Source organism: Hyperoodon ampullatus (genome assembly GCF_949752795.1).
Source record: "Hyperoodon ampullatus genome assembly, chromosome: 4".
NCBI classification, from domain to species: domain Eukaryota; kingdom Metazoa; phylum Chordata; class Mammalia; order Artiodactyla; family Ziphiidae; genus Hyperoodon; species Hyperoodon ampullatus.
The window spans coordinates 175,480,539-175,549,934 of record NC_136917.1 but is presented as its reverse complement, the minus strand read 5'-3'; the positions used below and the strand labels follow the sequence as shown (position 1 = coordinate 175,549,934).

Here is a 69,396-nt window from a genome sequence, read left to right as displayed (position 1 = left end):
GGAAGACAGAGAGAGGCCAGGGCTCTGTGGGAGGAACAGGGCCTGGGGGAGAACTGAGTTTTCCTCTCAGCCCAGCCCTTCTCTCCTGTTTGCATTTTTTGGGTATTTTTTTGTATTGTGGTAAAACATATATGGCAGAAAACAACACTTTCAGCCATTTAAAAGCACAGAGCTCAGCGGCACTAAGTACATTCACGCGGTCATGCAGCCATCACCAGCATCAGCTCTAGAACTTTCTCTCCTTCCCAGACAGACCCTCCGTCCTCATTTTACACTGACTTCCGCTCCCTCTGGCCCAGCCCCTGGCCCCCACCATCCTGCTCTCTGTCTCTATGGATTTGGCTGCACGGGGGACCTCCCCTAAGCAAAACCCTACAAGGTTTGTCCTTTTGAGTCTGGCTCATTTCACTGAGCATAATGTCCTCAAGCTTCACCCGTGTTGCAGCAGGCGTCAGATCGACCCTCCTGTTTAAGGCTGAATCACATCCCATCGCACGTAGAGACCGCATGGTGTGGATGCACGCACGCGTCCATCGACAGACACCTGGGCTGTTTCCACGGGGCTGCTGTGAACACGGTGTACAGGTGTCTGTCCAAGCCCCCGCTTCCAGTTCCTCTGGGTGCACCCCCAGGAGTGGAGCCTCTAAGTCAGGTGGTAATCCTATGTTTAATTTTCGGAGGAACCGGCAAATTGTTCTCCACAGGGGCTGCAGCATCTTCTATTCCCATCCGCAGCGCACAAGCGTTGCTATTTCTCCACATCCTCGGCAACGTTTGTTATTTTCTGTTGTTTTCTTTTATAACAGCCATCCAAATGGGTAAAAAGTGGTATCTGGTTGTAGTTTTCATTTGTGTTTCCCTGGTGACCAGCGACATCGAGCATCTTTCCACATGCTTACTGGCCATTCGTATGTCTTCTGTGGAGAAACGTCTATTCGAGACCTTTGCCCATTTTCTAACCGGTTGGATTTGTTGTTGTTGAGTTGTGGGAGCTCTTTATATATTCTGGATACTAATCCCTTATCAGACACGTGAGTTACAAAGGTTTCCTCCCAAGTGTGGGCTGTCCTTTGACAGTTGCGTTTTTCAACCCTATGTTTGTAGTTACCTTTCTACCGCCCTCCCCCCACCAACATATTGGTCCAGTAGCCAGCACGGTGGACACACATCCAGAACGCCAGCCTGAGCCCATGTTTGCAGGCACAGCCCTGCTCATGGGGACAGAGGCCGGGCGGGAGGAGGCGAGGGCAGGGCAGCTGGGGGCCAGGCGGGTAGCACAGGGCAGCAGGGCAGCAGGAAGGCAGTCCTGGCAGTGGGGCAGCTGCAGGGGCCCCCCTCTGTGGAGCTGGCCTGTCCTCGCAGCCTCCGGTGGGTGAAGGACATCGCGGTAGCCGCCCGACACGACACCCTCATGTTTGTTTCCGGTGTGCACTGGCCACGTGCAGGACGGGCAGTGTGGATGCTGGGAGCCAGGCTCACCCAGGCGTCAGGGGCCGAGGCCCTGCCCCGCTGCCTGTGACACTGGGCCCTGGCTCTCTCATTTGGGTATTAAAGCTTCTACTTAAAGAAAAGTGTGATGCGTAAAGGGAGCTGGTGCCTCAAAACCCATGACGCCTCACCCCCTCGTCCCCGGAAGAGACCTGAGCTGAACATTCGGTAGCAAAGCAGAGACGCGAGGGACGCGCCTCGGGGTGGTTTAAGCTGCGGGAGGGAGCCCTGGGCGGACGCCCTTCAGCCGCTGAGCCACAAGCCTGCGAGTCGCTGCTCCTTCTGGGCAGTGCTGCTCCCGGGCGCAGGCGCTTACACGTTAATGGGCGGCTGTGCTCTGGGAAAATCCTGAAGCCGCAGGCGATGGAGCGTGCCTGGCGGGGCTGGGCCGCCACCGCCCACACGGCTCCCGGCTCCCGGCAGCAGCAAGCAGGAAGCCTCGCTCCCGAAGGGAAGCTCCGATGCAGCCAGAGAAACAGGTCGCTTCCCTGAAACGCACCTTGAGCAGAGACTACGGCCGACGCCCTGGATGAAGGCACGACCCACATGTGCAGCCGTGTGAAGGCACACACGCACCGTCAGGGCGGGAGGTGGGCCCTCCCCGGGTCCACGCCCGGCACAGGGCCCGTCACAGAGGGTGACAGGGGAGCAGCTCCCCACGGACAGAAGTGTCGGGGCCAGGGCCTCCCTCCCGGCGCCTGGCAGAGGGGGACAGCGGGCGGAACCTGAGGTCGGCTCTGGGCCGCGTCCCCTTCCTGTCACCGGGTCCCCCGGGTCCCACCTCATGAAGGAGCTTTATCCTCCAAGCTGGGGCCCCTGCGCTGGAGGCGTCAGGTCCTCAGGTCTCCAGCCGGAGCAGCTCCCAGGGCTCAGAGGTCAACTCTTCACCCACTGATCAATGAACAGCCAACACACACACACACACATATATACACACACACACACACACACACAAGGACACACATACAGGCACACAGACAGTACACACACACACAAGGACACACAGACAGTACACACACACACACAGTACACACACACACACACACAAGGACACACAGACACACAGACAGTACACACACACACAAGGACACACATACAGGCACACAGACAGTACACACACACACACAAGGACACACAGACACACAGACAGTACACACATACACAGTACACACACACACACACACACAAGGACACACAGACAGACACACAGACAGTACACACACACACAAGGACACACAGACAGTACACACACAGTACACACACCCACACAAGGACACACAGACACACAGACACAGTACACACACACACACACACACAAGGACACACAGACACACAGACAGTACACACACAGACAGTACACACAGACACACGGACACACACACACACAAGGACGCACACACACAGACACACACACAGACACCACGAAGCACACGCCCTCCAGTTCAGAGCGAGAGGCCTGCACTACAACCCTCCAGGCATAACCCTGCGGGTCTGCAGGACTCCGGCCCCACCAGCATAACAGCCCCGGCTTCAGAAGGACCAGAAGGGCCAACCCGAATCCGACCCGGTGGAAACCGGCCTGTACCAGGGCAGGATGGGGGCGGGAGACACCGGGGCGGGGGGGCCCTGGCCAGCACCCCCCCACCCTGCCTCTCCTAGAGCCTCAGGCCCCTGTCCCCCCAGACCCCAGGCCTGCAGACCTGCCCCGCTGACATCGGGACTGCGACATGGGGCCCGGACCAGGCAGGACAGAGGCTCCTAGGGCCCGTGCCCATGCGACGGGCGCTGCTGGGAACCCTGGCAGAGGGCCTGCTGTGTCCGCAGTCCCCTCCTCCCTGCGCAGCTGTGGGCTGACAGGTGAGGGCAGCGGCTGACCAGACCGGGTGCCTCAGCTCCTGCCGCCCAGAGGGACAGGCTGGCTGGTCCTCGTGTTCCCTTGGCCAGTGCAGTGCAGACAGCCTCCCGCGGGCCCCCGTCAGCCCAGGCGGAGACCCCCTCCCAGACAGCCCCCACGGAAGTGACAGGCTGCTGCCCGCTGGCTCTGAGCCACAGCGTGGGGCCTCGGCCCTTGCTTCCAGAACCTTCCACTCAGAGTCTCTTTCAGCTGCAGCCTGCCCCAGGCCACACAGACGTGGAGGTGGCCGAGGGGAATCTGGCTCCTGGGGAGCCAAGCTGACCTCCGAGAGGTGTGGCCCTCGGGGTGCGAGGCACTCGGGAGAAGGGAGGGGGTGTGGAAACCCAGTCGATCCCACGAAGCGAACTGCACTGGCGTCTCTGCGCAGCATCCCTTCCCCGGGACGGGGGGGAGGACTGGCTCCCCACACTCACTCCCAGGTCCTCCCAGACCACTTGTGACACTGCTCATCGCCCAAGGCTGGGCCGCTCCTGGGATGCGGCCGTGCGGTCACCTCAGCTGCCCCACGCGCCTCCAGCCCCGCGCGCTCAGCCAAGTCGGCGACCAGACCCGCTGGAGGCCCCCTCCGGGTCGTGAGCGGCCAAGAGGCCAGGGAGGGCTACTGACACAGCCTCAGCCTGTGCGCTGAGAGGCTGGGTGTCTCCCGAGGATGAGAAACCCCCGCCCCGACACCCAGCACACACCTGCAGTGAGGGGCAGTTCAGCACAGGTGCCTCCACTCCGCTTCCGGGCTCTGGCCCAAGGTGTGCCAACAACCCGCATTCGCTTTTTTAAACTTAGCCTACGTTGTCTTAATAGCAGCATCCAATAATAGGTCCTTTGTTCTCACATAGTGGGAATGACAGAAAATCACTTGATTGGTCCTCGGCTGGCACCGTGCCCTAAAACTCCTGCACCACTGGAGCCCCGCTGTCCTTGGCCAGGCAGCCGGGCAGTGGCCGCGGGCTCAGCACAGTTTCCACACCCGAGGGCCGGACCGGGGAACCGGTGGGGTCCCCCCGCCCTGAGCTTCAGAAGGGGAGGGAGGGGCAGGGAGGAGGGAAGCCTGAGCTCCGACAGCCGCCCCACGAGAAGAGGTGTGGGGGTGTGAGGGGAGTCCTAGGGCGGGGGGCTCCCCTTTCTGCCACCTGCAACGTCAAGGACTCGGGGTGATGCCCTCCTTACACATCAGCGTGAAGATGAAGACAGCAAGAGCCCGGCGGAGGGCGTCCCCAGGGGCTCAGGCCAGTGTACTGGGCACCGAGGGCAGGCAAAGCAGCAGGGCCAGAAAGGGCAATGAGGTGCGAGGAGGGCCTGGAGGGTCGGCCTGACCCAGGCCCTGCTGGGGGGCGGAGCAGCCCCAAGCAGGGTGGCGCCCGCCGGGAGTCCAGCCAAGAGGCAAGGCTGCGGCCCGCGGAGTCCCTGGCTCCTCTGGGGAGGAGGGTGGGGGGCCAGCAAGCCCAGGCTGGGGTCCTGGGGGAGCCTGGATCGGCTCCCTCAGGGTCCAGGAGACCTGGCGCCTCTCACGGCTGCCGACCACTCTCACCGGGACTCGCGCTCGGGCTCCCTTTGTCAAGCCGCTTACTTCCCTCAGGACAGACCGAATGCTGCACGGCACCCCTGCAGGGCACCCCAAAAGTAACGTACTGCTCTGACTCATGCTCACCTGCTCACAGGGTTCCTGGGTCTGCCGGAGCTGGACAGCCCAGCCCGTCTGGGGAGTGCCCTCCGTGGCGGCTGTTTGAGGGGTGCCGTGGGGAGGGTCCCCTCCGGTTCTGGGGTTGAGACCACAGGTCACTCATCAGGTGCCACACGCACCCCTCCTGGAGCCCAAGAAATGGCTCCCGGGGCCAAGAGGGTGACCTGAGAACCAGCAGCGGTGACAAGTGTCCAGTCCGCCCCTGACCTAGAGCTCAGAGCAGATCAGATGGAGGCATGTGTCCCACGCCCATCACCCTCCTCAGGGTTCTGCGACCGAAGGTGAGTTGCAGGTAGAAGTTCAGTGATTAAAGGCAGGGGTGGGGGCACCGGGGAAGGACACAGCGAGGGGCTGACGGGAGGGCTGTGCAGTCACACAAGGATATCGACCAGACAGGAGGAACCGGCCATTTCCTCGGTGGTCTCCAAGCCCCCTCCCCACACACACCGGAATGTGACTTGGCCTGGACCCTGCGCTCCAGGAGCAATGAGGTCAGAGGGCGCCAGGGGCTGTCACCAGCCAGTCCCCGCAGACGACGGCCCAGGACTCAAATTCCTGTCCAAGCCCCACCACAGGGAGACCGCTGATGGGGGGCGTTAGCGCCAAGGTCCCCGGGGAGAGCGCGGAGGGCGTGCAGTACCAGATCAACACCAGGTGGACACCAGCTCGACACCACGCAGCGACCCCAAGGCCAGCGCCTGGGCAGCCCTCCCGCCCGACCACCGGCCACCGCCTGAGACCCACCCGACGCCCGACCCAGCTCCGCGCCCCGACGCGGAGGAAGCCGCGCCCCGCGGGGACTGCCCGCACCTACCGTAGCGGCTTGGCTCGCGGCTGTAGCGCAGGATGGGCAGCGCGTCCATCCCCGGCGGCTCCGGGGAGGCTGCGGGGTCCGGGTCAGGCCCCTGGCAGGAGCTGGAGCTCTGGCTGCCGCCGCCCCCGGGTCTGGGCCCCGCGTCCCCCGCCCCGCCCGCCGCAGGGGTCACCACGAAGCGCTGGGACATGGTGGCCCCAGCGCCAGCCCCAGCCTCCGGGTCCGGGCGGGCGCGGCGCAGGCTGCGGGGAAGCGGGCGGGGCGGGGGACGCGGGCGGGACGGGGCGGGGCCGGGCGGGGCGGGGCGGGGCGGGCGCTGCGGGAGGAGGCCGGATGGACCTGAGCTGTCAAGGACCCGGGAGTGGGCGGGGGCGGTGTGAGCCTTGGGGGCGCCGGGGGCCGGGCGGGGCAGCAGGGAGCGCGGCGGGGACGAGAGCACCAGGGAAAGCCGTCGGGCAGCGGGCGGAGGCAGTGCCCACCTTCGCCGAGGTCCCCTGCCTGCCGTGAGACACGGAAACCTTGATCCAGGAGCCACAATGGTCCCTTCAGAAGAGCGCAGCCTCGGGGTCTCCTTACAAGACCTTGGAGACCCCACCCCAGGCGCCAGGGCTCAGCGCCCCGGGGCCTGGTCTGGGGAAGGACAGGCCAGGGATGCTGGAGATCTGGCTTTGGTGTGGGAAGGTTGACCACCCCAGCACCAGGCGGTGGCCTGGGGACCACTGAGGATGCCCGCTGAAGGCCAGGACCAAAGATTCCAGGGGTGAGTGAGGGTGAAGGCCTCCCACGGGGAGGGTCCCGAGGGAGGGAGCCCTGGATATTTGGTGGGCATTTCCACCTCCACCTCTGGCCTCTTGGCCACCAGGGTCCAGCCATTCAGTCCCAGGAGGTCAGGCCGATGGCCTCCCTCAGAATTCTACCTGGTAGAAGCCCCCGGGAGGGCGGAGGTGGGGCTGGGGACCCAGGAAGGCCCGGGGCGGGACCCAGCCCTTCTGCTCACGAGGAGGCCCCAGGGGTGCTCCAGTTTGCTTTCCCTCCACGTCTCAGGTTAGTCTGCCACCACCTCACACTTACCTGGTAGCAATTCATTCATTCATTCATTCATTCACTCATTCAGTGAATGTGTATTGGTGCCTAGCAGTGCCATAAGGAGGCAGGAATCCCTGCTTCTTTGAAGTGTGCATTCTAGAGGAGAGGCAGCGATAAGAGCTCTGATTAAGAGGCAAACAAAGAAGGGGTCTGGGGGATGAAATTTTAAATGGGGTGTCTGGGGTGGCACCAGGAGGAGGTGAGACTCAAGCAATGACTTGAAGGAGGTTGGTGGTCAGCTGTGTATGGCTTCTACTCACTCACCTCATGATCCATGATGGCTGCTCCTGGTCCAGCCATCACATTTGTATTCCAGCAATGGGGGGAGGAAACAGTGGAAGGGCAACTGGCACCCTTCCCAAGAGCGTGGGCCAGAAGTCGCACACAGCACTGTTGCTTAACCCGTTATCCGGAACGTAGTCATGGGGCCACAGCTGCCCATTAGGAAGACTGGGACATGGACCTGCCAATGTTTGGGGCTCTGCTAATGATGAAGGACGAGAGGTTAGGGTTAGCGGCACCTGGAGCACAGGAGGAGAGACCGAGGGCAGTGGACGGTGACACCTCCTTTCTTGCACCCATTCACGTGGCAGCAGAGGGGATGACGAGGCCCCAAGCTCTCCCAACTGCAGGCACACCTGGCCACCCCCATCTCATTCCTGCACAACCTTCTTGGGTTCTTCTGGGTGCTCTGGAACCCTCCTGGCAGGAGGGGGCCTCCACAGATCCCAGGTTTTCCGTGATTCACGGGGATGGCGGTCCTGCCCCTCCCCCACCCCATTCTTCAATATTTTCTAGGCCATTTTTGCCCATTGATTTTTTTCTTTTTTCCCCAACATGAATGTTTGAATCATTGTGGAACGTTTTCCCCCAAGTTCCTTCATGTTTTGGTTGAAAAGACATTCAGTCTAAAAATAAATTTGCTGAGAACTGTCTTTATGGTGTCTAACCTTTCTACCCAGGTTCTGCACGTCTTTCTCATAAATTTCAGTCATATGTATTCACATTTTTTGTTGCTACTGTAATGGATCTTGCAACTATGCTGAAATCTATTAATAAAAACAGAAACAAGAACAACATTACTGGCCGTTGTGTATTTATTTTGTAGCCTGCTATCTCCCAGAGCTCCAAAATCTATTATTCACTTGTTTTTCTAGTTTCCTCTGTGGTTTTGCCGGGAGACTTTTTACCTGTAAAGAATGATAGCTTTGTCTTTCTTCGTTGCTTTTACCTCTTCTGTTTTCTTCCCCCCTTTTGTCCTTGTTTTGGAATTTTCTAGAAATTCCAGGGAAATAAATAACATGCTTGCTAGAGCTCCTTGTCTGGTCAGAACTGAAATGGGAACAGCACTGGTGGTCATGACCAGTCATCAGAAGCCCCCCCAATCTGGGAAAGGACCACTGAGCTCCGCTCAGCCCCGAGACACCACCCCTAAGACTGGAGGCGTCCTGGACAGGCTGGACTGTGGAGGCCTGGAACGAAGCTGCCTTCTCTTCCCTCTGTCCAGGGCGCATCAGGTGAGGGGCCCTCCCGGCCTCTGCCCGAGGACAGCCTGCATCCCCAGACTTCCGTCCACGCCGCCCAAAGTTGCTTGGTCCAGCCACGCTCCCTCTCTGCCCACCCAGTCCCTCCGTATGTGGCTGGAAATCCGGAAGACTCAGGCCATGCCGACCTCGGCTAGTGGACCTCAGGCGAAACGGCTCACTGCATCCCCCAGGTCCTCGGCACCATGTGGGTGGGTCCTGCCTGTCCTGTGGAGTGGCTGGGACCTGACCCGTGGAAGTCCACATGGCTCCAGATCCCGGCTCCACAGCAGCGAGGGAGGGGAGATGGAAAATATCTGTTTCTTCTTTAAAATGTTCAAAACAGAGAAATGCAGCCTGGTCCATGTAAGTTCTCCTGTGCATGGTGAGTGGAGAGGTGAAGGCTGGAGGGCAGAGTGACCGGGATGAGCATGGACACATGGGGGCAACTGGCCATCACCCTGCCTGCCCCTCCAGAGCACGACACCCTGCTGCCATTCTCATCACCTCTTCCTGTGCACACTTTCCTTCTACCGTCTTGGTCCGAATACTCAGTTTAAGAGACCTAATCTGCATTGTGTCTTGGCAAATAAAGAGAACATTGAAGACTAGAATTTTCCTCTGAAGATAGCTTTGGCCTCATTGCTGAGGTTGATCTTTTCTGGGCATCCTCTCAAGGTCACTGTTTTATACGTAAACTGTAATTATAATTTTAATCTCATCAGCTAACAACCAGTTTATAGCCTCTAATTTTAAAAATTTGTTTTTTATGTCTGTGTGTATTCATTGATTTACTAACTGAGGTCTAACGTATAGGCAGTACGATTCACCATTTCCCGGCAGAGTTCCCCAGGTTCTGAGGAATGGGGCCAGCAGGAAAATGGAAATGGAAAATTGCAAAGCAGACATTAAAAGTGCCCATCCTGGGCTTCCCTGGTGGCGCAGTGGTTGAGAGTCCGCCTGCCGATGCAGGGGACACGGGTTCGTGCCCCGGTCTGGAAGGATCCCACATGCCGCGGAGCGGCTGGGCCCGTGAGCCATGGCCGCTGAGCCTGCGCGTCCGGAGCCTATGCTCCACAACGGGAGAGGCCACAATAGTGAGAGGCCCGTGTACCACAAAAAAAAAAAAAAAAAAGTGCCCACCCTGGCCATAAAAGCATCTTAGGGAAGCACTTGTACGCACACAGTCTAACTTCCAGAAGCCAGGCCTCCAGGCTGCAGTCATGGCAAAGCACGGGCTCTTTAGGGGGACCCAAAACGCACAGCTTCAGAGTGATTTGTGCGCAGAAGATGGTGGGCAGCAGGCACGCTTGCATGGTGCTGTGTGTGTGTGTGTGTGTGTGTGTGTGGAGGGGCTCTGGGCACCCCTGAGGGTCAGTGTGCCATCAGTCGTCCGAACAGAAACCCCCTCTTCCCCTGCTGCTGGCCTGAGCACCTGGCAGTCCACCAGGGGCTCGGACCGCACAGACCCCTCTGATGGCAGTGGCTGTCCTGGGCTGTCCCGGACCGCTGTGACCAGAGCAGAGGAACCGGCAGCTGGGGTGACAGCAGGACTGTCTCTAGCGGGTGCAGACAGCCCAGGGCCCTCTGTCAGCCTCCCGAGGGAGGACTACCCCACTACACGCGTGCGCACGCACACGCGCACACACACACACGCACGCACACACACGGGGCGCCTCGGGGCTTCATTCCGTGGCCAGGGAGCTCCTCCAGGGTGGCTTAGGGAGGCCCACGGTCAGAGGCCTGAGCAGCTACTCCAGGGGTCTGGGCTCCGCTACCTCACTCAGCAGGCCTTCTGCTGGGAGACCCTGGGGGGCTCATCACAAACCTGGAGGCTGCACCACACCCCGACCCCCGCCGTCAGCAGGTCCTGTGAGGACCTCAAGAAGGTGAGCGTCCCCAGGTAACATGTCCCCCACACCCCCCCCGCCAGGAGCAGGCTCCGGGGCAGAGAGAGACGGGGACCGGGCAGAGGGTGGGCCCCAGGGGCGGGGCAGAGGAGGAGGAGGCAGACACAGACCCCGAGGAGGGAAACACATGGCGAGGCAGACGGGCAGGGGCGGGGCCTGCTGGCCCTCCCGCCGTCCCCTGAGCCGGGCGGGCGCTGCGTGACCCATGCCCTCCTAGCCTGTACAGCACAGGGTGTGCTTGGGCCTTGGGACCCCTCTGGGCCCTCGTGGGGCTGACTTTCCTTCGGGGGTGAGGAGAGGACGGGGAAGGGGGGAGAGGAGGTGAGGGGTGCACAGCGCCGTCGGGGGGGATCGCCCCTCGGGGTCCGAGGCCAGCCCCCTGAGCCCCCGGGCAGCCCGTGAGCACTGTAGGGGCCGGCTGGAGCTTGGGCTGAGCCTCCCCAGGAGATGCCGCTTGGAGGACAGGCGGGCGGGGTCGGCGGCTTCTGAGGTCTGGGGCTCAGACGACCTCCGTCCACGTGTCTCTGGTCATCTCCCCAGCGACCCCGGCTTTCGATTTTGTTTCACCTGTGACAGGTCCTGTTAAACACGAAGGGTAAGGCCCTGTGAGCTGGCGCCTGCTGGGGCCCCATCTGCCTGGAGGCTGACGGCAGACCTGCCGCCGGGCCCAGGAGCAGCCCCGAGCCTCCCAGGCAGCCCGAGTCCAGGGTGTGGGAAGCCTTCAGCGTGGACCCTCACCTGACCCCACAGGCAGCCGTGAGGGCAGATGGGGCCGCAGAGGCGGCTGGGGCCCAGGTCCTGCGTCCGGGTCTGTGACTGGGCTGAGCCCTGCGGTCGCAAGCCCTGAGCTGCTCCACCCGTGGTGGCAGCAAGGAGGCCACGCAGCCGGGGCTCTGGGCGTGGGTCAGGCGCCCGGCGGGAGCTGGGCCGTCGCGGGCAGCCCCCCGCAGCTCCCTACTGCAGGGGGCTGACCCTGCGGAGGCGGCGGCTTGACCGGACACCCGCCCCGCCCTGGCTCGGCCCGAGCTCCACACGGGGGGACCCACCCACCTGTGTCGTCGGGAACAGAGCCCAGTCGTCAGAGGACCTCACCTGCGAGTGACCCTTTTATTTAACAGGCCCGACGCCCTCCCTCCATGGACACAAGCCCGATGCTCCATGCTCTCTCACACCCGGCTGAAGGCGGAGCTTCCCCGGGCTCAGAGCGGACCGACCCACCTCTGTGGGACGCGCGGTCCTCCCGTGAGGGCGGGGAGAGGACGGGGCACCCGGCCCTCCTGCTCTGCTGCTGGGTCCCCTGAAGTGGACGTTTTCTCTGCTCCTTGGCTGTCTTTCTATTGCGCCCCCTGCACGCTGGGGCCCAGGCCCAGGGGGCGGGCAGCGAGGCCTCGGGCCCTCCCACCACCCCGTCCCCACAGCAGCCCCTCAGTCCTGCCTTCTGAGCCCAGATCTGGGAGCCGCTCCTGCTGTCCTGAACGCTCAGGCAAGTTCACAAAGGAGTGAAGATTACATTATAACAGCCGCGCCGATAACGTGTCAAGGTTGGCTCGTCATAACCTGACGGATGACGCTCCGAAATCCTGGTGGGGAGCCGCAGCCGTCTGTCCTTTCCGACTAACTTGTCTGTAATCCTAAAACTGCTCTAAAAAATAAAGTCTGCAAGTTAAAAAAAAATCAAGTGAATGGGGCAGGCGGCGACCGCCAGGAGGGGCTGGGGGCACAGGCGTGACGTCCAGGCCTCACGTGCCAGGCCCTCCACCGGCTCAAGGCAGGGTCTCCGCATCCAGGACCGAGGCCCCTGCCAGGCGGGTCACGCGCAGCCCCCGTGTGAGTGGGGGAAGGAAGGCGCCCGCTGGGCCCTGCTCCAGCCCGAGGCTCTGGTTCTGCAGCCCTGCAAGGGCCTGAGGGGGCATGGCCTTCCTGGGCCTGGCAGGGGGCCCAGCCCCGGACACTGGTAAGGGACCGCGCAGTGCGGCCCCCGCAGGGGCACGCGCCTCCCTCCTCAGGCCGCAAGGGGTTGCTCCCGTTTCCTCTGGACAGGACGCCAGGAGGGGCTCCTCTGGGGCTGCCTGGAACTGCGGGCCGAGGCGCCCTGGTGCTCCAGGCAGAGCCAGGCGGCCAGTCTGGGCTGGGCCCCCCACTGTCCTGCCCTCTCTGTGGCCGGAGTGACTGATTTCCATCCCGTTCTGTCACGGGCCCCCTGGGAGTTTTTGGATGACGGCCCCTCACAGCGGGGGGCTTCCCGCCCCTGTGGTGCTGGGTTGGCCAAGCTGGTTTTTTCCTCGGTGTCACCATGACAGGGATGTGCCTGGCCGGCCCGCTGGCCCTGCAGGAGGAGAGCCGGGAGCAGTTCTGGGCGCACCTGCAGCCTGGCGCCACGGCCAGATGAGCCAGCGGACGGCGATGCGTGCGGGGAGGTGACAGGCGTAGTTCTGGGCTGCAGCTAAGGAGCTCGTGCGCTCTCAGAGCCTTGGCTTCCCGGCTTACGAGGTGGGGATAACAGTGGTGCCTCCCCTGCAGGGCTGGCTCGAGGGTTAGGTGACTCAGGTCCTGGGAATTAACCGCATGGCTCAGCGAGCTTCCAGTGAATGGGGTCCTCGGTCACCTGACAGGCCGTCAGGACCAGGTGAGATGGCAGGCCGCCTGGTGTGTCCTAACGCTGTAGAGAGTGTCGTGTGATGCTTGGTCTCAGAGCCGGGCTTTGCGTGTCCCAAGCTGTCGAGTGTGCTGCTGTGAGGAAGACCCGCTTCCCCAAGGTGGACGCGTCACGGTCACTCCCTCACGCCTCCCGGGTTTGGTTTCAGATGGAGACAGGCTTCCTTTAGGGCTCCAGGCTGCGAGGGCCACGCCCACCTTGTCTGCAGAAGAGGGAGCACCCACTGGGCCCACTGCTGCCTGTGATTCAGTGGAAGGCTGGGCCCCCGTTAGCACCTCTGAGACATTTCCTGGAGGGGGACGGGTTCAGGGTTGGGTGTGTTGGGGGCCCTGCTGGCGGCAGGACACAAAGCCCCTACCTGGGGGGGTTTGGCGTCCCCAGCCCCGGTCAGGGGCATCTGCTGAGCGGCCCATCCAGCCTCAGAACTCCCTTCCCCTCAGCAGGGAGCGCAGAGACCCACAGCGGCCACCCCCACCCCAGCCCTGGAGTCTGGGACACTCTCTTGGGCCCTGGAGCACAGGGGCCGCTTTCTGTCCCAGCTGCCCAGCCCAGCCCCCTGTGGCTGGCCATCAGGAGCCCAAGGGAGGGGTGCAGTGAGGGGGTTAGGGGTGAGGCTGAGGTGGGGGTGTGATGGAGAGTTCTGGGTGTGTGCTGGGCTCTGACGCCAACTGGAAGTGATTCACGCTGAAGACTGAGGGGTTGACGGGGGCCTCAGGAGGGTCAGGAGAGCCGCCCCCTGCCTCTGAAAGATGATTCCTGGCTGGAGGGTCCTCACTGTGCCAAGAAGGGGTGCCCCAGCCTTTCTGGGTAAGCAGAGGTGGACCCCTTACATGCAGGGCCACAGCAGGTGCCCCCCAGTGTCCGTATGACAACCCACGGGGGAGTTGGTTTTCTTTTGGTTTCACCCTCCCGACTTTTAGAATATCCTCCTTAGGCTCTGAACCATCCCAGTGCCCACTGGATGGTACCCACCAGCCCACCACACCCCTCTTGCACGACGCAGCTGCCTGTGGCCCTTGGTTCTCCCCATAGACGCTTCTGTATTATTTCCTGCTTTGCTCCAGCACCCAGGATGGTGTGCAGTGCCTCTGACAGTCAGAAACTAATGTGGAATGATGAGTGGATGGATAGTGGATGAATGGAGGGCTGAGCAGATGCAGGGATGATGGATGGTGGGGTGAAGCGGTGGATGGATGATGGGTGGATGGATGGAGCGAGGGATGAAGGATGAAAGGATGGATGGTGGACGGTGGGTGGATGGGTAGTGGATGGGTGGATGATGGATGATGGATGATGGATGATGGATGATGGATGATGGATGGTGGATGATGGATGATGGATGATGGATGGTGGATGGTGGATGGATGGATGATGGATGGATGGATGATGGATGATGGATGGATGATGGATGATGGATGATGGATGGATGGATGATGGATGGATGGATGATGGATGATGGATGATGGATGATGGATGATGGATGGATGGATGATGGATGATGGATGGATGGATGATGGATGATGGATGGATGGATGATGGATGATGGATGGATGGATGATGGATGGATGGATGATGGATGATGGATGGATGGATGATGGATGATGGATGATGGATGGATGGATGATGGATGATGGATGATGGATGGATGGATGGATGGATGATGGATGATGGATGATGGATGATGGATGAATGGATGATGGATGATGGATGGATGGATGGATGATGGATGATGGATGATGGATGATGGATGATGGATGATTGATGGATGGTGGATGATGGATGATGGATGGTGGATGGTGGATGGATGGATGATGGATGATGGATGGATGGATGATGGATGATGGATGGATGGATGATGGATGGATGGATGATGGATGATGGATGATGGATGATGGATGGATGGATAGTGGATGGATGGATGGATGGATGATGGATGATGGATGGTGGATGGTGGATGGATGGATGATGGATGATGGATGATAGATGGTGGATGGGTGGATGATGGATGATGGATGATGGATGATGGATTATAGATGGGTGGATGGATGGATGATGGATGATGGATGATGGATGGATGGATGATGGATGATGGATGGATGGATGATGGATAATGGATGGATGATGGATGATGGATGTTAGATGGTGGATGGGTGGATGATGGATGATGGATGATGGATTATGGATGGGTGGATGGATGATGGATGATGGATGATGGATGGATGATGGATGATGGATGATGGATGATGGATGATGGATGGATGGATGATGGATGATGGATGATGGATGGATGATGGATGATGGATGATGGATGATGGATGATGGATGGATGGATGATGGATAATGGATGGATGGATGGATGATGGATGATGGATGGGTGGATGGTGGATAGATGGATGGATGGATGATGGATGATGGATGATAGATGGTGGATGGGTGGATGATGGATGATGGATGATGGATGATGGATTATGGATGGGTGGATGGATGATGGATGGATGATGGATGATGGATGATGGATGGATGGATGATGGATAATGGATGGATGGATGGATGATGGATGATGGATGGGTGGATGGTGGATAGATGGATGGATGGATGATGGATGATGGATGGTGGATGGATGGAGGGATAGATGGTAGATGGATGGTAGGTGGAGGGATGACGGATGCAAGAATAAATGCCTGGAACTCCCCCTTATAGTGCAATTGGCACTCAGTAAATGTTAATTTTCGTTCTTCTTTTCTTGTGGAAAGTGTCAAAATGGCTGTTGTTTGCTCTGTTGACCCTCATGGCTGTTTGGCTTAAGTTCCACATCTCTGCCTTGAATCGTGTGCTATGGGAGGGTAGTGTAACCGCCCTTGAGGAGTTTAGATGAGAACAGGGAGGGAGAGAAAGGAAGGGAGCCGGGCGCACAGAGGAGGACTGTGGCCCAGGTGTGTTGGGGGAGATGCCAGGGCTGGTCCAAGGGATGCTGGGCTGGCCCTGAGGCTGCTGGCGTTGTCACTGAGCGGGGCTTGATGGGGGCCAAATCCAGGGGTGGGGAGACCACAGAGGAGGGGCACGTTGTGGCAGTGGGGGCGGCCTCTTTGCCCTCCGTCTCCATGGCCGTCCCCTCCCGTCACTCTGCCCTGCTGGGGAAGCCCGGCTTTGCCCAGGTACCTGCCTCTCTGGAAGGACTCCAACAGGTGCCGGGGCTCTGAGCCCATCTCTACAGCCCCGCCCCCTTGCTTTTGCTGGTTTAGGTGATGAGGGTCTGGCCAGCGAGCTGTGGGTTGGGGGTGTGGGGGACCCCGTGCCTGGATGTGGGGCCCATCTGCTTGCTGCTCTGCGACCAGTGCAATGGGAGATGGCCCTGCCCCCTACCTGGGTTCACTCAGCGGCAGGGTCTGGTCAGCCTCAGCTGGGCCTGTCTTGGCTCTAGAATCAGTCTCGGGGGACCCCAGGGTCAGGGTGCTCAGAACCCCCCCGGTGGACCTGTTTGGCCTCCCCCTCCGGAAACTGCAGTCCACCCTGGCCATGCTGCTCCCAGGTCTCCGGGTCGGCCCTCAGCTGTGGGCCCCTCCCTGCAACAGGACCTGCCCCACTTTGGATGTGCAAACACGGAAACTTGGGCCACCTGACCCACCGCCTGGCCCAGCACGGTGATTGGATCCCTTGGGCTCCTCCAGCCCCTCGGTCCCTTGGGAGGTCAGGTTTCCTGGGCTGGCCTCTCAGCCCGCTGGAGCGAGGGGGACCTGGGGTGACCCTGGCCCTGAGCCTCCCCAGGGCGCCTCCCATAGCCTGGGGGTCACGTGGTGCTTTGGAGCCTGTGATCCTCAAGCCTCAAGGGACTTCAGACGCCGGTGGCTCCGCCTCCCACACTGGGTGCCCTGGGCGCTGCCCACAGATGGACAGTCTGAGCCCCAGAGTGTTCCCACGCCGCGGCCAGCCTGCTCCTGGAGAAGGTCTGAGACAGCACGCAGCCGGTGCACTCAGCCTGCTTCTCACACCCATCCCTCCGTCCACTCTTCAACCAGCCATTCCAGCATGCAGCGCCGGCGGCAGGCGCTCCAGAGCCAGGCCTCCTGGGCTTAAATCCACGCTGGCCAGAGGCAGCGGGTGCCCAGCTTCCTCAAAATTCTAGAGTGCCGGGTGGTTGTCAGGTTAAAGAACAACGCTTGTCATCCCATCAAGCATCCCGGCACTGTGACCGCTGAGATCAGCCAGAGCCTGCCACCGCGGGGTGCAGCCAGGCAGGAGGGGGCCAGGCAGTGTGCCTGAAAGACCACCCTACGGGGGACAGGCCATTTCGGAGCCTCTCTGAGGCCTGCTGGTCATTAATTCACCATGGGTGCATTTTTTGGTGACATCATTGGTAGATAAATGACACTTTTGTGAATGTGGCTTTACGTTCGCTGATTTTTTTAAACTTAAGGGAATTAGGTCATATTTGAAACAGAAATAAAGACCAAAATCAAACTGTGTTCCACACAGTTGGCCTCTGTCATCTTCTGCCCCAATCTTTAAACTGTATCTCGTGTGTATCTGTTTGTCACCTCGAATCCATGTGGGAACAGAGAGGGCTATAAAAGCCACCGGCCATTTCAAGTGTCCCAGGCCATCCCTGTGGACGTGACATGGCAGCTGTAGACGCTCCCACTTGGCCACAGATGGAGACCTCCGCTGGCCCCCTGGGACGTTTCTATGAGCTCGGGGGCCCTGGCGGGTAACTCTTTGGAAGCCACCTGAGCAGAAGTGTTCTTTGAAATCTTCTTTCTTTGAAATCTTTGCTGAGCTGTGTGGGATGTTGACAAAAGCAGAGACTAAACGGTTGAAGGTAGAATGTGTTTCAATTTTAAAGGGCCTTTGAGAAGAGCCAGCTGACCTTCCAGAAGGCTCCGGAGAGGAGAGACGCCCAAGACAGAGTCAGCTGCACGGAGCTTTAAGGGAAAGTCACAGCCTCGGGGACAGAACGGCGGGCAGTCAGCGGGAGAGCAGAGCCTATGTGGGCAGAGGAGGTGCCTGCAAGTAAACCCCAGTCTCCACGTGGCTTCACCAGCCGGTGGAGCCCAGACGCCCCACCCTGCGTCCTGGCCGGAGTCCTGGCCAGCCGACCTGGCACAGACCAGGTGGCTGGTGTGGTTCCCTTGGTCTCGTGGGGCAGGGTTCTCGGTCGCGAGATGGGGCCGCAGGTCTGCTGGACGGTGGCTCCTGGTTCTCAGGAGGACTCACTCTCCAACAGGCGGCCAGGCAGCCCCGCCCAACGCCAGAGCCGCAGGAGAGGAGATCTGAGAGCTCCGGCCTGAACCGCGCTGGGCCCCCAGGGTCCGTGGAAAGCCACTCAGGGACCTGGAACGTGCACCGCAGCCCGAATTCACCAAGCAGAGGGCTCCAGGGCCAGGGCCTCAAGTACGCATGCTCTGTGCCCCGGGACAGGTCTGGCTTGGGCTCTGCCAGGATCTGCACAGGTTGGAGACCTGCAGGACCCAAGGATCTGCATCCTCGTGTTACAAACAAGAAATTCCAGCCCCCCAGCAAAGGAACCTGCAACATCGGACGGAATCCACGCCTCTTCCTCCAGAGCGCTGGGTGGAATTCAGCCCCTCTGAGCAGGCCCTGGGGAGCGGCAAGGGCAGGGGTGAGGTCACCACCCTCAGCCTGGGGAGGGGGGGCCAGACACCACCAGGCGGGCACCCCCGTAGGGTTACAGGGCTGTGAATAGAATAACCCGGAGCTGCAAATTATCCAGCCTGTATCTCACAGCTGTTATGGATTGAGTTGTGTCCCCCAAATTCGTATGCTGGAGTCCTAACCCCCAGCCCCTCAGAGCATGTGTTTGGAGAGACGGGGGCCTTTAAAGAGGAGACTGGGGTGAAATGAAGCCGGCGGGGACCTGTTCCAATACTGAAGAGGCCACCAGGACGAGACAGGCACAGAGGAAGCCCATGTAGGGGGGTGAGCTTGGGGGTGGGGAGCCCCGTAGCTGCAGGTCTGAGCCACCGTCCCACCTGCTTGAGCAGCAGTGTGGCTGGAGCTCAGCTGGCCGAGCAGAGGTGAGCGAGACCCACGAGCGCCCGCCTCCCAAAACCCCCTCCCGAGGGCAGCTCCCTGAGTGTCTCCAGAGGACCTGACAGTTTAGCAGTGGGGCGCCCAGGCAGAGCCGGCTGGGACTGTCTGCCCTGCCCAGTGGGGCACTCCCATCAGGGCGAGCGTGGACGGGGCACAGAGGGGCCTGGAAACACCCCCACCTGGCAGGGCAGGAGCTAGTGAACAACCTCCCTGGGCCCGGAGGCGGCCTCGAGGCCTCTCCCCTCGGTCACTGGCTGCAGCACCACGATCCCCATGCCCCACGCTCGGCTACAAGGGCCCACATGGACGGCATGTGGCGCTCTGTGTGCCTGCTCACACGTGCCTGGCAGTTCCTTCCTAGACAGAGAACCAGGAAACACCTCCCCGTTGGAAAGCCCGCGCGGAGCTGACCCTTCGCCCACTCCTCTCCTGCCCCCCACACCCTCCACGTGGCCGGGGGGTGGGGTGGAGGACGGAGGTCCTCACGGCTGTGTGACGGGCAAGGCCCCCGCAGGCAGGAGCGCCGTCTTCGCGTGTGGCCTGGGCTGGCTCCTGCTTTGTTCTGGAAAGCCTCCAAGGGGGCCAGGGCCTTCGTAAGCCGGGGGAGGTGCAGGACTGAGCTGCTGAGTGCAAGACGCCTGCCAGGCCCTGGGCTAGAACTCAGCTCTGGAGCTCACTGGGGTGTTGGCCGGGGTGGTGCCTGGGTGGGGGAATGCTCAGGAGGCCAGGGCCAGAGGGCTTGGAAGGGGCTGCTGACCAGGAGAGACTCAAGGAAGGCAGGGCCCCCTGTGCCCTGTGTTCTCAAGGCTGATAGGGCAGGTAGGCGAGGCTGAGCAGGCACCAGCATGTCCTGTCCCCTGGGGGCTCCATGGGGGTCCCTGCAGCACTGGTGGCCATATCATCGTGGCCAGGGCCCCTGCACTCCTGTCCCCATATCCCTGCTGGTGTCTGGTCCCAGCCCATCGCCCACTGAGGCCACCTCCCCTGCCCCCTGGACACCCGGGGCTGGTATGGCCCCCTGGCCTCACTGTCACCCACGTTTGTTGCCGATGCACCCACAGTCCACTGCATGCTGTGGCTGTCCACCTGGCTCCCCACACCCACCAGCTTGTCAGCGGGCACTGTCTGTCTGTCTGTCCCTCAGGAGCTGACACCTGCCCTTCAATGACAGGCGAGCAGCAGACTTCGCAGCAGCTTCAGAGGCTCTCGGGAGCTGGGCTCACCTTCTTTGGGATGGGGGGGATGCTCTGGGCTGCGAGGACCACGCTGAGTGGACCGTGAGCACTGGGGTTGCAGGAGGGAGGGCCAGGAGGCCAGGACCGACCAGAAGTCCACGCGCACGAGGGTGAGAGGCTGTGGTCTCCCAAATGGCCCTGCCTGAGGGTCTGGGAGGCCAGGGCGGCCACTTGTGTCCCCCACCGCTGAGGGGCTCGTGAGCTTGGTGGTTGTCATGGACCTGGAGGCCAGCCCACGGGCACAGGGGCAGACGTGCAAACTCGGAAGGCTGAGGCCAGATGCCAAGGATGTCACTCAGGTGGCAAAAGTGCGTGATGGAGGTGCATCCAGTTCCAGGGCTGCAGAGCCAGCCGAGTGAGGGCGGGCTCCTGCGGGGCTGGGAGGGAGGCCCGCTCCTTGAGGTCCACCCAGCTGGACCCCTGGCAGGACCGCGTCTGCAGAGGGCAGGGGGCCCCGGAAACCCCTCCCCACCGCTCAGCTTCCCTCGGCCTTTCCCTGGGGACCATGCCTCTGTGCGGAGGGAACGGAGCTTCCCAGGGATGTGAAAATCTGTGTGAGCCCAGAGCCCCCGTCAGCAGGGTCACCTTCCAAAGTGGCACGAGGCCGACCGTGGACTCAAGTGAAGACCATCCAGCAGACAGTGGGTGGCTTGCCCTCCGAGCTCGCGGGGCAGGGGGCTGGCCCTGCCACGTCACTCCCAGGAGGGCGGGGCGGGGAGAGCATCCCAGCAGAGAAGGGGTGCAGGTGCCCTGACGGGGGCTGCGGCCCGGGGAGGCCGGGGGGTGGGGCTGGAAGGGGGCGTCCCACGAGGTTGGTGAGGGGTGCGCCTGGCCCCCTGTGGTTGGTCCTGACGCTGGGCTCATCGTAGGTGGTGGGTGGCTTCCAGCCGCAGGCCGCGGGGCCGAGCTCTGCTTTCACGGCTGGTCTGGCCGCTGTCTGCATTCAGTGTCTCACATATGTATTAAAGTAGATGGCAACATGCACCCCAAGTCTCTCAGAGTGAAGGGAACGTCCCCCCTCTGTCAGCCCCTCCCCCACCTGTGCCCAGAGCCCCTGCCCAGCTCCCCCCTTCCCCCCGCCTCCCGCCTCCAGGGCCAGGGCCCCTCCTGCTCACCCTCCCCCGCCTCCTGGTCCTGAGGGCTACTGCAGGGCCCACGGGCACCTTCCAACTGCCCCCCAGCCTGGGCCCTGCCCGGACACAGAGCGGGAGGGCCTTTGCCTTGGGGGGTGGGGCACGGAGAGGGAAGCACTGGCGGATCTGCCCTGGAGCCCCACCCAGGAGGTGGGCCTCTCAGAATGAGGGCGGGGGCAGCAGGGCCTCCCCAGCCACCGACTGAGGCGGCTCCCGGGGTCCTCACGGGCCCCCATGGGCGCTGGCCCTGATCACAGGCAAATTCCAGGCAGACTGAGCCCAGAGCAGAAACGGCCCGCAGGGTCTGCGTGGCAGAGACCCCGATATCCTGCGCCTGAGAGCAGGGAGCGTCCAGCGTGGGAAGGAGCCTGCAGGCCTGTGGGGGAGGCCACGGACCGCAGACCGAGGACTGGCCCAAACGGCTGCCTGGAGGACCCCGTGTGACCGTGGACCCCGATGCCCGGCAGAGTCGCGCCCCAGCCTTAGGGGCAGCCAGGACAGGAGCAGGTCTCAACCGGCCTCAAGGCCCTGCAGGAGGGGACGGCCACAAATGCCGACTCAGCTCAACTGTTAAAATCCAAAGTCAGGCCGTTGCTTCCAGGCCTGACACAGGGTCTTTCTGTGCGGGGCACGCGTGGACCTGTCAGGGCCTCAGCCTGCCTGGGAGGGGCCTCGGCCCACTGCCCCCAGGCTGGCACGTGCTGACCCCGCATGGGTCTGAGCCGTCCCGCCTGAGGCTGGGCCAGGCTGGTCCTCTGGCCACACCCGCCCCGCAGCTGCAAAGCCCGCCGCCTCCCGACTCCGGCCCTCGGGGGTGTCCTTCCTCCTCCCGCCTCCCAGGGCCCTCTGCTCTGACCCTTCCCTCTGCTGGGCAACTGCCCCGCCCCTGGAGCACCCCCAGTTCCTTCCCGGCAGTGGGTCTGAGAGACAGAGGGACAGACAGACAGAAGCTGGATGTCATTTCAAGATGATCTCCAGTGCTGCTTGCTAAAGAATGAACATGTTTTCAACTTGAATGAGACTTTGGAACTTCGGTCTAAGCCTTTTCTCTTTCCCCAGAGGAGCGGCACTGAGAAGGTGTGTGAAAGCCCCGGGGTGGCCAAGGAACGTGCAGCAAAGTGACCCTCGAGGGGCTGGTCCCCCTGCCCACCGTCTCAGCCTCTACGCGGCTGTTCTTGAGGCTGTGAGCTCGGGGTAGATGGAGCCTGGTAAGTGCCCGTTTCCAGACCGCTTCACTCCCACGGGTCCCACAAAGCCGGGGGCTGGGGATGGACGGTCGCGTGGATTATGCCTTCACCTCCCATCTGTAGGGCTTTCAGCAGCTGATTTGCAAGCCTTAATCTCAGGGGAGTCTCGGGGCTCTGCTAGTGTGCGTGTGTGTGTGCATGTGTGTGCACGTGTGTGCCTGTGTCCCTCTGCATGCGCCAGCAGTGTGTGTGTCTCTCCGTTTCTCTGAGTGTTTGTGCCCCCTGCTGGCCGATCCAGACATTACTGTCAGCAGCGCGTCCTGAGTGTGTGACCTGGTCCAGCCAGGACAGACTTGTCTGGGAGTGACCCTCACCCGCCCCCTGCCCTGTCCCCCACCCTGTCCCCCACCCAGGGCCTTAAGCTAGCCTCCCAGGTACCTGGCAGGGGCGAATGGGACTCTGCCTACACCCCACACCCCGCCCGCCCACTTCACCCCAGCACCGCATCCAGATTTGGAAGGCGATCACTGGGTCCCTCCTGGGTGGGGAAGGTCATCACAGTGAAGACACAGCGCAGCCTGAATAGGCCGTATTCATCAGGCGTGGTGCTTGGAATCAACCGGAACCCTGGTGCTGCCTGGGCTGTTAAAGGGCAGGGGGTCTTGGCGCCTGACAGGCTGCGCACAGAAGTGTGGTTTTGTCTGCTTCATCGACGTCCACGCTGACAGTGAACTGTGGGAATGTCACTCCGAAAGGAACTGGGGACCAGCTGCCTTGGCCCCCGATGGAGGGAGCCCGCGGTCCAGCGCAGGTGGCCTGGGACCGGCTCCCTTCCTCTGAGAACTGCCCCCTCTTTGGGGGACCCTCTTCCCCTCCAGCCACAGATCCAAAGGAGCCCCCAGCCAGGGCGGCTGACCGAGGAGGGTGCTGGTGGCCCTAAGGGGAGCGGAAGCCAGCCCGGCCCATCCCTTGCGGCGGGGGAGGCCAGGGGGTCTTCCACGTGGCAGGGGACCTGCCATTCTTGGGTCTGCTCACGTGGGCCGCAGGCTCCTCCCTCTGGGTATAGCTGGCTGCACTGGGGGAGTCCCCCACGGGCAGGGTCTTCTCTGCTGTGTCCCTCCACCCGGTCCCCCAGGGACCCCACTCCACTTGGCCCCGCCAGGGAGGAGGCAGCAGCCCTGCTCTGCCCCCAGGCTCAGTGACCGCCTCTCACTGTGGATGCGGCCCAGCCCCGGTGGCAGTTCTCTGGGAGCGAGACCCTCAGCCCCCAGGAAAGTGCTCAGAAGAGGGAAATGCCTCCCCGCCAGGCCACCCTGCCTGCTCATTGCTTGGGCCTCTGTAAACTCTCTTTCCCCAAATTTAGCCCCCCAAGCTGATGCTTTCACCCACACCATTCCCCGCCTCCCCCCACCGTGCACACGGGGCGCCCTCCCCTCCCGGGAGGATGTCCAAAGTCCCGCGTGCCGCCCTCTCCCCCGCCCCGGCCTCAGCACCCGCCTTGGCTTGAGGATTAGAAACACCCCCTCGGTCAGGACAATGCGGGAGCCAGAGCCAGAGGAGCGGAGCTCCGGCCGTCCAGGGGGCTTCGCTCCGTCCTCCCCCCACGCCGGTCCTCCCGCCCCTGCTGCCCCAGCTCGGCTGCGCCGTCCCGACCCACACGGTGACGCCTCTCATTCCTGAGCAGCTCACCCTTTGGGGTCCCCCCTGCACGGGTGCTGAAACTTTCCCCTAACGTCCCCAGGGAAGCAAGGAGGCACCTCGGAGAACGCCTCCAGACACACTCCTTGCCGTGGACCGAATTGTGTCCCTCCCTAAATTCATATACTGGGGGCTGACCCCTAGTGTGGCCGTATTTGGAGATGGGGCCTCTGAGGAGGTGACTACGGTTAAGTGAGGTCATGGGGAGCGGGGGAGGGGCCCCGATCCCACAGTACTAGCGTCCTTGTATGAGGAGGCCCGGGAGCTCTGTCTCTGCCCTGCGAGGACACAGGGGACAAGGGCGTCTGCAGCCAGGGAGAGGCCTCACCAGGAGCCGGCCGGGCTGGCACCTTGCGCTCAGACATCTAGCCTCCAGAACCGAGAGGATACACGTCTGCTGTTTTAGATGTCTGCTCTTTCGGCCGCCAGCCTGCAGTGTTCGCCACAGTGGCCGAGCAGGCAGACGGTTCCCCCACCTCTGGGGTCCTTGGTGCTCAGGAGCCACGCTCCAGCCAGCTGCCGTGTGGCTCGGAGGCCCCAGAAGCCAGAGAGGCCCCGGGCAGTGCAGCGGCCCCACTGGTATCCCTGCAGGGAGCTCCCTCCCAGCTGCAGGGCTGGGATCAGCACTTTGCAAGTGGGGCACTAGGACAGCAGCAAGGGCATGACCCTCAGCCCCCAACCCCCCCATGGCCCCCTAGGTCGGCACTGATGGACAGCACGCCAGCCCCAGGCCGTGCCCCCACCACCCCCGCCGGTGCTGGGCTTTCAGCGGGCAGTCCTGCTTCCCCTCGGGTCAGCTGCTTCCAGGGGACGGCACGTGTCCCAGGGACCCTGTGAGCGTGAGCCCATCCCTCATTCTTTGCTGTGAAGTAAGTTTCGGGTTGGAAAAGCTGTGAGGAGAATCTTCTGAATAAACCTTCAGGCAGACGGGAGGGGGAGTGAGAATGCCTCCGGGCCAGGGAAGGCTGATGGGCGCACCTGCCCCGCAAGGACGCGTTACCCCGTCTTCCAGACCGCATAGGGGGCCCTGCTGGTTACTCGGCGCTGGACAGCGCCCTGCAGCCAGTGGGGCCTCGGCGAGGGGAGGCCGAGCCTCTTCACTGCCTCCCTTCGCAGACCTGAACTCCTCCAGGAAGGAGAGGGGCTGGGAAGAGGCTGTCCACCCACCGGGAGCAGTGTGTCGTCCACCTTCCTGCTGCGCTCTGGGTCCATCTGGGGAGCACGCACGGGCGCAAACATCCTCTGGCCCCTGTGCCTCTGGGTGGGTCTGTCAGCAAAGCACCTCCCAGGCCATCTGGCTGCCAATTTCCTGGCCACCTGCCCTCCAGGCCGGCTGTCAGCCAAACCAGCAGCGGTTGCCCAGGGACTGGTGTAGACGGTCCCTCTGGCCACTGCTCCTTGCGCGCAAGCGAACGGCCAGCAGGTGGGAAGGCTGAGCTCTGTGTCCTGAAGGCCCTCCCCTCCCCGCAGCACCCCCGTGGTCAGCACCCTGGCTGGTGGGCTGGCCATGCAGAGAGCAGGCAGCCCTGTGGCCCCTTGGTAAGCAGGCTGACTTGCAGCTACAGACGAGGCACCTGCTGGGTGCGAGGTGCCGGGCAGGCACCGAGGCGGGGGCTGCTTCCTCACCGTAGGCCAGAGGTGCCAGGAGCGGCCGCGTGGCTGCGTCTCTGCGGTTCCGTCGGAGCCGTCTCACCACGTCCCAGACACTGAGAAGGCCGCCAGGCTCACCTCCAGGGGGATTGTCTCCACCCTCCGGCGAGGGGTCTCAGCGCAGGGCCCGGCCGGCCGCCGGCAGACCGTCAGCCGTGTTGGGGCTGGACGCTCGCACCTGCCGCGCTCGCATCCTGGGAAAGCACAGCTCAGGGCTCAGCGTCTCCAACGGGTCAGCGTGTCCTGGGATCTGACTCCGGCCAGAGTCTGGAGTTTGAGGGGGCGCGGGGAGGTCTGGAGGAGCCTCGGCTCCCCTGGCAGGACCACCGTGGCAGGTGGGGGCCTGAGGGCCCTCCATCAGGGCAGGGAGGAGACCCCCACAGAGTAGAGGCCTCTGCTGACCCATGTTTCCAGGCCCTCTGGGTTCTTGGAAGCAAGAGAGGTGGCAGCCAGACCCTGCACAGCTTCCCCTGCATGCTGAGGGCCGGGGCGGGGAGGGGACCATCCCTGTAAAGGGGACTGGCTAGTCCTGTCAGCACTTCAGACAGGAGCGCTGGGCGGGGGTCAGGTGGATCCCGGGACGGCCCTCCTGGAGGGCCCAGTCTGGCCCTTTGGGCCGGCAGAGGCCCAGCGCTCTGAGCGGGGCGCGGCGGGCGAGATGGGGTCTGAGCCACGGTGACCACGGGTCCGGTCCGTGGTGGGCCTGGGCCTCGCCCTGGGTCAAGGTGAAGCAAAGGGACGGGGCGTGGCTGTCGTCCAGGCAGAGTCCAGGGCCGGGGGGTGGGGGCAGGCCACACCTGCCACTGGGTCATGGAGGGGCGGGGGAGGGGTCTGGCTTCCCCACCGGAAGTGGGGCCTAGACGGGGGAGTGAGGCTGGCGTCCCGACCCCGGGGTGAGGCGGGCCCTCGTGGCTCAGGTGGGCGCTCAGCTGGGGAAGGGCTTTCCGGGGCGGCTGTCCCTCTCCCGGCCCCGCGGACGTCAGGGCGGAGGGTTGACCCTGCGCCCCAGCCGCCGCTGGCCCTGCCTTTCCCACACCCCAGCCCGGGCGGTCCCTCCTCCCTCCTCCGACCTCTGGCCTCCGACCTGTCCTTCCTCTGAAGACTCCGGTCAGGCTGCCCCGCTCCTTGACACTTTTGCCAGCCTGTCACGTGTTCAGAGCTGACTCAGGCACTGCCGCCCCGTGACCTTGCCCTCCGAACCCCGGCTGCCAGCCAAGACCACACCCGGGCCTGTGTCACATCCGACCCCAGCCTGGCCCGGCCAACACTGCAGCCCTGGGAGCGCAGGCAGCTCCTGACACCCTGGGCTCTCCGGCCGCGGCGCCCACCAGCCGGCTGTACTCAGCACGACCCTCAACCTCGCCCAGCCCTCACGGGTCCTCCTGCTCTAGAACCTTCTCCCCGGCACCCCCTCCAAATTCCCCGAGTCTGCTCTGGGGGGCCCCATGCTCGGGGGGGCCCTCTGACGCTCAGGAGGGTCCCCAGAGCTTGGTTTGCTTCCCTTCCCCCACCTCAGGCTTTCAGTGGTGTCCGCAACCCTGGCGTCCAGCCTGACCGCCTGGCCCTGAGCCCACCTCCGCTCCCCCGCCAGCCCCTCCCCCGGTGAGCTGACTACGCCTGGGCTTATCTCCACGCCTCCTTCCCTTCCTGGCAGCTCTCCTGAAGGAATTAACTTTCCTGTACAGGAATTCTTGCAAACTGCGCACCATGTAAGTGGGAATGTGATCTGCTCAGAACATCCTCCTCTGTCTAACTCTTTTCAGTTACCTCTTCAGAGCTGCTCTTGGCTTCCAACCATGGGCATCCCTGAGGTCGGCCCGTCCACACCCAGGAGCCCCCAGGTCTGCCCTCCAGTGGTGGCAGTGGAAGGGCGGTGGGTCATCTCCCCCACCTCAGGAGGCGCTGGCACTCGGGGGTGGCATCTTCGCAGCCCCCCTCCTGTGTCCCTCCCAGTGTCCCCCCAGGGCTACGCATCCAGGCCACCCCCCTGGCAGGGGCCCCCCGCCCTCTCCACTCAGCTCCGAGGGGCCCCAGCTCCGAGGGGCCCCCCAACGTGCCCGGCTTGATGACTCTTGCCCTCGGGTGGTTAGCCTGCCCTGTGGGCCTGACCTCGGCCAGCCTCTCTGGCCCAGCTCCGACCCTGACTCCCCTGGTCATCTTTGAACGTGGGGACCCTGGTGTCCTCGCCCGGCTCCTCTTCACTCCGCCCAGCCCCACAGTGGCCCGTCCCGAGGGTTGCCTGCACGCAGTAGGGGCTCGGGATGGGGCCGTCTGCCCAGGCGGGGCTGCCGTGTTGAAGGCTGTCGGTGACCTCTCGGCGGGCATCGTAAGACCTACTGGTGAGCGTAGCCCCACGGGTGCCACCCCTTTGTTTGGCTGCGCCCGTCTGTTACAGAGGCCACGGGAACCCCAGCAGAGTCCACACTGGGAGAGCCTGCGAACCGGCCACTCTGGCCCAAGGCCAACGTGGCTTCCAGTGAAGACTGTCTCTCGGGCCCTGGCGCCCAGGGAGCTGTGGGATCACGCAGAAACGGTTCCAAAATGGTTCTTTTGGGTGAACCTCGAACTTTGTTCTCATGACAAAAATGTTCCCCCTAAACTACATCCCCTCCCGAGCACCTCTGTTTGGAGGTGCAGCTGCACCAGGGCCTCACCTGCCTGTCGAAGCTCAGCAATGCTCCTCCAGCCAAGTGTCCCCGAATGACGGTTCTTGCTCACGTGCGGCTGCCCAGGCCGCCAGCACCCACGCTCCGGCCCAGAGGGCGCCCGTCCACAGAAGACCCCCCCGGACCTGCTCCGGGCGACCTCTGTGCACCTCAGGTCTCCCCAGGTGCTAAGGGAGGAGCCCTGCCCCCCACTCGCAGGGGACTCAGGGCCCCTGTAAGGAGGGGCGAGTGGCGTGGGCAGCCCCAGCGCTGGGTCTGCGGAGCTCATCCGGTGGGGCCCGAGGAAGGGCTCTGAGCGTCCCGGGGAGCTGGGATGCAGGACAGGGCGCTGACTTTTGGGGGGAGGGGCCGACACAGGGGCCTGAAGGCTCTGGACTGGTCTGAGGTGAACTGGGGAGGGCGCTGGAAGAGAGCTGCGGGGCCAGAAGGTTTGGGGAGAAGGGACCTGGACTGGGGGAGTTGGGGTGCCATGTGGGGGTCCTGTGGGGAACCCCTCAGGGACCACAGGTGCAGAGGCGGGGTCCCTGGACTGCCCCACCCCCAGGGTTTTTCCCCAGGGACACTGGGTGCAGCAGGGCGCTGGGAGTGCAGGGCCTCTTGGAAAAGTACTGGCCTGGGAGGCTCCTGAGAAGTCATTGCCTCAGGTTGATGGTTAATCGCAAGCCCAGGCGTAAAAACAACTTGACCTGAGCAGCGGGGAGCTAGCGGGAGCGGAGGAGGGGCAGTGACTGTGGGAGCTCCTGCCTCGCTGGGGAGGGCAGGCCGGGCCACCCCTCTGCTCCCAAGGCCCGGGGCCAAGTGGATGGACGTGAGGACCCCCAACGCATTCTCACAAGGGACCCCGGCACCCCTGTGCCCACCGTCTGCCCGTTTCTCTGGGCTGCAGAGGGTAGGGCCCGGACATCCTCAGCTGCAGGTGGAAGGTGACGCAGCCCCTAAGAGAGGCCGGTGAAGGCCTTGTCCCAGGTCGGGGGACAAGCAGGTGGGGAGCCAGCAGAGGGAGCCTGAGCCAGCAGGGAGGAGGGAAGCCAGTGGGTTCAGAGGCCAGCAGGAGGCCACTGCCTTGCGTTCTCGCAGGAAACGGTGCCCCTTCACGGTCACCAGCAGGAGGAGGAAAGATCCTCACCCCGCCCGGCAACGGCTCAGCCAATGAACAGCCCCAGTTTCCTCCGATGGGCTCTCCGGGTGTAAAGCCCCTGCCAACTCCCCTGCTTCCTGTAAAAGAAGGTCCTCTCCTGTGTCCTCCGGACTGGCCCGGGCTCCCCATGCTTGCGTGGCCAGGACTGCAATTCTTTGCCGCTCCTGAGTAAACCTGTCTTACTGGTAAAAATGGGTCATAAAAATTCTAATATGTCCCTACACGGGGGCTGGTGGGCAGTATGAGTGTTACAGTGTGGGAAAACACAATATGTTAACTGGAAAATGCAAAATGATACCGATTATGAATATGTATTAGGATATACGTGTCATACGTGTGTATGCACATATATATATACATACATACATATATATCAGAAGAAAAATGCTAAATTAGCTTTTTACAACTGTCTATGGATGGTGAAATCATGAATGCTTTTTACCCATGTCTTGTATTTGTCCTGCATTTTCCAAATTACATTGCACACTTCCATTACAAAAATGTGTTACTTTTATAATCACAAGTTATAAAAATATAAATGTGCACATATTACTACTGACCTGACAAAACTTCTTTAGACCCTGTAGCTAATGCCTCGTCTGCTTTTTCCACCCACACAAAACAAGTCGGAGGGCTCTGTGCAGTGGACCCGGGGCTCCCAGGCGGACCACCCCCTCCCCAGGCCTCCTGGACAACCACTGCAGGCACCTTCCCTGCCCCTCCCACTTCTCTGGCTGAGCTCTGAGGGCAGCTGTTATCATAACAAAGGCAGAATCACACTGCATCTCATCCCTGCTTATCTGGGGTTATTTCCTCAGAGACCCAGGTTGGTAACAATCAGTTCTCTAGATAACCCAGCAGTAAACAAACAGGTGGGAACGGGACTCCAGGGGACTCTGGCCTCTGCCGGCCATGGTGAGCAAGGGTCCAAAGCCAGCATCCCTGGGTACCAGCTGCACTCAGGCAGGCGCCCCGGGGAGTCCTGCTGCTGGACAGCGGGCCGTGGGGCGGCCCTTCCAGAAAGCAGTGGGCGCGTGCGGCAGGTGCAGAGGCTGGACGGCCGGCACCGGCTCCCTCTCTCTGTCTCTGTCTCTGTCTCTGTCTCTGTCCCTCTTCCCTCTTCCCCTTAAGAATACAAACGCTGAGCAAACACAGATAGAGACCAGGAGGCTCTCCGGCGGGGGGTGGCTGGCGCCAAGCTGTGGGCTCAACTCTGGGCCCAGAAGGCAGTGAATCCAGCCCGGGGCTGGGGGAGGTGGAGATGGGACGGAGAAGTGAAGCATCCAAGGTGCCAAGAGTCCCGGGGCCTCGACTCAGTAACTCGGGCCTTGTAATCAGCTCCTCCGTGAGGACACAGCACCTGAGAGGCAAAGGTGACTGCTGCGGAGATCAGGGGACCACACGGCCCCCTGCCTGTCGCCCGAAGCCCGGAGGGAGGCGGCCGGGAGGACAGGACTCAAGCATAGTCAATTCTGTCCGAGGCCCTGCTGTCAGGGGTTTACGGGCGCCGTCCTGCCCGGCCCAGGGAGACGGCACAGCTCGGCTCATTTTCCCGAGGATTTGAAGGGTGGGCGTCCTTTTAACACAACTGGAAGAGAAATAGGAAGCTGGCCTCCAGCCCCGTTGAGATAGAACCTGATAGAAAAGATGCGAAATTGATCAGGGTGGGACCCACTTTATAAAGGCGTCAACAAACCATCTGGTCCGTTTCAACCACATTTTAAAACACGTATGAAATTGGCAAAGATTAAGGACACTGATCCCCATCGTTAGTGACGGTGCAGAGAGCAGGCTGCTCTTCCTCCTCTTGGCAGGAGGATGCGTTGGTTTGTGACCGCGTCTGCCCTGGGGGTGGAGAAACCAGAGCCCGTGAGCAACTGGGATTCTGGACGGACTCCTCTGGAAAGGATCGTAGCCGTAAAACCTCTGGGCTAACCTGCGGCAAACTGCACCCAGGGGTACAAATAATTCCTGGAAAACCTGGGATCATCCCAGGAATGCGAGGTTGTTTCAAAGTTAAAAATCAAGCTGTATATTCACCACATTAAGAAAACAAAGGAAAGGGAGTTTATAGCCAACCGTTGAAACAAAAAAGGCCCCTCAAGCGTGACGAGGGGAGTAGCTGAAGGCCCGGTTTCTTCTGGGGGTGACAGAACGCTCTGACCTCAGCTGTTGTGACAGTTGCACAGCGCTGTGAATATACTAAAGGGAGTGAATTGTCCTTTGTGAGAATTCCGCCTCAGTAAAGCTGTTACAGCAAAATGCAAGGGCCTCTGAGCACGCGCGGAATAGAAGGCAGAGTCCTTAACCGGACAAGAGTCTGTACAAAAACCTCCACCGTACGTACTCAATGGTCCGAGTGGGGAAATACTGAAAGCTTCTCCCAAGATGGGAAACGAAGCCGGCTGCTCCTGTTACCAGCCGTGTGCAGTGCTGGATACGACGTACTGAGGTGAGAAAAGTAAAAGAGGAAAAGGTGAAAGGATGGGAAAAGATGAATTAAAACTGTCATTTTCAGTTGGCATAATTTTGTATTGTTGGGACTTCCCTGGTGGTTCTGTGGCTGAGATTCTGCGCTCCCAATGCAGGGGGCCTGGGTTCCATCCCTGGTCAGGGAACTAGATCTCACACGCCGCAACTGAGAGTTCGCGTGTTGCAACTAAGACCTGACACAGCCAAATAATAAATTTTAAAAAATATTTTTTTTATTGAGAATATCTTTTAAAAGCAATGGTTAAACATGTCAGCGAAACATAGCATGCGTGTGTTTTGTGTTTGGTAATTGCAATCATTGTTGCTTTTGTTGTGGTCATCCGTTTACAATGCTTGGTGTCAGTTGATTTATCTCTTGTAAAAATAAAATACAGTGTGTGTGAAAAAAAATACTAGCAAAGAGAATCCAACAGCACGTTAAAAAAAATGTCAGAGAAAGAGTTTGATATGAAAATTGTGTTGTTATGTGTACCAGCAATACACAACGAAAAGATAAACATTAAGAACAAATATCATTCACAAGAGTGTTCAAAAATGTCAAATGCAAGAATAAATGTAATGAAAGATCTCCAAGACGGCCACACGAAAAAACTATAAAACGAATTCCCTGGCGGTGCAGTGGTTAGGACTCTGCACTTTCACTACTGAGGGTGCAGGTTCAAGCCCTGGTCAGGGAACTAAGATCCCACAAGCAATGTGGAGTGGCCAAAAAAACCCCAAAACTGTAAAACATTATTGAGAAAAAGAAGACCTACATTAATGGAGGGGTGTACTACGCTTACGGTTTGAAAAACTCAGTATTGTTAAGGTCCCGTTTAAATTGATCTATAGATTGAATGCGCTTGAATCAAAATCCCTGCAGGTTTTCTGTGGAAATTGGCAAGCTTATCCCACAAAGTATGCATCTTTGAAGAACACAGTTGGAAGACGTAAGACCTATCATACATCTTCAGGAATGAAGGCTGTGTGCCCTGGAGAAGAGAGGGGACAAAAAGACCAAAGGAACACGATGGAAAGTGAAGAAACAGACCACAGGTATGAACATTTATGGCAAGGGCAGCTCTGCAGGAAGTGAGAAAGGGTGACAGTTTGGGTAAAAGGTGCCAGGTTGTTTGGACATGTCCCCCCGCCCCCCCACCTCCAAGAAGGACTCTTGGCCAACAGCTGCCCTCACACAACATGTGACAAGAGGATCATTGACTTAAACACATAAGGAAAACATTAAAGCTTCTGGATGAAACGTGAGAGGGTGTCTTCATGACCTTGAGGTGGACAAGGTCTTTTAAAGGTGAGCTGATCCAACAGCATTGTAATGGGAGCTTCTTCTCGTCAAAGGCACACTGAGAGGACAGGAGGCCAGAGGCTAAGCGGGAAGAGGCTTGTGAAGCTCTGGGTCCCAGAGCGCGTGACCAGGTCCTTGAGGTTAGCAGGACGGGGCCAGCATCCCAGCAGCAAAGGACAATTGAATAGGTTTCACGGGAGGACAGCAGTGTCACAGGCCTGGGGGGAATGCCGATTAAGGCCACCATGCACTGCCTTTAGCGGGGTCCCTGTGGCCACAAGGTTCAGAGGCCGGTGACTGGTGACGGTGTGGACCATCCCCGGCGGCTGGCCTGCGGGTAGCTGGCTCAGTCCTCTCGGAAGCGGCTTCACAGCGTCTTCTCAGGCTGGGCCAGTGCACACCCCGGGGGCGTCATCCGCCCGGTACCGTCCCGAGCGCACCAGGAGGCGAGGACGGGCTTCAGAGCGGCACCTGTGGAAGCGGCACAAACCAGACGCTGTCCCGCAGCTTGAGGACAGATTGGACGGACTGGGCACTTCCCGCAAGGAGACAGCGGGGCGAAGGCACGAAGAAGCCAGGGACCTCGCTTGGCCTGGGAAGCCAGGAGCGGGAGGTGCCCCCCGGAGCAGCAAACCCAGCTGTGCTTTCAGAGCTGCAGGTGGGACGGACAGACAGTGCCTGGGGAGTGGGGGTGGGGGGGTGGGGAGGGCCTCTGGGTTCTGGGATGTTCTGTCTCTTGATCTGCGTGATTGTTACATGGATGTGCTCACTTTACGAAAATTCACCCACCTGTCAACCAGTAACAAAAAGACATGTGTTCACATACATTTATCACAGCAATCTTTATAACAGGGAAAAATCGAAAGCAGCAGAGATGTGTCACGTCAGGGAAAGTTTCTGTAATAAATTACAGTAGGCCCAACACCCGGAGCACGTTTGATGTTCCGCATCAAAAATGATGTTTGAAAGAAAAATTTAACAAAGAGTTAATAAAATAAAATAAAGAGAAATCTAAATTTAGTTTAAAAGTTTTAATTTAATGAACGGAACATTCTCAAGATATGATGGTAAGTAAAAAATCATGCACAGGGGCTTCCCTGGTGGCGCAGTGGTTGAGAGTCCGCCTGCCAATGCAGGGGACACGGGTTCGTGCCCCGGTCCGGGAAGATCCCACATGGCGCAGAGCGGCTGGGCCCGTGAGCCACGGCCGCTGAGCCTGCGCGTCCGGAGCCTGTGCTCCGCAACGGGAGAGGCCACAACAGTGAGAGGCCCGCGTACCGCAAAGAAAAAAAAAAAAAAAAAAAAAATCATGCACAGACACTGACATGTCAAGTGGTGGGTGAGTGGGTATCATACACGTTTATAACACTGTATAGAACAGTGAGAAGCTCCTAGTGTGAACTCTCCGATTGTCCTGACTATAAGCATGTATTTGTTTCGTAATAAAAGTCGCCAGGGCAAATGTGAGTGAAGAGACGGGGAGAGGAGAGTACAGCCGGGAACGGGGGACCAGGCAGTCAGCCAGAGAACTGAATGAGCCGCACGTCCTGTCACAGGAGAGGATGCTGTGGAGGCGGGAGCTGTGGATGGCAGAGTAGGGCCACCTGCAGTCTGTGTCCCGCTCGAAGGGGGAGGATGGCCCCCTGGACACCGGGAGGACGGCGGGGCCGGAGGAGCAGTAGGGGTCTTGGCCGGAGTGGGGGGCGAGGTGAGAGGTCACGCAGGGCAGGCAGGGCCTGCAGGCTCGGGAGGCCTTTGCCCTTAGAGACACAGGAGCTGGTAGAGGGTTCCAGCTTGGGGGTGGGGGCGGGGCGGGAGGCGGCAGGGCAATGGCTCTGAGCCCCCAGGAGAGCCCGTGGGGATGAGGACCCAGCCTGGAGGCCCCACCTGAAGCAGCTCTGGGCACCGGGCGCTGGTGGCCCCGCTCTCTGAGGACCTATTTAGAGCCCCGAGCTCGGGCTGGAGGGGCCAGGCAGCACCGAGCTCAGTGTGGACAGGGCTGCGGGCTGCTCCCAGGACCCAGGGCTCCAGCTGGAAGGCGGTCAGGATGCCCCGCGTCACCCCGCTGGCAGCGAGGCGCTGGGGGAAGAGGGCCCCCTCCGCTCCTCCGCAGGTGGGGCTGTGGCCGGTGGGCAGGGCTCCGAGGCTGGGGAGAACCCGAGTCCTGCAGAGCCAGGCGGCTGTCCTACCATCAGGTCCCTCTTCCCGGAGAGTCTGGTGTGCGCGGTGGGGGTGGGGGGGGCGAGGCTCACCTGAGCCGCTGCCTTGGCGTTTGCACAGGGGGAGGGGCCGGCAGCGCCCAGGGAAGAGCCCGGAGGGTCCGCGGCGCCTCTGCAGATAAGGCATTAACAGTCTGGCGGACTCGCCCTCCAGATCTGCTGACACTTCCTTTCGGCCCAGGTGCTCGGGGTGAGGTGCCAAAGGTTCCCTATAAAGTGCTGGGGCTCCGGCCCGTGGCCACTCACCCTCCGCTCTGGCCGCGCCTGAGGGACCCACCTGCACCCACCATGGTCAGGCTGGTGCTGCCCAACCCTGGCCTGGAGGCCCGGATCCCCACGCTGGATGAGCTGGAGAGCCTCGAGAAGCAGGACAGCGGCTCCCGGCCCAAGTGGGACAACAAGGCACAGTACATGCTCACCTGCGTGGGCTTCTGCGTTGGCCTGGGCAACGTGTGGCGCTTCCCCTACCTGTGCCAGAGCCACGGAGGAGGTAGGTGGGCGGGGCGGGTGACACCCATGCCTCCGCCCCAGGCCCCACTGTGGCCTGGGGGCCGGCATGCCCCTCGGCTCCGGGCGTGCTGGGCTGGCACATCCAGGGCCTGCACGTCGGGGAGACCCCCATGCTCCAGTACCCCGGAGCCCTGCCCTGTTCCCAGACCTGGTCTGACCCGGGGGTGGGGGTCAGGGAGGAGCCAGCCGATCCTCCGGGGGGGCCCCCTCCTCTGAGTGTGGAAGGTGCTGGCCCGGCAGGCAGTAACACCGGCCCTTGGTGAGTCTACCATGTAGGCACCGGGCTGAGCCCTCCCTGTGTGTCACCTTCATCCCACCCTCACTGGGCACCTCGCTTCCTGATGGACCGAGGAAGGGCCAGGCCAGGAGCAGGAAACCATGGACAAACCCATGTGCACACAGGCCAGAGGCAGGGGCCCTGTCCCCTCATCCCGCTGCCGCCAGAGGCTTCCGGGGGCCTTGCCTGGAGCCCAGGGGTCTCCTTCCCCGGGGCTGAGGCACCCCCTCCCCCCAGGTTCCGGATCTGGGTCCCCGTGGCCACGTCCCTCCCCACCACGGTGTCCACAGGCTGCAGGGATACAGGTCACACTGTGGTCCCCTCCGGCCCCCATGCCGGCCTGGGGCAGGGGAACTGGACCCGGGAGGAGGTCTGGGGCAGGTGCTGCGCTCGCGGGACAGACGTCCCCGCGAGCTGGCCGGTCGGATGCTCTGGGGACGCTCCCGCGTCTGTGGGCTCTTGAGCGCCCTCCAGTGATGTGGGCCAGTTCTAGCTCTGAAGAAGCTGCAGGCTCTCCCAGGCTTTGTGATAGAGTGTCCTCCAGAAGAGCAGACGTGGAGGTGGCCTCCCGGGGTCCCCGCAGTGATGCCCCCAAGGACTCGAGCTCCTGAGCGTCTGCGAGGTTGTGTCCTCTGAGCCTCTGGTCCAGCCTGCACTCCCCTCTGTGCCTGGGGCCCCAGGGAGCCTGCGAGGTCCGGACCCCCAGCCTGAGTCCGGCCTATTCTTACCGGGCTCTTAGCTGCTTCAGTGAGGCTGGTGTCCCCCCGCTGGAAGTTGCTGGTCACGGCCCCTGAGGGGCCATCCTGGGGGAGGGTCCCAGCCTCGAGTCCAGCCCAGGGACAGGAGGTGGGCAGGGAGGAGGGGCTGGATGCTCCCTCTGCAGGTGGGCCCCGGGCAGCTCAGGATGGACCCACTTTGTGGGTGGAGGCCAGGTGCTTGTCTGTGAGAAGAGGGGGCTGGGACCCCAGAGCCGGGGAGGGACCCCCGGGAGGAACACGCGGGCAGCAGCTTCAGGGTCTTCAGTGAGAGTGACAGAGCAGAAACCAAGACCTCAGGCTCCCAGAGAGCCCAGGCCCTCGACTGGGAACAGCTCCCCGTGGGAGGTGGGTTTCCGGGCGCAGCTGCACGCCGGCCAGGAGCCCGAGGGGCAGCGCGAGAACGGCCTGCAGACCCGGCTGACGGAGGCAGCTGGGCTCCCTCACGCGGCCCCGCCCCTCCTCCGCTTGGGCGAGGGTGCAGGTCCAGCCCCTGACACCCCGGACAGGCCAGGACTCTGGTCCACCCGCGCCACCCCCCCACCGGAGGGCCTGACCACAGTCCTCTGGGCCAGCTCGCGGGTCAGGAGCTGGGTGTCCTGTCCTCCACACCCTGGAGACGACCCCTGAGGACAAGGCAGCGGGTGGCCGGGGACCCATCAGGGTGACGTTCCCGCCCCCGCAGAGCCAACTGGGAGGGGGGGAGCGGCTGTGCAGATTGCGGGGAAGATGCCGCCTTTGAAGGTATTTGCCCTCCTCCCACCCTGACCATCCGTTCTGGTTTGGTGAAAACTTACTTTGTCTCCAGTTATTTCCAGGAGTTTTGGGTAATTCAAGAAGTAAACGAGCTTTTACTTTACTTTAAACTTTATATTATGAAAAAAAGTAAATACAGAAAAGTAGAGAAGGCCACAATAAAGACCCCCAGGCCCCCGATTTAGGCTCGAGCATCGGTAACGTTTTCCCGGTATTTGTTGCGTGTGTGGCCACGTGCACACCGAGCCGGCTGTTGCACGACCCTGGGGGACCGTGCTGTCACGGGCCTCTGGTTCTGGGTCTCCGATGGGACCCCGGCATCTCCGCGAGCAGGGGGTGCGGGTGTGCCGCCCTCGCCTCCACCCTCCCGCGGGCTGGCCCGGCCTCTGCTCTGGGGTGAGTGTTTGCTGTCAGCAGATAGCAGGGGTCTGTGACGCTGAAGGAGCTGTCCGCCTGCAGGCAGGCTCGTGGCCCCAGCCACAGAGGAGGGGCTTGCTGGCCCAGAGCAGCCCCCTGGGCGGGCGGGCGTGGGAGCCCCGGCTGTTTCCGCTCCCTGGGGTTTGGGAAGAACCTGCCTCTTTTCTGGGCTTGGGGGGTGGGGAAGCTGGCGTCTCTCCCCGCCCCGCTCCCCCGCCGTCCGCCGTCCGCACCGCCCCTCCCTCGACGCCTCAGGGCGGCCCCACTTCAGGAATCTCCTCCTTCCCAAGTCCCCGGGCGAGCGTCCCGTGGGGTCCGCACACATGGTTATAAATCCAGCCGGCAGACGGGCAGTGTGCCTGCTGCCTGTCCTCTGCTCTGACCAGGAGTCCGGCATCCGCGGGCCACGCTTGCCTTCAGCTCCCTGGTCCCCACGCTGCACCCCGCCCTCCCCCGTGCCATCTGGGCTTCCAGGAGGTGGGTCCCCCCCGGGGTGCCTGCATCGCCAGCCTCCACACCCCGGCACTGTCCACGCCCTCTGCGATGGCCACCTCTGCCCGTCCAGCAGATCCGGGGCACACACGGGCTGGGTGCTCCCGTAGGGGACAGGGCCCAGGCGAGGAGGGACCGCGGGAGTGTGGGGTCCCGGGTGGTCCCACTTCTGGGGTCGTGACTCCTCTCCGCCCCCAGGCCCTCCGGGCAGCTGCTGTGTCCGCGGGGCGGTGCCACGGGGCTCTGGTGTCCCCGGGCCTGGGGGACCCGGGTGCCTTTCAGGGGGCCGCTCTGCCAGACGCTGACTGGGACCCCACAGACCAGCAGGGTGGACCAGGCCCGGGGAGGGCAGGACCCGCCCACGCGACTTGGGCCCCTCCTGGGGGCCGGCTCCGCGGCGGCCTAGCAATTTCTCCCGGGCACTAAGTCCAGATCACGGGGCTGGAAGGGACGCAGGGCAGGCCCTGGGTGAGGGCGGGCAGTGGTTTCACCTGGGGAAATGGCGGGGGGACCCACGGCCCCTCCTGGGGAAGCGGGCAGTGCCCGGGGGAGGCTGGCCCTCAGCTGAGGCACCTGCTGCCCAGCCCCAACACAAGCCCAGGCACAGGACCACCCCCAGGCCCCCCGCAAATCCTCGACGCGGGAGGGGCAGCACCCTGAGTTTCCGCTTTGCTTTCCTCCTGGAAGCCGACTGAGGGTCTGCGATCATCCTTCATGGTTAAACAAAAGTGAGGCGCCCCTGGGAGACTCCAAAGCCAGGTACCCCGCACCTGAACCTGCGCCACATGGGCCACTGCCAGGCCCTCTTCCGGCAGCTCCCTCCTCCCCCGTCTGGCTTCCTGATTTTCGGAGAGAAACTCCGTGTCATTCTCCCGGTGCGGGGGTGGGGGGTGGTGTTTACGTCTCTCTCTGCATGTGTGTCCCTCCGTGGGGGCCGTCTCCGCCTCTTTGGAGCCATGCCGGCCCCGGGCACTTACGTGGCTTTCCTCCCTCACTGAGACCCACCGCCCGCCCTCCTCTGTCCCTCCGCCGCCCCCACACCTGCCCCCACAGAAGGGGAGCCCGTTTAAACAGGGAAGATGCACATTCCCTGGAGCCTGAGTTTCTGGAGAGAAAAGAAGCCAAGAACCACACATCCCTGGAAAGAACAAGGTGCTGAGTGCCTGCCTCCTGCTGGTGCTGCCAGGGCTGGGGGAACCGGGCAGGCAGACTGCACAGCATGGGCGCACGGGAGGGCTCCCTGGCCCAGCCCACCTCTGGGGGTGCAGTGGGCATGTGCCGGTTCCACCCTCCCATCCTCTTGAAGCTGAGCCTCTGGTCCCCGAGGAGCTTGTGGGAGGGAGAGGTGCCAGGACCACAGGCAGCAGGGGGGGCTTCCTGGAAGAGGTGCTATCCGAGTGCGGCCTTCAAGGATGAATAGGAGTTTCCTGAAGGAGGGAGGGAGACTGGGGGTGGGGGGTGAGTAAAGTGGTATCACGAGCGGAGGGGACGGGATTTGCAATCATGGGGCTGTTTTCTTCTTGGTAGTTCTGCCCGGAAGATTTTCAAATCAAGCTCCCGAGAAAACGTCAGACAGACAAATCTTATTTCAACTTTACCCTCACGACAGAGGGATCGCAGGAGTCCCTGCCCTGAGCCTCTGTCTCCGGCCGTGTCCCCAGACCTGGGGCAGGTCCCCTCCCCTCCCGCAGGGGGTCCGTCTGGTGGGCCTTCCTTTCCTGGGGTCTTTCTTCATGGTCACAGCCCACACCCCTTGCTTCCTGGCCCTCAGCCCCCTGGCAGCCCTGGGACCGGAAGAAGCCTGTCCCTGGAGCCCCAGGTTGGGAGAGAGGCCTACGGCCCATGGCCCCTCAGCATCCTGGAGTGGAGACCGAGGAAGGCCCACGGGGGGGGAAGAGGTGCCGCTGGGCTCTCCCCCCACAACGTGAGGGCTCCGTGGAGGCAGACGGAGGAGGGAAAAAGACAAAAGGCCGAGGGACTAACCCAGGAGCTAAAGGGAGAGCCGGGCTGGCCGAGGCTGTGGGCCCCCCGCCCCTCCAAGTCCCTCCTGACACACACACACACACACACACACACACACACACACACACACGCTCAGCATGTGTGTGCACACAGACACACTCTCAAACACACCTGCACACGCACACACTGCCGTGCACCCATACATGCACAAGGACACACATCCATGTGCACGCTTACACCGAGTGTCCACAGACATACGGACAGGCCCGCATGCTCACACATACACACTCATTCACATACCCGTGGGCACACACACACACTGAGACGTGTGAATGCACACATGCACACACACACTGGCACACACAGCGCCACGCCGGTGAGGACCTCTAGCTCAGGGTCTGACACGCACGCTGACCCCTGGGAGTCTGGTGTGGGGAGGTGGTGGCCCGGCTGGGCTCTGGGAGAAAACGGGGCAGAAGTGAAGGGTTTGAGATACCTGGGGGAGAGCAGAGCACGAGCGTGCCGGAAAAGGGAGGCGGGGGCTGCACAGCCACTCCAGGTGGGGTGTCACACCCAGGGTGAGGGGCAGATGCGGGGCACCCCCTCACTTGGTAGGTTCACAGCTGGACACCCGGCCACTTGGGGCGGAGAGGTAGTGCCACAGAGCGAGCATCCCAGGGCGGTGCTGGCAGCCCCGGTGTCCTGGGAACCCAACCGCGAGACCCCATCAGGCTGGACCTGGGTCCGCTCTTCAGTCCTCAAGCAGTCGTGTGTTTCCAAGTCTTATCGCCCAGTTTCGGCTTCTGAGCTTCGGCCTGACTAATGCTAATGACCTTTGGTAACCACGATTGTGCTAATCTCGGCTGCGTTGCGCTCGGCACGGTGCCAGGCCGTGTGCACCTGGACAGCCCCCCGTTTCCCCCAGAGCCCGGTTCAGGGGGTTGGGAGCAGCTGGGGGGCCCGACCTGGATCAGGCCAGGGCGGCTGGTACAACCATGGCTTGGGGGCTGGGGGTGAGAACGGAGCAGTGGGAAGGGGTGTCACTGTGGGCCGGGTAGCAGAGCCCAGTGGGACCACATGCACCGTGAAGGCAGGTGTCACCACGCCCCCGTCCCTCATTTACGCTCGGCGGATGTTCACGGGGCTCCTGGTCGGTGCCAGGCTGGACCCTGGTGCCCGTCAGGGAGCACAGCTGGCAGGCGCTGCGTCTGGCTCCTGTACGTCCCCCGGGCAGGGTCCCTGAGCCTCAGGTTGAGAGGCCCTCCTGCCAGATGTCCGGGTCAGCCTCTGGACCCCTGGCCTCTCCCCTCTGCCCTTCCCTACCTTGGCGTGAGGGTGCCACGTGTGTCCACACCCCCCGAGGGGCTCACCCTGGCGCGTGCCCCTCCCCGGGCTCCACCTACACGTGGACACCATCCCTTGTCCTCCAGGGGCTGCGGGGCAGACAGCGTCCTGCAGGGATGGCAGACAAGGACGAGGTGGTCCCTGTTAGGAGGTGGCGTGAGCCCCGCCCACAGCAACGCCGCTGGCCATCACCACGGGCATTGTCGACGGTGATATCCTTTGTGTTTATGACAAACGCCTGTGAAGGTGGCCTCTGCAGTCCAGCGAGCCGCCCCCTGATTACACGCCGCCCCTCCCACTCCAGGGGCGTTCATGATCCCGTTCCTCATCCTGCTGGTCCTGGAGGGGATCCCCCTGCTGCACCTGGAGTTTGCCATCGGGCAGCGGCTGCGGAAGGGGAGCGTGGGCGTCTGGACCACCATCCACCCGGCCCTCAAGGGCGTAGGTGCGTGTCTGCACCCAGACTCGGGCGCCTGCCTGGGGTCCCACGTTGGCAGCAAGCTCCACCCCATCCTCCTTCCTTCCCTTTACGTTTCAGGGAGGGGAAGGTCCCAGGGCTCCACGGCCCCCACCCTGAGGCCTTTGCAAACCCTTCCTTAGAACCTCCTGGGCTGTGGCTGCAGGGTTCAGGCCACCAGGGGCTAGCTGGGCAGCAGAGGACGTCCCGAGTCCCCAGGTGTGCAGGCCCAGAGCAGGGGCCGGGAGGGACGCTGACCACTGGGGCTGCCCCTGCTGTCGGGGGCCTCCGTCCACTCGCACACGGTGGGCCAGGAGGCTCCCCCCAGCGGTGACCTCCGCACACCCCTCAGGCATCGCGTCCATGTTCGTGTCCTTCATGGTGGGCCTCTACTACAACACCATCATCGCCTGGGTCATGTGGTACTTCTTTAACTCCTTCCAGGACCCCCTGCCGTGGAGCCAGTGCCCACTCAACGCCAACCAGACAGGTGAGCCCTGGTGGGCCTGGGAGGGGGCGTGCCGGCCCACGAGCAGCCGCCCTCTGATTCTCCAAAGTTCGCGTGGTTGTAGCCCAAGTTTGGCAAAAACCAGAGCACAGAAAGGGGTGGGCCCTGCCCCCGTGGTCTCCCTGGTCACACTGGGACCATTCAGGGCAACTTCCCCGTCTCTGGGGATGGGGGCGGGGTGAGGGTGAGGGCAGGTCTGCCAGGATTAGACCATGACCCCCCTTGGCAGGTCTCTCTGTGGTTCTGTGAGCCTGGGGGGCAATCAGGACCCTGGGACCCCGGGGGTCAGAGTGGTGAGAGTGTGTGAGGTTGAACAGAGCTGCCCGGTGTGGGCTCCGGCCTGGGACCCCCGGAGACTGGTGACCCCCTGAATGGCTGAGTGCCATGGGGCAGGGGTGGGGGGAGAAGGCAGGCAGTCGAGGCCCTGTGTGCACGCCACACGTGTGCAAGAGTGTGTGCATGTGTGTGCATGTACCCGGGTTTGCACGTGAGTTTGCATGCAAGTCTGTTTGTTTGGTGTGTGAATGCTAATCATGTACACAAGTAGCCCACGTGCACACGATTGCATGCAAGTGTGCTCGTGTGTGCACACACCTGTTGGTACATTGTGTGCGTATTGTCTGCTGCGTGTGTCTGTGTGGGTGTGCACACACACGTGTATGCCTGGGCACAGGTGCACCGCACCCCTGGCATCAGTGCCCTGGGACCTGGGCCCGAGTCTCTTCCCTGGGGGTCCGTGCGCCCTGTGACCCACACTGACGCGGGTGCCGTGCCAGGCTACGTGGAGGAGTGTGCCCGCAGCTCCCCCGTGGACTACTACTGGTACCGGAAGACCCTCAACATCTCCACCTCCATCGACGACTCGGGCTCCGTGCAGTGGTGGGTCCTGCTGTGCCTGACGTGCGCCTGGAGCGTGCTCTATGTGTGCACCATCCGCGGGATCGAGACCACCGGGAAGGTGCGGGGATGGCGGGCGCTCCGGGGGCGTCGGGCGAGGGGGACGCCCAGGCCGCTGCCCCTTCAGCCGGCTCCGAGGGTCCAGGCCCGGCGTGCCCTCTGCTGGGAGGGCTTTGCTGGTCGCCCAGGCCAGCGCCGCAGACCCGGTGCTGGACCAGACGGCTCTCAGGCACATGTTTAAGAAGCCGAGTGTGGGAGTGACAGTGATGCCCGTCTGATGGGCGGAGCTAAACAGCAGCCATGTTCCCAACAGAACATAGAAACCAGAGAGGGAGGCTGGGGCCTGGGGCGCACGGGGTGGGGGGCAGCTCAGGTGCCACGTGGCCAGCCCTCCTCTTCGAGGCCGGGGCCCCCACCCCCGCTCCGGCCTCCTTTGCCCCACACCTGCCGCGTCCCCAGGCCGTGTACATCACGTCCACGCTGCCCTACGTGGTCCTGACCATCTTCCTGATCCGGGGCCTGACGCTGAAGGGGGCTTCCAGTGGCATCGTCTTCCTCTTCACGCCCAACGTGAGTCTCCGCCGTCCACCCGCTGGCCGGGCACTGCAGCGCCTGCCCGGTCCCAGGGTCCCTGGATGTGGGCCGGGCCTGTGAGGGTCGTGGGCTGGCTCAACTGCGGCTCTGGGTGGAGAGTCGTCAGCTGTCGCCTCGGGGCCGTGTTCCCTCTGACCGCCAACTGGTGGCCTCGGCTGTCACCTAGCCTCCAGGCTGCTGTCCCCCTCGGGCGCCCCTGCTGCGTCTCCCGCACGCCCCATCCTGCGGCGCACGGCTGACGGTCTCTGTTGGGCCGCAGGTCACGGAGTTGGCCAACCCGGTCACCTGGCTGGACGCGGGGGCCCAGGTCTTCTATTCCTTCTCGCTGGCCTTTGGGGGCCTCATCTCCTTCTCCAGCTACAACTCTGTCCAGTGAGTACGAGGCACACAGGGTCCCGTGGGCCGCAGGGCTGTCACTCCACCAGGGGCTCCGGTGCTCGGAGCCTCGGTCTCCCCGTCGGACCTGCCGTGAGAACGATGCACTCTCCAGAGGCGCCGGTCCGAGTCTTCTGGATCGTGGTCGGCAGGGCTGTGAGCAGGCAGGCGGGACCTGTTTACCTGCTGGCCTCTCCTTTGTGCCTTGGCCCTGGCGGCAGCGAGCGCTGGTGCTCCCCGCTCCGTCCCCCACCCCTTGGCATCCAGCACCCGGGATGTGGGTCCTTCACAGTCCACCCCAGACCGACACCCACACAGGAAGTGCCAGAACCCCCCAGGGCTTCCAGAGGAACGCAGCGGTGTCCGCTCATCTCATAAGCACTTATGGAGCACCTGCTGTGTGCCCGCACCCTCCTCCCACGTGCCAGGACCCGTGCTCCTGGGTCCTGCGTTCATGCGTCTGGCAGAGGCACACCAGCACAGTGAGTTTCTGTCAGGTCGCAGGCAATGAGAGACTCGGAGAAAAGGAAGAACCGAGCAGGGCGAGGGGTCTGGAGCCTGGGGCTGGGCTGGCTTGGCGTCAGAGCGGGCTGGGGCTCCAGAAGCCACGTGAACAAAGACTCCGACGGTGGGTGGGTGCTGAGTATGGTCGCCCAGGCCGAGGGTGCCGTGAGGTCCAGCGGATTGGCGGGGCGGGGGGGCGGGGTAGTTGAGGGTGAAGATTCAGCTGCTTCCAGCCGCACACACCCACCCCCTTTAAAGCGCACAGTCCCGTGGCTTTTAGTGTGTTCACAGAGTCACGCAACGATTGCCGCTAACCCCAGAATATTTCCAACCCCCGAGAGAAAGCCCGCGCCGCTCAGCAGTCAGCCCCACGCCCTCCCCGGCCCCAGGAACGCTCAGCTGCTTTCTCCCCGGGGGTCAGTCCCTTCTGACATCTCACAGAGAGGCCTCCTCCAGGCTCCGCCCTCTGTGTCTGGCTCCTCCCACTGAGCTGGAGGCCCTCGGGGTTCGTCCACGTTGTCACGTGTGTCATACCCCTTCCTTTTGTGGCTGAGTCGTCCCGAGGCCGTGGATGGGCCACGCTGGGCTCCGTTTATCACCCCTCGGCCGCTGGGCGTCTGGCTGTGTCCACTTTCTGGCTGCTGCGAATGTTTGCGTTCAAGCTTCGTGTGCACCTGTTCTGGCTCCCCGCGGGTGTACCCCAAGGGGCAGGGTTGCTGGGCCGCAGGGTGGCTCGAGGTCCAACCATTTGCGGAGCAGCTCTCCACCGCGGCCGCCCCACCTCACAGCACCCCCCCAGGGCCGGGTGTGAAGCCTTGGTTCCCCCACACCCTCACCCACACCTGCCACTCTCAAGTGTTTTGGCTCCGGCCGCCTTGGTGGGTGTGCCGTGGCATCTCACTGTGGTTTGATTTGCATTTCCCTGGGGGCTCCTGATGGAAGCGTCTGGAAGGATGGTGTCGTCAGCAGGCGGGGAGGGTGGGGAGGTCGGTGGTCATGTGCTGAGCTGAGGGAGGCTTTGGGTGTCCAGGTGGAGGGGCGGTCCTCAGCCGTGAGGGCCTGCGGCCGGCAGGAGGGGTCCTTGGCAGGGGGTGGGGACACCTGGCCCAGGCTGCCTCTTTGAAGCCTCTGTGGCTGGTGGGCTGTAAGGTCCAGGCTGTCTTGCCCCCGTGGGGCTGACGAGTCACCTCCTGAGCCCAGAGCAGACGCTGGCCCAGCCGAGACTTGAACACAGGGATCTCCAGCTCCAGCTCTGGGGGTCCCCAGGGCTTGTGGGGGCACCGAGGGGCCACCAGGTCGCAGGCGGGCTTGGGGACCGTCACCTGGCTTTCGGGCGGGTTGTGGGAGAGCCCCTCCCCCATCCACGCCCAGGGACGGCCCAGCCTCTCTGGCCGGCCCGATGGCTCTGACTGTTCCACTTGTGCCGGCGCGGGCTGGCCGGGCGCACATGGCGTCCCGGGCCTGTGGTCACCAAAGCTGCTTCCGTCCGCAGCAACAACTGCGAGATGGATTCGGTCATTGTGTCTGTGATCAACGGCTTCACGTCCGTGTACGCGGCCACCGTGGTCTACTCCATCATCGGCTTCCGTGCCACCGAGCGCTTCGATGACTGCTTCAGCACGTGAGTGGCTGGCTGGCGCCCTGGTGGCCGCTGCGTCCCCACCCCTCGCCTCCGCCTCCAAGGAGCCCGCCCAGGGCTGGAGTCAGCCTCACTCTCTTTCCAGGAACATCCTGACGCTCATCAATGGGTTCGACCTGCCCGAAGGCAACGTGACACAGGAGAACTTCGCTGAGATGCAGCAGTGGTGCAATGTCTCCAACCCCGTGGCCTACGCAGAGCTCAAGTTCCAGACATGCGACATGAACACCTTCCTCTCGGAGGTAGGCACCTTGGGCCGCAAGGCAGGGCAGCGGGCACCTTGGGTGGACACCAAGCTTCCCCCGGGAGCTCAGTTCTGACAGACCCGTCCCCCTGCCACGTGCTGGCCCACCCTGCCCCTTGGGTGCCAGGTCTAGGGCACCAGCGTCTGCTGGACCACGAACCCCAAGTGTGAGGCCCCGTGATGCAGAGGCAGGGATTCAAGGGCCTCCATGGGCCTGACCTCTCCGTGGCCTCAGGTCAAACACCCCGTGGTCCATTTTTACTTTAATCTCTTCTACAAAAAGGTCAGAGTCATTATAACTGTATTTTTTTTTTTTTTTTTTTTGCGGTACGTGGGCCTCTCACTGTTGTGGCCTCTCCCGCTGCGGAGCACAGGCTCCGGACGCACAGGCTCAGTGGCCATGGCTCACGGGCCCAGACGCTCCGCGGCATGTGGGATCTTCCCGGACCGGGGCACGAACCCGTGTCCCCTGCATCGGCAGGCGGACTCTCAACCACTGCACCACCAGGGAAGCCCATAACTGTACTTTTGAAATCACTCGACAGCTGGTGGCTGTCACGGTGCTGGGAAACCCTTGCCTGACAGCACAAATGCTTTGAACATCAACTCCAATGATTAGTGACGTTTCGTTCTGTGATGCTCATGGGCCAACATTTACTAGTTTTGTTTTTGCAATTTTCTTATTTGGAGCCACCCCACATTTTGGGGCACGTGGAGCATTTTGAGGGCCTGGCACTGCTTCTCCAGCGACAGCACAATCTCGCCAGGAGCGGACACAGAGCAGAGGGTCCTCCCTGCCTGGCTCTCCCCTGGGAGCCCCAGGTGAGAAGGAGGGAGTCACAGTGACCCCCTCCCCCGCCAAGAGACTGAATTTCCTTTCTTTTTCAAAAGCAACCTTATCGAGGTGTCAGTTCTCACCTGGGAGCTCTCCCGTGTCCAGCGCAGTTTGCAGGGTTTTAGTAAGTTCAGGCCGTAGGTTCACGCAGTCCCACACCCTGGAAGTCCTCCGTCGGCAGTGTTCCTGCCCCCTCCCCACGGCCCGGGCAGCGCAGGTGTGCTTTTGTCTTTTCCACGGGGTCTGGGCTCTTAGACCCCCGGACACGCTCCTCTGCGGTGTGGGCACCAGGCCGCTGGTGACGACGCCCCTCAGCCTCCCACTCTTCTGCGTGGAGCCGAGTCCTTGTGTCCTGGGCCCTCGTGTAAATGCTGCTACGCTGCCTTGGGCCCCCGCTTCTGATGCGATCCCGGCCCCGTGTGAGTCCTGCGGGGGCTGCCGGCTCCCCGTTCAGTCCCTCCGAGCTCAGGTTTCTCTGCGGAGGTTCTACCCCCGGGAACACTGGCCCCCAAGAGGGGGAGCTGGTGCCTGAGGCCTCGCTGACCTGTGTGGGCCACATGTGGCCGCACAGGACCACCCACCCCGGGCAGAGCGTGGCCACTACACACCCGCGGGCCCGTCCTTGGCGCTGCCTGCCCCGCGGGCTGCTCTGACTGCTGGCGGGCGCACGTCCAGGGCGTCTGCTTTGGGGACTCGCGCTCAGGCCCACTGAAGTCGCTTAGTGCTCTGGCCCCAGACGTAGGTGGGGGGTGCCCATCAGTGAGCAGGTGGCAGTCCGTGTGCGTCTGCCGAGCGTGTCTGTCCGGCCGCTCGGGGCCCTGACCACCACTGGACCGTGTGATCCACTTCCCGGTCGTGAAACGAGTTCAGCTTTTGAAAATACGGTCAGGGCTAAAAGACAAGATCTGGTCATTTCACAGAATGGCTCACATCAGCCATATTTGCGTGGTGCTGGCTTGGCAGGTGGAGAACCATCCGGTGACAGGGTCAGACTGGCCTGTGGGTGCCTCAGAGGCAGGCCCTGGGTGACACGCCTGCCCCACCCTGCAGGGCGTGGAGGGCACCGGGCTGGCCTTCATCGTCTTCACCGAGGCCATCACCAAGATGCCGGTGGCCCCGCTCTGGTCCGTGCTCTTCTTCATCATGCTCTTCTGTCTGGGCCTGTCGTCCATGTTCGGGAACATGGAGGGTGTGGTGGTGCCCCTGCAGGACCTCAAGGTCATCCCCAAAAACTGGCCCAAGGAGCTGCTCACAGGTAGGCTGGACTGGGGCCGGGGCCGTGCGGGCAGAGCTGGGAGGATCGGCTCCGGGGGTCTTGGCCGTGGTGCAGCCGGCCGTGGTGCAGATGTGGAGCCTGTGTCCCCAGCGGCCCGCTCTGCCCCGGTGACATGGCCTTGCTCTGTGCCCCACAGGCCTCATCTGCCTGGGGACGTATCTCCTCGCCTTCATCTTCACGCTGAACTCCGGCCAGTACTGGCTGTCTCTGCTGGACAGGTACGCGGGCTCCATCCCCCTGCTCATCGTTGCCTTCTTCGAGATGTTCTCCGTCGTCTACGTGTACGGTGTGGACAGGTAGGAGGGAAAGTGAAGGACCACCTCTAATGGCCAGGGGAGGTTCCCATCATGGGACAAGGGGATGCGTTCGGGGCGGCACAAGGGGCGGCCGGCCCGCGAAGACACGGGACCAGGCCTGCATCTCCCTTCCGGCCCGGCGTGGTGTAGGCAGGGGCCTGGCCCTGGGAGGGCGACAGGGAGAGAAGAGGGGTCCCGCATGGATGCAAACCGTACCCCCTCCAGCTTCCAGACGCTCCCAGGCCCCAGGATAAGCACTGGCAGCAGCGGAAGGAGATAGCACAGTCTCGGGGCGGGTGAGAGAAGCCAGGGCGGGGGCACAGGCAGGCCGTTTGCTGCGGGTAGAGGGGCTTCCCCAGGACCCCACCTGTGGGGAGGGAGCTGGGTGTTTTATTCCAGCTCGGGCTGCACAGCCAGGGCTGCTCCCAGGGGTCTGGGGAGGGCTTCTCAGGCAAAGAAAGGCAGACAAGTGTGGCCCGGTCAGCCATCCCTTGGCCAGTCGTTCAGGGCATCGGGGATCGGTGGGGACCCGGAAGACGGTCCCTGTGCTCTTAGTAGGAGCTGGACTCACCACAGCTCCAGAAATAATCTGCTGGAATCAATTAACATTAAATTGCACGAGCCCATAAAGGGGGCCACCTTGGGACCCCTTCCCTGCACCACCAAGAGCACACGTGTGTAAGGACACACGTGCAGGGACTCACTCAGCAACACAACTTGGACCAGCCTGGTGGCACCGTGGGGAGACTAAGGTGCGCTTGGGAGACCTGCTGTGTGTAGCACCCGCAGATGTCAGGGAGGAACGTGGGGATGGAAAGGTACGGATGTCACCGCACGTGTGATGCCGGCCTTGCAGCAGGTGTGAAACTGTCTGAAAGAGCACATCCCTCTGTGAACAGCCGGAAGACCGGTGAAGCCAGACACTGGCTCCGGGCAGCTACCCTGTATCGCTTGCCTCGGGGAGGACGGGCCGAGCGGAAGAGTCCGGTCACGGGGCTCCTGAGCCCCACAGGGGACAAGGCCTGGGCCCCTGCGCTTCTCCAGCAGCATCCTCTGGGTTCGCCGGGCCCTGGGCGGCTCACGTTTACGTTCTGCCCACTTTGTTCTGATTTCTGCAGACGACAAACGCATCTGTGCAGAAGGGCATTGGGCACAGGCTGGGGGATGGTGAGGCTCCCCAGGGTCAGGGCTGCTGCCACGCCAAGGAGGCTGAGGCAGGAGCTTCGACGGCTTCCCTCCGCCATCCCCAGAAGTTCTGACCCCTCCTTCGCATCAGTGCCTGCCTGGGGCCTGAGCAGGATGACACCCCTGACAAGAGTCCACGAGTCCAGCTGGGCAGTGGCACCGTGGGCCAGCAGGGGTTCTCAGAGGCTCCAGATCGGCTTCTGCTGTGCCCGTGGTGGTCTTCCTAGGGGAGGCGCATCTTTGCCCAGAAGGATGTGACGGGTCAGGGTGCGGCATCGCAGGACTGGGACCGTCTGTCTGGGAGTGGAGAGGCTGCCCGCCCTCTGCCTTCTTGGGATTAAAGGCCTCTCAGTGTGCGCCGGTGACAGCCCCCTCGGCCTCTGCTTCCAGGTTCAACAGGGACATCGAGTTTATGATCGGCCACAAGCCCAACATCTTCTGGCAGGTCACGTGGAGAGTGGTGAGCCCCCTGCTCATGCTGACCATCTTCCTGTTCTTCTTCGTGATCAGTGTCAATGAGGAGCTGATCTACAGCGTCTGGAACCCGGCCTACGTGAGCCCTGGGCCTCGGGGTGGGGCTGGGGGCCGGGCCCTCCCTCCCTTCGGCCTGGAGGCCAGGAGGGAGTCACAGGGGGGAGAGGGCACTTCGCCCCGAGGGAGACCCCGCTGCCTTGTCTGCTCACCCCGAGGTCGCTCTCTCCCCAGGAGGAATTTCCCAAATCCCAGAAATCCAAGTACCCGAACTGGGTGTACGGCGTGGTGGTCGTCGTGGCCGGGGTGCCCTGCCTTGCCATCCCTGGCCTCGCCATCTACAGGTTCATCAGGAACCGCTTCCAGAGGGCAGGGGACCAGCAGGGGCTGGTTGGCGCGCTGTCCACGGTCTCGGTGAACGGGGACCTGAAGTCCTGAGTGGCCCAGCCCCCGGCATGGGGGGTGGTGTCAGAGGAGAGGGTGGGCTGCACGTGTGTGCATGTGTGAGCGTGGGTGTGTGTGCGAGTGTGTGTGTGTGTTCTGTGAGTGTGCCTGCATGGGAGCGTGTGTACATGGGCACGAGTGTGTGCCTATGTACACATGTGTGCATGTGTGTGAGTGTATATACGTACGTGCACAAGAGTGTTTGCATATGCGTGGATGCTGTGTGAGTGTGTACGTGTGTGAGTGTGTATGTGTACGTTGCGAGTGTACAAGTATAAAAGTGTGTACACAGTGTGTGGGTGTGTGCCTACATAGGTATGTGTGTATGGGTGAGTGTATATACATGTGCAAGTGTATGTGTGCGTGTGTGGGTATATGTAAGCATGTGTGCACAAAAGGGGACAGGAGGGACCCTCCCGGTGCGGGTATACATACGTGTGAGTGTGTATGCACACGTGTGTGTATGTGTGCTTGTACACGTATGTGTGAGCAGGTGTATACGTGAGTCGGCGCATGAATGTACTCACACGTGTGTGTGCACGTGCGTGCGTCTATGCACCGTGCACACGTGTATTCGTGCATATGTGCATATGTATGTGTATGCACAGCTGTGTGTGTGTCTGTGTGTACGCATGCACGTCTATGGCTATGTGTGTACACATGCATGTTGCCCTGCAACACACATGCTTGCCAGGTGAGGCCAGCGGCCCAGGAGCAGACTGGTGGTCCCCCCACCCTGCCCGCACTCCCAGGGAGAGTCAGAGCTGCAGCGGGGGTGCGCCTGCTGGGCGTGTCCTGCTCATCTCAGCCCCTAGGAACATAATCTCATTGCCTCCCGCCCATTCCCCTCGCTGTCACCTCCTAAGCTCGGGACTCCCGCGGTGAGGTCGGGGCTTTTACCTCGTGGCTAGGAGCGCCCTTCTCAAGGCCTGTCCAGAAGAGGCCAGTGAGGTTGCGAGAACCTGGCAGAGTCCTGTGGGGCCCCACCCACCTGTCGGCTGTGAAGAGCCCCCGAGTCTTGGCCACATTCCGGCGTCGTGAAGGCTGACCCACTTAATCACTGCATCTGGCCGCCATGAACAGACGAATAGTCAATAAAACTCAGCTTGGGCGATTTAGGGCAGAAAACCCCACTTCGTGTTTTCTTGTGAGGACAGTAACTGCGTGAATATTTAGCCGGGTGTTGGAAAAGACGAGTTACAGGGTAACTAAGTCAGCCTTGGCCACCGAGGTGGAGGACGGTCCACGCGTCCCGAGCAACGGCAGGAGCCACGAGGGCCCGGAGGGCCGTCCACCGGGTGTCGCTCAGAGAAGGCGTCAGCGCCTCTCTCCCAGTCAGGGACGGGATGCAACACCCATTCTCAGCCCAGGTCACGTGGCACTTGGGTGTTTGTTTCCAAGAACTGGTCGCCTCCACTTTCCATGAAAAATCTGGAAGTTTAAGTTAAACTGGACCTTCTGAGGATTCTCTGTGCAGGATGGGAGACCCTAGTGGGAGTGGGTCCCGGCGCCATGTCCCTCCCACTTGGAGACGCCCCACCAGCTTCTGCAGGACCCCACCTCCCTGCTCCCCAGAGCGTCCCGACCCTCCTCTGGGACAGCTCTGCTGCGGACCCCGTGGACACACGCCCCTACCTCCCGCCCCGGGGCACGGAGGGGGACACGCTCCCAGGCGTGACCTGGGCGGGGCTGGCCCGTCCGTCTCTCTGTGGCTTGGTGAGGGCTTCTTTCAGACTTCACATTTCGCAAATTGTTAGAAATTCGGGCTTTGTGGGCATCGCGTGTATCTGTCTGAATAAATCACTCCCTTTCACACTCTTGGCCTAAATGCTGTCTAAATGCAGTGGACGCGCAAGCAGCGGAGCCCCAGCCTCGAAGGGACGGGGCCGGACTGCGGCTCTGCTGCGGCCACGGAGCCCTCATTACCCAAGACGCCCGGTGGAGTGCAGGGGTGGGTGCGCCTTGACCTCAGGATATGGGAGCTGCTGGCCAGGTCACTGGGGGGACGGAGAAAAGGGGGCAGGAAGCACGGAGGGGAAGGCCTGTGTGGGTGACTCGGGGCCGGGCCTGCCCTGCCCTTTCCCATCGCCAGCCTCCCCTCCCCGTCCCCCCACTGCGTTCCATCTTCTCTGATTCTCCCTTTTCTCACTTCTTCCTCTCACCCAAAAAGGGATCTCTAAACAATGTGTCCCCTGGGGCCTGCATTGCCGGGACCCCCGAGTTTGGCATCCTGCTGCCCGGCTGCAAGACTAGCGTCCAGGAAACATGAGATTATGGATGTAGGGCCCTGGCCTGTCCTAGTGGAAGTGTCTGCTGGGTCAGGGGGGAACGTGTCCAGGGAGCCCCCAGTGGGAGGCTTAGGCTGAATCCACCGTGACAGCTCACTACCTCTCCAGCCCGCAGGCAGGAGGTGCTCCGAGGTAAGATGAGGGCTCACGTGTCCCCCTAGCCTGGCCAAGCCCCCTCCCCTGTGCCCTGGTGTCACCCTCCCACCCCAGGGAGCCCCCTGAGGATCCAGGCCCCCACTCCCTCCACGACCCCTGTGGCTAATGGTGGGCTCACACCCGGCATGGATTCCTGGGCACCGGGGTGCCAGCGGATGCAGAGGGGAGGGCTGATCTTCTGGAACTTACCTGGGCATCCTCAGAAGAGGAACACTGGAAACCAGAGGGAAAGTTCACATTCAGACAATTTGAGAAGTTTGGAAATCTCTTTGGAAAATAAATGTGGCTTAAAAATAAACACGGCCCCAGGCCCGGCAGTCCTGCCTGGGCATTTGCCCCACATCCACACAAAGCCATGTGCAGATGTTCATCTCAGCTATTCCTCACAGCCCCACCTGGTCAGTGCGCAGCGGACACGGAGCCCCATGGCCATACTACACCCCGCCTGGTGGGTCTCCAGAGACTGAGGCCAGCCCCAGGGTCATACGGTTTATACAATGTGCTCGAGATGACAAATCTATAGCGACGCAGAGCAGATGCAGGCCGCCAGGGGTGCGGCCACACAGGGGACAGAGGGACCCTCGGGGATGGACATGTCCGCTGTGACGTTGGCGAGATGTTTGCAGGATGTCTCCACTGGGGGCCTGGGTGCGTGGGCACTTGGTACTATTCCTCACGACAATGTGTAAGTCTGCAATTATCTCACGAAGTTAATTAAAAGTAAAATTTTATAAAAACAACTAAATGTGCCCCAGCCTTGGAATCCTTGAGGGTCTCGTGTTGATGGTGGCAGCAGCTGCAGGCTGTTGGCATCGGGCGGGAGCCAGCAGGGGGCAGGGGCACGCAGTTGTGGCGGGCGGGGGGTTGTTACCAATTAACCGGCTCCACTGGTTTTCATTTAAATCATGAAAAATCACACCTGAAGGGGAGACGGCTTGCGGCTTCCCATCCCCAGTGGAGGTCCCGGGCTGCGGCCAGGAGCTGGTGGTGGGCATGGCGGGCACCCTGGAGCCAGACCCACCTGTGGATGCTGGTGGAGGTGAGTGGCGCAAGTGGGGCAACGAGCTCCAGTGCCTCCTGAGCTCGTCGGGTTTGCCGTGGGCCTGGGCAACCTCTGGAGGTCCCTGTACCTGTGCCAGACCTACGGGGGGGGCGGTGAGCCGCGCACCCTCCACATCTGTCCCCATCCGCAGCCTCCACGGTGTTAGGGACCTGCTGCCCCCGGGGGATTTGTCCCTCTGAGGCCCAGTGGCCTCAGGTTGGCGGTGCTGCTCACTAGGCTGCCCGTCTGGGCTTTGCAGTGGTCAGGGCGCCCAGGCCCCCTCTGCAGGTGCTGCGGCCTTGCTGGCAGCACCCCAGACCGCGAGCCCAGGGGTTTGCTCAGGCTCCCAGCACCGAAGCCCGTGGGCTGGAGCCAGAGCGGCTCAGCCTGGGGTGCTTCTCGCTCGATGGCCTTCTCCTGTGTCACGCTTGCTCTTGGGGACATGAGGCCGCAGGCTGGCCGGACCACTGCCTTCGGGGGCGGACGTGGCCCGTTTTGTCCCCAGGTGCAGGGCGGGGGTTTTTCAGGCAGGCTCGTCCTCTTGTGGGTTCTGAACTGAGGCTCCTCTGCCCGTGCGAGACCGGCGGCTCCCCAGCACCTGCAGACCTGCCCGCCTGAGTTGGTCTCTAGTGGGAAATTTGGGAAGTGTCTCTTTCAGGTCTCAGGAGACGGGAAAGGCTGAGCTGGTGACAACTCACGCCACGTCTTCTGGTCGGGGAGGCATCCTTGTCCTTTCAAGGGTGGACAGCCAGCCCTCCGCGCGAGATAGGGGGCAGTGGACGGTGGGCAAGCAGACCCCACGTGAGCGCCGCCTGCCGAACTTCCTGGCCATAAGGACGCTGCCTATTTATAAAGTCTTTGTTTCCTGATTGTGAGCAGATACAGGGCATGCGAGGAAGTTTGAAAGTGCAGGCGCCCCTGCGACAGCTGCCCCGGAGGTGCCGAAGCCCCCGCGGTTTGGGGTCGGGTGGGCGCCTGGGCCCCGGGTCTCCTGGCCAGCGGCGCCTCTCTGACGAGGGCCCCTCGGGAAGTGCAGAAGCACAGGCGGCAGACCTGACCCGGGGCTCTCGGGGGCCTCTCGGCACCCTTGGCGTCAGGTCAGGGCCTCGGCGACGCTCCGTACGCTGGGGATCTGACGTCTGCAAACGTTTCACTGCCCACAACCTTACTCACTGTTCAGAGCTGCCAGAGTCGGGGGCCTGGGAACCCCTTTCCTGCGAGGTCTGGTGGAGCGCAGGGTGAGGGTGGGGCTCTCCGAGATCCACCAGTGGGCTGCTGTGCACAGCAGGCCCCCCGACGGGGCTGCGTGCTCCGTGTCACCAGCTCTTTGGTGCCCCCAGCCGTGCACAGCGGGTCCCCCGACGGGGCTGCGTGCTCCGCGTCACCAGCTCTTTGGTCCCCCCAGCCGTGCACAGCGGGTCCCCCGACGGGGCTGCGTGCTCCGCGTCACCAGCTCTTTGGTGCCCCCAGCCGTGCACAGCGGGTCCCCCGACGGGGCTGCGTGCTCCGCGTCACCAGCTCTTTGGTCCCCCCAGCCGTGCACAGCGGGTCCCCCGACGGGGCTGCGTGCTCCGCGTCACCAGCTCTTTGGTGCCTCTTCTGCTCTCAGGGCTGTGGCACCAAATGTGTGAGGTTTTCCCCACACCGACCGGGTCTCCGGTTCTCAGTGGACACCAACTGGGTGCCCCACGACCTAACCTCACCCTGACACCGCCTGACCCCACAGGCCAAGGGCTCACCCACAAGATGCCCCCCTCAGATGCCAATCTGGAGTAGCGGGTCCCCAAGTCACCCACAGCTTCTGTCCAACTTGGCTACAAATTCAAGGGGTCCCACAACCCCTCCTAAGGCTCAATAATTTGCTAGAATGGCTCCCAGGACTCAGGAAAACACTTAGGTTTACAGGTTTATTATAAAGCATACAACTCAGAACCGCCATATGGAAGAGACGTGACGGGCGAGGCACAGGGAGGGGCACGGAGACCCCGCCCTCCCCAGGGGCAACCCTCCTGTGCCTTGAGTGTCACCCACCCAGAAGCCCCGCCAGGCAGGGTTTTTGATGGAACCACTGGCCACTGACTGGTGATTAACTCGGTCTCCCTGGTGGGCGTGGTCAGGGCCTCTGGCCACCAGCTCCATCCTCCAGGAGTTAGACCTCATTGGCATGAGCCCAGGTAAGGTTTAAGGGCTTATCACGGACGGCAGATGCTGCTTCTCTCTCCCGTCACCCGCGAAAGGCTGAGGGTCTTCGGAGCTCTGAGCTCCGAAATGCATTTCTTTTCAGGATGAGGACCAAATGTGCTTGTCTTGCTTCATCCCAGCATCACGGATCGTGTGAACCCTGCGCTGAGGTCCACCCGATGGTGGACCAACTCTCCTCCCTCCTTCAGATCCAGCAGAAATGAACTTACTGTGTGACTTGAGGGAGGCAGGTGCCCACGCTGGACGTGGAGCCCTCTGAGCCCTGCCCCCAGCGCCCCAGCCTGGTTTGTGACCTGAGTTCCTGTCCCCACGGCAGTCCCGCTGGGGTTGAAATGCACCTGACGCACAGGGTGGACGCTGCCCACCACGTGGTCACAGAAATGCCTCTGGTTCTCTTCTCCCCCAGCGTGGCGACTCAGCCACAGGAGAACCCTTGCCCTCCCTGGATATTTCCTTTGGGTGGACCCAGTCATGCTGACCTCAGCCGCCCCTAAGGCCCCCACCTGGGCCCGTCTGGCCGGGGTTTTCCCCTCAGAGCAGGGGGGAGGGGGAAGGAGGCCAAGGTCTGGTTAGCCTGGAGGCTACAGCCCTTCCTAGACAGTGGATCACATACCTAGGACGCAGTCCCTGCCCGTGTGGCCATTCCATGTCGGTCCTCGCCACGCTGCAGCTGTGCGTCCCGAGGCCTGAGGGTGGCTGGGAGGCCCGCCTGCAGGAGACCCCACAGTGCAGGATGGAGACGGGGCGGGCAGGGAAGAGGGCCCCTCCGTCTGTGCCCTGGGCCCCGGCCCTGTGGCCGGCCCCTCCCCCCAGGGGCTCCCTGGGTGACCCTGGTTCTGTCCACACCCCTCTAGCTCCGAGTCCCAGCCCACAGATGTCCTCCCATCCCTGGGGCATCCAGCGCCTCCACCGAGGCTGAGTGCCTCCAGAATTTAACTCTCTCCTTTAATGCGGCTTTGCCTTTTGGCTGCTACGTAGAAGGCACCAATAAGCACTGTTTGCCCCAAGTGCTGGCCCTGGAGTCCTGTCAGAGGCCCACGTGGGCTGAGGGCTCCGTGGCCGCCTGTTCCCTCCAGGGCCCCAACTCAGCCTCCAAACCCTGGATTGTGACACGAAAAGCCAGACGGAGGCTGTGCTGGTGAAGAACACAGGGGCCTGTGGTGCGTGCAAGTGGCTCTTGGAAGCTGAATCCAAGCTTCCTGCAGACAGTGTGGGGAGGACGCCGCCGACCGACCTCGTTGGCCAGGAGCCAACGCTGAGCTGCTCCGCGGGGTCACCTGGACCTGTGCGGGGATGGGGGCAGCTGCCGCCGGTCCTGGAGCATCGAGGTGCCCACACATGCTGGTCCAAAGCACGCGGCTGGCGGGGACCCAGAGGGAAGGGCCCTCAGGTGAGACGCCGACATCGCCGACTCAGTGCTGGGGAGTTAGTGGCCCTCCCGACAGCGTGGGAGCATCCAGCGGGGAACCGGGGTCTCCCCAGCAGGCCTGGCAGGTCTGTGGGTTCGGGGAGGCCGGGCCCTGCCACCTAGCGGCACCCACTTTGTCCACGGGGGCTCGCGGCGCAGAAGGGCCGCCGCCATCTCTGCCTGTCCCTCCCTCGGGCTCTGGCGTCGGTCAGTACGTGCTCCGTCCTGGGGGCCTCGGCGCCCTCTCCCGCCGCCGCTGGGTCCACCTCCCAGCATCTGGACTGGGGTGAAGGGTTGGACAGACAGGTTCCTGCTCCAACTCAGGGCGAAGCTTGGGAGACCGTCTGCGGTGTCTCCTACCCGAGGCTCCACGTGAGCCGACCAGCTCCCCGACTCAGGAGCCCCGGAACCAGGGGTCACAGGGCCTCAGGGAGAACAACGCAGCCTGTCCATGGATGAAAACCACCAATAAAGCACCAGATGGTGGGGTAACACCAAGTCATTTAAAACAATGGCAACCCCCTGACATGGGGGTCCCCTATCCTCCCCTTGGGCGGCCACGAGCACTTCTCCCTCACCCCTGTGTCGTCCTCCGGCCCGAGGCCTGGCCAGGCAGACGGCGCCGCTGGCTGACCGCAGCGTCTTTTCAGGTGCCTTCCTCATCCCCTACCTCATTGACGGCCTTCAAGGGCAGCCCGCTTCCACATCGAGCTCGCCATTGGCCAGCGCCTGCGCAGGGGCAGCATCGGGGTGTGGATGGCCATCTCGCCCTACCTGGGTGGAGAGGGTACGCACCTCTCTCTGATCCCTGCCCGCAGCTGCTGGGGGCAGCGGGGCGGGGGCGGGCTGCATTTACGTGTGCCATACGTGTTTCATGGGTGTTTGATCATCACTCCAGTGCATATCCAGTGGTTTTGAACCTGCAGACACGGGAGGTGCCCTGATGTAAAGATGCAGGGGCCTGGGCAGCGGCATCCCTGTGGGAGGACTTGGATGCTGGGTGAGGTGGCAGAGGTGGCGGGCCAGCCTCGGTGCAGCAGCAGGCTCTCCTGTGTCACCCAGCTCATGCATGCAGAGCGCTGAGCCTGCCTATCCCAGGAGCTCATGCACCAGGGGAGACCAGGCAGAGGGCAGACCCAGCTCCCCGTGTGCCCTTGAGGTGGGTGCTGCAGTACGGGACCCGAGCATCACCGTCCAGGCCTGTGACACACCTGGCGGCTGCAGGCCATCGGAAAGCCTCACCTGGAAGCAGCCTGAGGCTGGTGGAGAGCCAAACGTGGTCCAGCCCAGAGAGCACCACATGGCCGAGAAGATGGCGGGTTGCCTGCGGGCGGGCGCAGCCAGATGCAGGCCAGCGGGCAGACAGTGGGAGCCCTTTGGGGCGACGTAGGGAGCAGAAGTGTGGGATGTGCTTGAGGACGGTCTGCAACGGGGCAGCCAGGAGGGGGACGCTGACCGTGGCTGGTGCCCGCAGGGCTCGGCGGCTTCATCACATCTGTCCCGGTCAGCAGGCACTGTGACCCGGTCCTGGCCTGGGTGCTGTGGCACCTCCCCAGCTCCTCCCAACCCGCTGCCCTGGAGCGCCTGCCCGCCAGACCTCAACCTCACGGGCACTGCTCTCGGGCAGGAAGCCCAGCCTCGGCCGGCAGCTGGACACTGGGGCTTGTCACCCCTGCTGTCGCCTGTCCACTGCGGGCCCCAGGGCCCCGGAAGCCTTGCTCCTTCACTGAGGAGCACCCAGGCCCTCGCAGCCGCTCGTGTGCCCGGTGACAGGAGGGTGAGGGACAGGCTGCTGCGCTCCCTGAACTCAGGCTTTAGGTGGAGACACCAGCCAAGGGCGTCATCTGGGGACACCTCCCAGATGTGGGAAACAGTCATGGTTTTCAAGTTCGCTCGTAAAGCTGGGTCGACCTCTTTCCCTTCCTGCCTCTGGCTGACAGAAACTTGTGCTTGGCACGCGCTGGACAAGGCTGGCCCTGGGGGCTCAGACCAAGGGTCTGGGCTGGGAGGCCCCACATGTCGGCCCCAGAGGCCACTGGCAGTCAGCCTCCCTGCCCCTCACTCAGGGTGGCCGTGGTCCTGCCCTGTGTGCCCAGGTCACCTGCAGTCTATGGCCAGCCCATGACTGCACGGGCTGGTTCCAGGCTTTGTGCAGGAATGCCGGGATGGCAGCGCTGTGAGCCACCCCCGGTACCGGCAGACACTGAACATCACGGCCGACATCAACGACGGTGGCTCTGTCCAGTGGTGGCTGCCGGTCTGCTTAATGGCCTCCTGGGCCACGGTCTACCTGTGTGTCATCAGAGGCATTGAGACCCCTGGGAAGGTGAGAGCCCACAGGCCAGATGCCGCTCCCACCAGCCCCAGAGGAGCCCTCCCCATTTCCATCATTGCCGGCCTCCGGGGTTCAGAGGCTCGGCGAGGAGGGGCGCAGCATCAGCACTGTCACGTGTCCCCAGAGAACGGATGCCTTTGTCACCATGAGGTGAAGCTCCGCAGCTGGGCGACAGTCTGCTCCGAGTGCACTGGGATGTTAGAGGAGATGCTCCAGCCTTCGCTGACTAAACTAATACAGTGCGCTTTTTCCAATTGTTTTCTTTTCACCTCTTTGGGCCGTTTTGTTTGAGGTGTGATTCTTGTAGACAGCATAGAGTTGGTCTTGTTTTTTTATCCAGTCCGACAATCCGTGCCTTTTTTTATTTTATTGGCTGCATTGGTTCTTCATTGCTGCGCGTGGGCTTTCTCTAGTTGTGGCGAGCGGGGGCTACTCTTCCTTGCGGCACGTGGGCCTCTCATTGCGGTGGCTTCTCTTGTTGCGGAGCACAGGCTCTAGGTGCGCGGGCTTGAGTAGTTGCGGCACACAGGTTCAGTCGTTGTGGCGCACGGGCTTCAGTAGTTGTGGCGCACGGGCTTCAGTAGTTGTGGCTCGCGGGCTCTAGAGCGCAGGCTCAGTCGTTGGGGCGCACAGGCTTAGTTGCTCCGCGGCATGTGGGAATCTTCCCAGACCAGGGCTCAAACCCGTGTCCCCTGCATTGGCAGGCGGATTCTTAACCACTGCGCCACCAGGGAAGCCCCCCTGCCTTTTTTACCTGGGGTGTTTAGACCATTTACATATAATGTGCTTATTGATCCGGTTTGGTTTAGCTCGTCAGCTTGTACTTCTTTTCTGCTCGTCCCCTCTGTTCTTTGTTCCTGTTTCACTCTTTTGCTGAGTATTTCTTGATCCCACTCTATGTGCTTTGCTTATTAGTAGCAACTTGGTGGTTGAATTAGGGGTTGTAGCATCATGGTCTGTCTCCAAGCAATGTTGCAGCACTGTACACAGGAAGCTCTCAGCATCACCCTCCCTCCCCACAGTGTCCACGCTGTTGTCATACATTTGACTTGCAATGTGTTATAAACACCAAAGTGCATTCTCAGCATTTTTTTTTTTTTTTTTGGCTGCACTCCACGGCTTGTGGGATCTTAGTTCCCTGACCAAAGTGCCAGGTCTAACCACTAGACTGCCAGGAAACTCCTGCATTCTCAGCATTTTTGTTTCAAACAGTGGATTACCTTTTAAAGAGACTTAGACAATGAGAAAAAACATATTGATAGTTACCTGGTCTCCATGCAATAAGGACCAGGGGAGCCTGAGCCTAAGCCTCCAAGCCTGCCTTTCAAATTGCACCTAGCACAGGGCTTCCCACCCTCTCTTCCTTCTGGGCTTGGATAAGTCCAGTTTTATATGTCTGTCCTTTAAATGACTGTGACGAAATCCCATGCATTTCTACCAGGTCTCCCATCTGTGGTTATGGAGGTCTGCAGGTCCGAGGGCGCATGTGTGCCTGTGCTTTTTCTACCAGGTCTCCCATCCGTGGTTATGGAGGTCTGCAGGTCCGAGTGTGCACGTGTGCCTGCGCTTTTTCTCGGTTACCGTGTGAGGGTGGTGATTACCCTCGCGTGAGGGGCTCCAAGCTTGGGGGACTGGAATTTTGGAAGCAGCCACAACAGTCGCAACAAGCCAGCCAGAAGCCCCGAATAATCCTGCCATGAAAGTCCCTGAAGATGCACTGGGTAGTTCCCCAGTGTCTACACTGGGGGCTGGGGGTTAGGAGGGAAGGGCTTCCACTTGCAGATTTATTTTTCGCAGTTGCCGTGTGTGCAGACCCCTCCCCAACCCTGAAAGAACTGGGGGCTGGTCCTTCTGTGGGAGAAGGTGTGGGCAGGTGTGTGGCCCCATGGACCCTGAGAAGCGGCCAGTTGGGGGCCTCAGGGTGGAAGGAAGAGGGGCCTGTGGACGAGGGGGAGTCCGCCCGCCCCGGGGAGGCCGTCGCCCTCCTCAGCGGAGTCCACGTATGGGTTTCCGGGGAGCCCCAAACGCTGCAAGCTTGACTGGCACTCACACCCCACCATGCCCTCCCGGTTCCCACAGGTGACGTGGCGGTGGACCCAAGCATCTCGGTACACCCACCCCTCTCAGGGGTGCACGCGGAACAGACACACTGCAAAGACTAACAGCCGGCCTTTCTCAGGCAATTTATTTCATGGCCTTGTTCCCCTACCTGCTTCTCTCAGTTTTCCTCATCAGAGGGCTCACCCTGCCTGGGGCGACCGAAGGACGGACCTACCTATTCATGCCCGATGTAAGTGGGTCCCGAATCCAAGCCCCCCGGGGTCCAGCCTCTGGAAGCACGCGAGCTGGGGCCCCTGCCCAGCCCAGCTCGTCCCAACCCCTGGACGTGGGAGCAGAGGCATGGTCACAAGGAGGGGCAGCCTGGGGTCCCAGGGGTCAGGCTCGGTGGGGAGGGAGCACAGGAGGACTCGGTCTGGAACGTGGAGACCCCGATGAAATGGGGGTTCAGGGGGGAGGCCGGCTGGGGACCCGCACGTCCCACCCCTGGGGTCCCAGGCCCCACACCTCTGAGGCCCTCATCCAGCAGTGCAGCCCCCCCAGGCGAGGACCACTGGGCCATTCCACAGTCTCCGGGGCCCCAGCATCCCCGGGACCGCAGGGGCTGCACAGCTCACCCCGCAGCCTCCCAGGCAGAGCCCTTCCCCGGGGGAGGGACAGGCCCCTGGGATGCAAGCAGGCGGAGGTTTGCCCGGTCTAGCAGCAGCATCAGGCACTGTGTGCACGGGGCCCCACCTGGCCCTCAAGTCCTCAGAACCCCGGGCCTGAGGGGGAGCAGAACAAACACCCTGAGTCCGAGCTGCTCAGCCTCGACTCCCAGCCCCGAGAGGGCTGTGCCCCCAGCGCTCAGGGCCACACGTCTTGTGTGGATGGGACCCAGGGCGCCATTACACGTCACAAGCAGGCAGCTGGAGTCGGCCATGTCAACTGCTCCTCGCATGCGGTCCCCAACTTTTCTTGGGTCCTGAGCAGGTGGCACTGCTCGTGGGATTCGTCCAGGGATGCTGGGAACATTCCAGAACAGGAGGCACTGGGCCAGGGCAGCTTGTCTCCTCATCTCAGACCCCTATCTGCTTGCAGATGCAGGTCCTGCAGCACCCCCGGGTGTGGCTGGATGCAACCACACAGATATTCTTTTCTCTGTCTCTGGCCTTCGGAGGACACATCGCTTTTGCAGGTTACTACCCGCCCAGGTAGGGTCGGGCTGGGGGCAGGGAGCCAGGCTTCAGAGAGACACACCAAGCACTTCTTTGCCGTGACCTGGTGTGAGCTTCTGATAAGAACAGACTGTCAAGATCTGGCAATTACTGAGTCATCCCCCAAGGGCTGGGAGGTTGGGGCCCTCTGGGGCAGCTTCCAGCAAGTTCCGGAGCGGCTGCAGGAAGAGAACCTCGGTCATCAAACCCTGGAACAAGGCCATAACCGGGGGCTGCCTGTGTGTGACGCATGGGGCCATAAAAGCAGAAATACCGCCTGTGTCCACCTCCTTGTTACTTAAAATGGATGCCAGGCCCACGCCTCTTTATGGGACGGACTGGCCGTGGCACCAGGCACGACCGCAGGTCATAAGCCACACGGTGCCAGCAGTGATGCCCTTAAACTTACCTCCAGGTGGTTGTCCGTGGGGACAGGCGGGGGTGGGGTGCAGGAGAGGGGGTGGGGACCACTGGGTGAGTGGGAGCCCGGCCCCCGGGAGGGTGTCGGCGGGGAGGTGTCTGAGATGTCCTCAGAGCACAGCAGCGAACCGTGTTCCAGGTGAAGCACAGGCAGGTCCCCGGGGGCCCTGATGACATGTGTGTCCACCCAGGAACAACTGTAAGAGGGACGCAGTGACCATCGCCCTGGTCAACGGCATGACCTCCCTCTGTGCGTCCATCACTGTCTTCTCTGTCCTGGGGGTCAAGGCGGCCAGCGACCACGGGCGCTGACTGGACGGGTGAGAACGGTGCCCTTGGGCTCTGGGGTGAGGCGGCCCCGAGCTTGGCCCCCACGTGGGGATCCCCAAGATGACCTTCTGTTTCCCCAGAGCAGTGGGGTGGAGGGTCCACCCAGAACCTGGGATGGGACCTGACCCGGAAGCAGAGTCCTTGCAGGGATGACTGGTTAAGGTGAGGTTGTCCTGGACAGGGTGGGTCCCTAATCCAATGGCTGGTGTCCTGATAAGAGACAGAAGAGGGACACACAGACACGGAGGAGCAGGCTGGGTGACCACAGAGGCAGAGGCTGGCGGGACGTGGCCACAAGCCCTGGGACACCTGGGCCCCAGGGGCTAGAAGAGGCAGGAAGGACCCTCTCCTGTAGCCTCCGGAGGGAGCGCGGTCCTGCCCACACCTTGATCTTGGATGGCTGGCTGCAGAGCTGGGAAAGGATGAATCCCTGTTATTTTTTATTGTATTTTTTTTGCAGTACGCGGGCCTCTCACTGTTGTGGCCTCTCCCACAGCAGAGCACAGGCTCAGCGGCCATGGCTCACGGGCCCAGCCGCTCCGCGGCATGTGGGATCTTCCCGGACCGTGGCACGAACCCGCGTCCCCTGCATCGGCAGGCGGACTCCCAACCACTGCACCACCAGGGAAGCCCGAATTCCTGTTATTTTAAGACCCCCCCAGGCTGAGGTCATTTGTCACAACAGCCCCGGGAGCTGATGCTGTTAGGATGCCCCCACCCTTGAAGTTACCACGTTAGACGGATGGTCTGGTGGCCTCCAGACATGGTTTACGGGTGAGAGCCCATCAGAGCTGCACAAGCCTGCCCTCTGGGCGCTGCTAAACGTCCCCACGGCCCCGGACGGCCAGCGGAACGATGGCCGTGTCAGCAGAGCGTGGGGGGATGTCTAAGGGCAGCCGCCAGGCGCTCCAGGCACTGCTGAGCAAACGCGCCTCTTGGAACGTTCTGGAGAGATTGCAGTGGCCACGGCCGAGCGGCGAGCAGTGTCACCCCCGCGGGACAGCAGCTCTTCCAGCTGCTCCACCGAGACGCGCAGCGAACAAAATTGTTGACCCATCACCACTGGGCTCCTGCCCACGGCCGTACCTCAGGCGGCATCCCCGTCTTTTTGCTGCATCTGGGAAACTGGACAGCACTTAAACAGCAAAATCACCGACAAAAAGCACAAAAATGCGAAAACCGCGGCCGCAGCCAGCCTGGGAGAGGCTTGTCTACAGCTCCGCGGATGAGAGGGCAGAGCGTCCCGGGGGTCTGGCGGGAACGGGCGCGTCAGCCACTCTGGACACGTCCGCAAATGCCCTCGGGATGGTGTGGGGACTGGATGCAAGGTGACAAGTTCCTTCTAGCGAGCAGGAGAATTTGCAAACGTGGAAGCCCCGCGGAGTCTGACCCTCAAGCCCTGAGACAGACGTGGAGGCACGAGGAGAGCTGCCCCCCGCAGCCCCACTGCGGCAGCTTTAGGAGCGCCAACCCCAGGGCCATTGGGCCCTCGAGTCGGGGAGGGAGGGAGCCGCAGGCCCATTTGTACCCGGGCCCCGAGGCTGCAGCCTCTGTCCCCCGTGTGTGCACGAGGCCGGGCCCCCCAGTGCCTGCCCCCAGGGCATCTGCTCACCCCACCTGCCACCCTGCAGAGACATCCTCTGCCACGTCAACGCCTTCCATCTCCCCGACGAGAGCATCTCCAGGGAGGACTACGCGGCTGCCCTCGCGCACCTTGACTCCACCCAGCCCGAGCGGTGGCGGGCTCCCCCTGGAGGCCTGCTGCCTGGAGGCTTTCCTGGATAAGGTACCCCAGGGGCTGTGGCTAGGCTGCAGGTGGCTGCAGGCGTTGAGCCGGGGTTAGCAGTGAAGGGCTTGGGGCTGACCCTGTGCCCCGCTTCTCTGAGCTCCTAGAAAACCCCACGGCCTCAACGCAGAAGGTCCAACGGGCCCTGCCCAGCAGGCGGAGATCCAGGCTGACCCGAGAGTGGGAGTTGTGGGTGCCCAGAGCCCAGGGAGAGGGGCCTGAGCATAGCCACGGAGCCAGGCTGTGTCTGGAGGAGCCATGCACGGGGCCAGCTGATGCGGGGACAGGGACAGCAGGGTGGGGTCAGTCAGGGGGCAGGTCCTCGGGACAGCGATCGGATGGGCTCCTGAGCCCAAGGCCCCCAGGCCCCATGGCACCTGATGCAGGGGATTTAGGGGTACAGGTCCCCTCCCTTTGGAGGTGCACCTGTAGTTTGTTATAACACAGCCCGGACAGGGCTGCCGCAGCCTGACTCAGCAGAGTGTTGGTGCACACGCATGTTCCTGTGTAGGAGTGTTGGTGCACATGCATGCCCCGGTGTGGATGTGAGGGCCCACCGTGCGCTGCGTTGCAGAGCGCCTCGGGCACAGGTCTGGCCTTCGTCTTCACGGAGGCCGCCCTCCACGTGCCGGGGGCCCCCGTCTGGGCCGTGCTCTTCTTCAGATGCTGTTCAGCCTGGACTTGACATCCATGTTCAGGAACACGGAAAGCGTCATCACACCACTCCTGGACTTGAAGGTCATGCCCAGATGGGTCCCCAAGGAGGCCCTGACCGGTGAGTGGCCAGCCAGGCCTCCCTGCAGGGCCTGTCCCCACTGCCCTGCTGCCTCTACCCTCTGTCCACACTGCCCGACGTCCGGACGCCCCGCCTCCACGAGGGCTGGAGGGCCCTGACCCCGCAGCTCTGACTCAGTGCCTCAAGGATCATCACAGGGGAGCCGAGGGTCAGGGAGGATGGGGGCAGGGGACGCCGCCCCACACGGCCCACGGCGGCCCCCCCAGCCGAGCACGCCCTCCAGCTCCGTAGGTGCAGGGGGACATGCTGGGGGCAGTGCACGAGGGGAGCCGCCTGGACATGGGGTTGGGTCCAGGGCTGGCCTGCCTGCTCTGCGTCCTCTCGGCCACCTGCTCCACGCTGCGGTCGGGAAACTACTGGCTCGAGAGTTTTGACCGCTACGTCGCTTCCCCGGGCCTGATCCTCTTTGCGTTCTCCGAGGTGGTTGGTGTCATTTATGTTTATGGGATGAAACGGTGAGTCAGCTTCCAGGGGTCCCGCCCCTCCGCTCCAAGCATCCCCAAGTACACACGTGTGGGCACCGGGCAGCCGGTCTCCTGGAGAGCTGCAGGATGACACGGACCATCTGAGTTCCCTCCCCAAACAAACCCGTCCACAGATGCACCCCTGGGACCCACCCGCCGGGCTGTGGGGACGCTAGTGACAAAATGACCAGTCCCCAGCCACGCGGGGGGACTCCTAAAGTCCAAGGACAGGTGGACACTAGGGCACCGGGAGGTCCTGCCCAGGGTTCCAAGCCCCACCGTCCTGGAGACCTCTGAGGAGGCCCCACACTGGTCCTGCCCATCCACACCTGGCCCGGGCCTGCGGCCCACCTGTCACTCACACCTGCACTCATATCTGTCACTCTCATGGTCACTCGCGCCTGGACTCACACCTCTCACCCTGACCATAGCCCTGCCCAGATGACCCCGGAGGTTGTGGCCCCTGACCTTGTATACTAGGAGATCCTGAGAGGCCCCAAATGCCAGGGCCTCCATGTTGCTCTGTGGGCACTGGGACAGTGGGCTTGTCCCCGGAGGGATGCTACCCGCCTCGAGAGACCGGAGTGTAAGAGGCAGTGGTCCGTGGTGATGAGGGGGGAACAGTGAGCCCCTGGACTCAACGGGTTGTGGGTCTCAGAAGGGGACCCTCAGGAGCCGGGAGGAGTGGCCTGGGGGGTGGGGAACAGGAAGGGGAGGGGCCCCAGGAGGGTCGGCTCCTGGGTGGCTGATACCTTCTCCTGGGTCTGCAGTGGCAGCTGCACATCCCGGGCCTCTGTCTCCATTCTGGGGGCCCGGGTCAGGTGCCACCTTCCCTCCCACAGCGGGCCAGCGGAGGGT

General features: G+C 62.2%; 1 protein-coding gene across 1 annotated transcript; it reads left to right on the top strand.

The window, feature by feature from the left end:
* Positions 1-36,107: 36,107 nt before the first annotated feature.
* On the top strand, positions 36,108-68,533 carry SLC6A19 (solute carrier family 6 member 19; the record flags this gene model as incomplete). Its single annotated transcript, XM_079701629.1, is given in 38 exon segments — positions 36,108-36,309; positions 42,637-42,777; positions 43,142-43,279; positions 44,074-44,255; positions 44,654-44,764; positions 45,048-45,160; positions 47,160-47,288; positions 47,392-47,548; positions 49,436-49,640; positions 49,798-49,957; positions 51,533-51,695; positions 51,848-52,044; positions 53,659-53,773; positions 53,902-54,008; positions 54,461-54,477; positions 54,556-54,609; positions 55,457-55,540; positions 55,695-55,759; positions 56,423-56,640; positions 56,724-56,781; positions 57,153-57,224; positions 58,600-58,771; positions 58,822-58,905; positions 58,992-59,439; positions 59,843-59,940; positions 60,326-60,472; positions 60,628-60,718; positions 60,720-60,763; positions 61,298-61,479; positions 63,668-63,778; positions 64,627-64,739; positions 65,354-65,471; positions 65,475-65,482; positions 67,124-67,228; positions 67,230-67,278; positions 67,853-67,936; positions 67,942-68,053; positions 68,370-68,533. Coding segments are annotated over 38 exon segments (4,818 nt in total).
* Positions 68,534-69,396: the final 863 nt, after the last annotated feature.